At 40.4% G+C, this 72,089-nt stretch overlaps 2 pseudogenes; one reads left to right on the top strand and one right to left on the bottom strand.

The window, feature by feature from the left end:
* Positions 1–42,920: 42,920 nt before the first annotated feature.
* LOC149802499 (uncharacterized) lies at positions 42,921–45,983 on the top strand (annotated as a pseudogene).
* A 564-nt stretch (positions 45,984–46,547) lies between these two features.
* On the bottom strand, positions 46,548–53,286 carry LOC149802498 (uncharacterized; annotated as a pseudogene).
* Positions 53,287–72,089: the final 18,803 nt, after the last annotated feature.

Genomic DNA, 72,089 nt, shown 5'->3' with positions numbered 1-72,089 from the left:
TGGTCTCGACAGTGAAAAAATATTATCCGATTATGAAATTATTAACGAGCAATCAAAACGGGGGCGTTTTACCCTGGCCCGCGAGTACTTTTTTGTAAAACGATTACAACATACGATTAATGAAAACTTGTACCACAATGACGCAAATGCATTCATTGGACTATTTACTGCCGTTGAAATAATACGAAAAAAACTCGGACGTGTTTATGAACGACGCCGGGAGATTTCTAGCAAGATCAAAAACATTAGAAGGATTATAGACGAAAACTCCGGCGAGAAATTAGAAATTGCTTCGCAATTGCAATAATGGTAGGCGAATCACTTACTACTCGGCTAGCCAGAGAGCGGCTAGCGGCGCTTAAAAAGTTCATACCGTTACGAGACAGGTCCGAGAGCAACTTCAAACGCGGCAGCAACTACAAACCGATTTTACTGTTGGAAGCGAACACCTCTTTGCCCCGGTAACTAAAGCGACCAAAGATGTTACGGCGGCAACTGTACCCGTCCTCGATGCGCTTGAAAAGATAGCGGCTCAGACCGAACAAACAAAAAGGTCTTTAGAAACACTAGCGGCTGCTACAACACGGAGGCCACCACCACTCGCTATAACCGAACCACAAGAACCTTATGTTACAATGGCCGACGAGGAAGAACTAGGCGCCACCGCAAGAGAACCAGAAGAAGAAATACCAGAAGAAGAAATACCGGAAGAAGAAATACCAGAAGAAGAAAAAGAGAGGAGTATACCCCGTAATGTACTTAAGAAGAGCACAAGGGATCAAATTAGAGGCTTCAGCAAGGAAGGGGAAGAATTAATTGATTTTACTGTCTCCAATTTTGCTAAGAGCATACGAGATAAGGAGCATATCAATGGCGGTTACGAGAAAAATATAAAGTCGTTAAAGGATTGGACAAGAATGGTGCATTTAGCGAGGATACACAGGGACGAAATACCACGTGGTGGTGGTCCCGATTACGACGCATTCCACAAGAAAGTTGAAAAAAGGGTAAAACAAAAAAAAGGAAAAGGATACTCTGTTGGTAAAGAATCCTACGGCGTTACCTGTCCTAACAGTGTTCTCAGTGATATATCACGGCTAGAGGTACTAATCGGAGGAAAACGAGCCGGAAATAACTCTCCGGAAATAATCAATGAGGCCGCTGATATTTGCAAGCGGTTATTTACGGGCGGTATCATGGACGTTAGTGCGTATCGAACGCTCATAGACGAACTCGTGGATGATTAAAAAAATTATCGTTTTTGTTAATTCTGGCCGTTTTTGACCGTTTTTTGCCATTTTTTGACCGTTTTTGGTTGGTTTTTGAGGGCAAAAACCCCAGGAAATCATTTAGAGAAAATCGATGTTTTTGCTGAAAAATCGAGAAAAAACGACTATAGGCAACAAAAAATGACCAAAAATGACCAAAAACGGGCAAAAACCCCAGGAAATTTTGATAAAATTTATTCCGGTTTTCCACACGGTGGTGGTGGTGGGGGGGTGATCAATCACTGGTGATCACAATCACTAATTGAAAAACCGGTGTTTTTATAATAAAGATGATCATACACTACAACCACGATAAACCAGTACTCGTCTACGTGGTAAACTCGCGATTGCCTGTTTACCGCGCGTACTATGGAGATGGTCTCGGTAGCACCATTGCGGGGTTATTTACAAGAATGGCTCCAAAAGTAGCGCCGTTAGCCAAACAATTAGGAATGAAGGCTATTGATGTTATTCGTGATAAGGGTATTAGTGCTATTGGAGACGTTGCCGGAAAGGCGCTTTCTGCAGCAAAGGACAAACTAATGTCGTTGGTGAGGAGAAAAAAACAGAAACCACCGGTGATGCCATCAACGACAGTGATGCCTGCGAATGTCAGTAAAGTAATAAATAACGCCGTGGAAGAAAAACTAGAGTCGTTGGCGGCTCAGTCATCCACCAACGCGCCCATGAACACAATAGCGGGAGAGTGGTCTTAAACAGAATTCAAAGAAAATCGCAATTGAAAACATCAACATGATAAATAATAAAATGTTTGCGCGAACCGCTGATCCCGCGTTTGATATGGATGCCCCAGTGCGCAGGGATGATTCTGTCCGCGATTATCAATATTATTCTTATTATGCAGCGCAACCTGACCTACGATCGCGAATTGAACTTCAAGTCCAAGATACCAGTAGATACTTTCTGCCGTGTGAAGCGTTTATCGAAATTGAGGGAGAACTCGTGACAAATGCCGCCGATAATGCACCATACGCAGATGACAATCATGTTCGAGTTGGTTTCGTCAACAACGGTATCATGGCGTTATTTGAGAGCGCCAGATATCTTATTGACGGGCGAGAAATTGAATCAATAGAACGCGAGGTTGATGTTGCAACGACGATAATTGGGTTAGCGAGATACTCGGACGATTATACGAGATCGGCGGGCCCATCTATGATGTTTGCGAAGGACTCCGCCGATAACGCTGATCATTTTCAGTACGTTAACGTGCTGACGAAAAAAGATATCGCAGGTGATCAGGCTGAAGCAGCCAATCCAGACCGCAGAGCAAAACCGGACGCTGATTTCACTGTTATAAAAAGTCTTAACGATAATTACAATATGGGATTCGCAGCACGAATGTCGATGCTAAAAAGACCACGCCGGCAGTTTTCATGCGTGATTCCACTCCATCACATATTTGGATTCTGCAGAAATGTCAGGAGGGTTATCTATGGGGCCAAGCATACAATCGCGCTAACGCGAAGGGGCGATGATAACAATGCAATATGGCATGCTGCTGGCGTCGCTGCCGGTAAGGTTGTTTTAACTAAAATGGCATTGTGGATGCCGGTGCTGACTCCATCAGTTACCACGGAAGCACGATTGTTATCATTTATGGAACAGGGAGGAAAATCGTTGTTGAGTTGGCTAGCGGTAACAACTGATGCTAAAGAGGATAACGTCTCCGATACGTTTACATGGCACTTGGCATCAAAACAAGGCGTTTCAGCCCCGCGTCATATATTTATAGCACTACAGAATAGGGAACGATTGGGTAATCAAGAACGCAGCCATATGATATTTGATCAATTAGGAGTCAGGGATGTTTCGCTGAGAATAAACGGACAACAGGAACCATCCGAGGATATACAGCTTAATTACGGCGACAACCATGTCGCACGTGTGTACCATCGATTGCTGTCGTATATGGGTCGTGATCAAAACGTCGACACTGGTTTGCAAATATCACAACATGATTTTAAAAAGCTGTATCCGATTTATTATTTTTCGTTGGAACATCTTGATTTAACGAGACAATCCGTCGTTGATATACACTTCCGAGCTCGTATAGCCCCGGCTGGTGTTAATTATAGAGCGGTTGCTGTCATTCTCAGCGATAAATCAATGCTGTTGGAAGGTGTTGGTGGACGAATGAGAATCGTTGATGCACCAGTGGAAAACATGTAATTGAAAGCACAAACACGTTTACAATAAAATGTCGTATAGTGTCGTCAGTGTAGAGTTGACTGATGGTCAAGTCAAGAAATTACGATCAAAGTCGGCTAAACAATGCGGGACCACAATAACACTGAAGCCGTCGCAGATGGCTGGTGGTAATCATAAGATATCGTTGACGGCGCGTCAAATAAAACATTTCAATAATGCGATGAAGAATAAAAAGGGTGTTCAAATAGATTTCTCGGCCGCAGCGATCAAAGACATGGAAAAGACCGGTGGGATATTTCCGTTGTTAGCCGCGATTCCGGCATTGATTGCCGCGGCGGCCCCAGCAGTGGCTAAGGCGGCTGCGTTAGGAGCCGTTGGTACCGCGGCGGGGATGGCATTGAAGAAGGCAACCGGGAAAGGCTATAAAAAAAACGATCCGTGGCCGGAAAGGGTCTAAGACTACCGGGAACCCCGTATTCATGGTACTCGGGAAAGGGTCTAAGACTACCGGGAACCGTTTATTGACTCAGGAGTCTATGACTCCCATGTCTAATTTTGATTTAATAGACGCCGCAGACGCGCTAGCGATAAAAAACTTCAGAGGTGTTTTTATGAGGGATCAATTACCGGCGGCACCAAGGAATATTGAAACCGGCATAATTAACCTCGATGGGTCCTCCGGAGCGGGAACTCATTGGGTTGCATACGCGATTGATCCGCGTGCGATCGTCTATTTTGATTCATACGGGTTAGCCCCGCCGAACGAGTTTATGCGGTATACCCGGACGTGTTCAGCCCGGGTTTTTTATTCCACGCTGCCAACACAGCAGTTAAGCGACCCGCCGATATGCGGCCGTGAAGTATTGAACGTACTCGCGGCGATTTCATCATCGCGAAAACCACCTCATGTGGTTGTAAACGAATACACTAGTGGGGTCGTAGAGGCCCGGCGGGTTAATTAGAAACGCTGTTTTTTTTTACAATAACGATGATTGATATTTGGGGACGACCTATTTCGGCGCTGAAAGGATCCACGGAAACGCCCGCCACCGATGACATAAAAAAACTAATCGAGAATGAAATCGCTGATACGTTGAATTTAACAAGTGTTGACCCAGGTGAAATAGTTGTATTTCAAGACCGCCAGGGTAAATTGAAATCCAGTAATGTGTCGCTGGATGACTTTTTAACACGACGGCGTGATGCCGCCGAGGACACTATCGCGCTGTATACCAGCGACGGACGACTCAAGCCGGGTGAACATCTGTCGACGATAACATTAGTCAAAGACGGTTTTATAAGGTTGAATAGATCGGTGACCGAACTTGACGCGCAGGTGAAAAAATCTCTCACCGAGGTGAAAAAATCTGTCACCGATATACAACTCACTACCGCTAGTTTTTTCGGGACCCCGACGGTAACCGAACCGAATCTTGCAACAATAAAAAATACTATTTCGGAGTTTACAACGCTGTCGGGCCAATTTTACACGTTACGAAAAAATGTTAACAGGATCGATGACAACTTTGATAAATTCTTTGGTAAAAAAAATACCAAGCTGGATGAAATCACAACAACTATAAATGATATCACTGCGTATGGACAGGAAATAAAAACAATCAAAACTGATGTTGCAGCGAACAAAGGGAGTGTAGACGTGCATGAACGGGAAATAGAAATAATCGGCGCTAATGTTGCAACGATCATAAATAATGTAGACTCGCATACAGGGGAAATAGGAACGATCAAAACTGATATTGTAGCGAACAAAAGGAATATAGACGCGCATACACAGGACATAATGACAATCAGAGCTGATATTGAAGCGAACAAAAAGGGTGTAGACGTGTATAGAGGGGAAATAGGAACGATCAAAACTGATGTTGCAACGAGCAAAAGAAATATAGACGTGTATGGACAGGAAATAAAAACAATCAAAACTGATGTTGCATCGAACAAAAGGAATATAGACGCGCATACAGGGGAAATAGAAACAATCGAACTTGATGTTGCAGCGAACAAAAGAAATATAGACGCGCATACAGGGGAAATAGAAACGATCAAAACTGATATTGTAGCGAATAAAAAAAGTATAGACGTGCATGAACAGAGAATAGGAACGATCAAAACTGATATTGTGGCGAACAAGAATAATATAGACGCGCATGAATGGAGAATAGAAACAGTCAAAACTGATGTTGCAGCGAACAAAAAAGATGTGGACGCGCATACACGGGAAATAGATACACTCATTACTAAGGTTGCAGCGAACAAAAAAGATGTGGACGCGCATACACGGGAAATAGATACACTCATTACTAAGGTTGCAGCGAACAAAAAAGATGTGGACGCGCATACACGGGAAATAGATACACTCATTACTAAGGTTGCAGCGAACAAAAAAAATGTGGACGCGCATATACAGGAAATAGATATACTCATTACTAGGGTTGCAGCGAACAAGAATAATATAGACGCGAATTTGCGGAGAATAGAAATAATCGGAACTGATGTTGAAGCGATTAAAGACGGACTACCGAGAGTAGCAGAGCAATTCGAAAAAATAAAAATCCCTCATGAGAACATCATCAACACAGTATACACAATTCGGCATGGATCATTCGATTGGACTCCTACACAGAATACAGTAAATACTACCGCAACTGTTAAGGGCATTTATCGATTGACACTGGTTTCAATGATGCAGTTTAATATATTATCGTCGAGTTCATCCGGGTTTAACAATACAATATCAACAATTATAGACAAGAACGCAACTGAACAGTTTACAATTTATGCCGTTGATGGAAATTTAGCCCGGGCAAACATCACATGGTATGTGGAATTTGTAGCGAATCTAAGTAATTAAAAACACTAGCTCTTTTAGAATAAAATGACCACCAAGGTAATTGAATCAGAGGTATCACCGACGTCACATCAATATCGATTCGATACCGCAAAAGAATTCTCCGCAAACTTAAAAACGCTTTCCGAACAATACCGTGCAAAAATAAAAAAATACCGTCGTAAAATAACCGTCATCGACGCGGTCGTGTACTCGGTGTCGGGTATAGTAGCTGGCACCGGTGTTATTTTATCCACGGTGACCACGATAGCCCCGATCGCTGTTCCAATCGCTGTCTCCGCGATGACAACAGTTGCTGGAGTCGCCAACGCAATCACTAGAAAGATATCATCGTGTTTTCAGAAAAAACTCAACGAGTATACAGTAAAACATCAAATAGTATCCGACGCATACTCGAAATTATCCGGGTTGATCTCGTTATCGATTGATAATTTGTTCGTATCCGATGTTGAATTCTCCACGATGGTCCAGTTGTATAGCTCCGCGATGTCAAAAATCGAGGATTTTTAACTGGAAGCCGGAACCACCTGGTTGCTGAAATTAGACACTAAAGACAACGAATAATAATAATGTCGCTGAACCCCGAAGGGTCTCAATTACTTCAGCGGATCGCGGAGAATACCACTCCGGTACAAACAAATATGATATCGATAACGTCAACGAAACCCGAATTCAGTGTGAACTTCCCATCGCCGGTTCCAGTAAAGGAAATAGCACTGGCAAAATTGCGAATATATCACAGTTGGCCTAATATTCGAGCGGACGCATTTAATGGACAACAACCTAATAACTCGCTGGTTTTTGCACGGACAAATAAACCCGATGGGACCCCAGACTGGGAGGAGGTTACAATACCAACTGGGTCATACCAAATAGAACAAATCAATAAGGAATTTCAACGCAGGATAAAATCGATCACAGGAAAAGAATCAAAAATCGCTATTACGGTTCATGAACCGACGTTATCGTCGACGATTGAAATAAGCACACCGGGGTATATGGTTGATATTTATAACAGTTCAATAAGAACCATACTAGGATGGCCTAAGAATCCACCCGCGGACGCCCCCCCATCAACTATCCTCAGATACGATAACGGAGATGGTGGTAGGCATATTGCTCCATACAACGTAAATATTGCATCGGTGATAGCGATTAATCTAGTGTGTGATGTTATCGAAGGGAGTTACCAGGTGGATACCAAGCAATCAAATCAAGCTCAACAGGGGTATATCCTTTATTCGTTTTCACCAACAGCCCCTCCGGGATTTTTAATCGTTGAGAGTCCGATTAATCCGGTCTATATGCGATGCCATAATCGGTTTTTAACGAGAATTAATTTCAGACTTACCGATCAGTCAAATAACCTAATTGACCTACAAGAGGAGGAGTTAGTGATCACTCTGTTTGTAAGATCATAGCAGCAGGGGGGGCGATGACATCGACGCGGTCGTCGATGTGCTTACCGGACGCTGACGACGCTGGGATCGGCGCGCAGAAGGTATTAATTAAACCAAATGACGTCCGGACGACCCCCTCGACGACGACGTCGTTTTTTTTTTACCAGGCGCTGACGACACCGGATCCGCTGAGTGCAGAAAGTACTAATTAAGCCAAATGACGTTTGGACAAAATGTCGGATTCGCCCCCCCTGCTGCTCAAGGATCTTTCGGATTTTTAAAGTAACCGTTTCCAAGCTTGCTGTATGCTCTTTGTTTAATTTTTGGAGGGAAAATTGACTCACTTTAAATGAATCGAAACAGCGGTGTAAAGGCTAGTCATATTTCAATGTTGTTTTGACCAGCAAAATTAATTTAACTGGGTTAAGATAAGAGACAAATTTATAGACATGTTCCATGTATGGAGATGCTAAAATTACCTACATTGTGCAAACGTACCCATATGACATACATAAATGTACCTTAAACTGAGGTATAACGAATGCAAGTAAACCAAGGATAGGATAAAAATGCAGAGACGAAAGCAAGAAGCCATAAAGAAAGTATTTTAGAGAACGAAACCACAATGATAAAACCCAGGGCGTATCTGAGTTAGCAACAGGAAGAAATGTATATGCGTCAAGACTTAAAGGATAATAAATCAAATACGCTGTTCAAAATGCACGATGGATTAATTTATTGTTATTGTAAATGGTTACAGATTCCAAGTCATTATTCCATACCATCTCTAAATCTGATTCTGAACAACAGAGTCTTTCCTATACTCTCTCAAGCACTAAGTACAAAAAAGCCAGATTAACAGACCAAAATATGATCATGCACATTTTGAAGATTAAACAAGAACATGGTAGAAAAGACCGTTGACACTATATCCTTATTTGAAATCTCGCTGTAAACACAAGTCTCTATTTCCAATAGTGTTATTTTAGAAGACACTTTGTATTTCCAGTGAATAAATAATTTTAATAAATAAAATTCCAGCCCAAATGAACTACTGTATACAACGAAAATAAAATCGACTATGCTAAGATCTTAAAGCACGAATGAATAATTTCTTGAAAAGCAAGTTTATATAGTGCTCTACTTGACCTCAGGTCACAATTAGCATTTTCTAGAAAATAAATCAACTATTTCCTAAGGGATAATAACCTCCAAGAAGATTCATAATGTTTTCAGCATAAACTCTTAGTTACATTTAGATATAAAATGTGGTAAACACAATGTCCTTGACTAAGGCAAAAATAATAATCCTAATAGTTCAAACAAACTTACAGGAAAACTATTTAGCTATATATTAGTTGCTTACATAAAAATCAATGATTCAGGTCAAGTGAAAAATGAACTCGATTTTGGACACGGTCAAGTCTAACAATGTTACATTATCAATATCATATAATGAAACAAAGAAATGCGAATTAAAAAACGATCCTAAATTTTAAAGAGAGCAAAGCATGACTAGTCAAGTTTTCTAACATCTAAACTAGTTGTTTCTTTGTTTGAAAAGCAAAATCAACACAACGAGGAAATCAAACTACGATAATTACAACGCCAATGAAGGCGTCGACGCAGATACAAAACGATGACGTTGCGAATAACCTCAGATGTAACACTTTACGATTTATAGCTTATCTTATTATACTTGAATTTTGACATTTATTTGGAATGGTTTGTCTTTAAAAAAAGTTTCTATGCATTTATATTTATACATCTTCACCCTTTAACAATAGTCTGTAAAAACCTACTACACACATACCGTCGGATGTCAGGAAATATTTCAGCACTTCTACTACGCGGGTATTACAACCATATCTTACTATAAATGTTGCTGTTTATTCAGTAGGGGTCGGAGGGAAGGAGGAGTGTCTACGTATATATGAGAGAGAGAGAGAGAGAGAGAGAGAGAGAGAGAGAGAGAGATATTGTACCTACTATATTTTTCAAAATTTAGATTTATGAGCTAAGCTTTCCTTCCATGATTCATTTGTCGTCCTTTGGTCTTGTCTACAAGAATATGTGTATGTGCATAACTAGGAAGTGATCATCGCTGAGGAAACGAAGCTCACTTGTCGAATTATGAGAAAAAAAGGCGGAAGTAAATGAGGGTTAAATTCCATACCCTGAAGCTATGCATAGACATGTATTTCACCTATTGGGATGAATCTTAAATCAAAGCTGAATAAATAAACATGAAACTAGATAAAATCTCTCTCTCTCTCTCTCTCTCTCTCTCTCTCTCTCTCTATATATATATATATATATATATATGTATATGAGTTTTTCTCATGTACAAAAGTAATGATGTATCAATAACTTTTAAAAAATATTGTCTGAGATTAGAGTATGAATGAAAAGTTTGATTTGAGATAAAATGTGTGTAGTGTTCCGCCGTTTGACTATATTCGACAAAAATGAAAAGCTGATTGATTGAATGTTGTAATTATAGTTTATGTGGTCATTCTACCGTATACGACTATAAAAATGAAAAGTTCCCTCTATGAACTTGTATTGTTTACTGTCAATCAGTCAGATAATCGGGATTCTGTCCGATCCGTTTACACCGTTGGTTACGCATCCGATAATCAAATCCTGGTATTATTCAGCGAATATAAATCCAGCAGTTGGATATATAAGTAGAGTGATTTTAGCACTGTATTCGGTCTGCAACAAACATAGGTGAAGTAACACAGCAAAAGCCATGACGCTAGCGATGGACATCCAAACCCCTCCACCCCCTTCGAAGGCCCTTAGCGCACTGAAAAGCCAAAGTCCTATAGTCGATATTGGTTGGGGTATGAGAGCTCAGGAAAGAGGACAGCTCTTCTTCTGAAATGGGAGAAAGCATAGCCAAGAGAGATGAGAGAGATAAATAACCTCCTGGGAAGACTGAGAATGCAGCATCAGACGGAGCAGTATAAGCAGACCCAGATTACAAGCCTCTAGGCCGTGACATCGGAAGTAGAAACTGCATCCCAGAAACCATCACTGCCATCATCACCAACGCCACTACGTCAACAAAAAGATAAAAAAGGAGGGGTATGACAGATCGAAAAGATGCTGGGGAAAAACCAGAAATGCAGCAGGACAGCAAGTTAAAGGACATAGTGCGTGAGAACATCAACATCCAAGTCAGGTCCTCAAATAATCCGAGACATGCCGATAAAAATGCCAATATTTCTCGAACAGTCGCATGAAATGGGAATCGACAACATCTGGAACAACCCGGTAGCGGAATAGGTTTTCATCGAGGATCACAGTACAGTGTTATCGAGTAAGAAAGGAGACCATACTGCCAGAAGTTCAACCCAGGTTCACCAGGCAGGTCATAAAGAAAGATTCATACAACATTAAGCATAATGGGGGCGGGGGGAGGGGGATACCTCAAATGCCAGGTTTGACTTCCAGCATTGATATGCTTTAACAACGAGACATCTTTTACGTAATGTTGCAGAGCCGGTTGACAGTGGCAGACCTCAGTGATCTGGGACCTTCAAAGGAACGCTACTGAAGAACACACCAACCCAAGAGTATCTGACCGTCACCAACCCGTCCACAGGGGCCCACTCCAGGCTATTTTCAAGGTTAAGAAAATTACATAAATTGCCTAGGGTGTTTCACTTGACCTTTAGAAACCTATTTCGATTCAACTTGATTTGAAAGATAAACAAAATTTAATTGACCAACAGTCTAAATACTTGCTTAGGAAGACAAACGTGATCCAATAGACCAGCAGTCAAAATACTTGCTTAGAAAGACAAACATGATCCATTTGATCACCAGTCAAAATACTTGCTTAGGAAGACAAACTTGATTAAATAGATCACCTGTCAAAATACTTGCTAAGAAAGACAAACATGATCCATTCAACCACCAGTCACAATACTTGCTTAGGAAGACAAACATGGTCCAATAGACCACCAGGCAAAATACTTACTTAGAAATACAAACATGATCCATTTGACTACCAGTCAAAATACTTGGTTAGAAAGACAAGCATGATCCATTTGACCACCAGTCAAAATACTTGCTAAGAAAGACAAACGTGATCCAATTGACCACCAGTAATACTTGCTTAGGAAGACAAACGTGATCCAACAGACCACCTGTCAAAATACTTGCTTAGAAAGACAAACATGATTAATTTGACCACCAGTCAAAATACTTGCTTAGGAAGACAAACATGATCCAATAGACCACCAGGCAAAATACTTGCTTAGGAAGACAAACATGATCCAATAGACCACCAGGCAAAATACTTGCTTAGAAAGACGAACGTGATCCCATTGACCTCTAGTAAAAATACTTGCTAAGAAAGACAAACATGATCCATTTGATCACCAGTCAAAATACTTGCTTAGAAAGACAAACATGATTAGTTTGACCACCAGTCAAAATACGTGCTTAGAAAGACAAACATTATCCATTTTATCACCAGTCAAAATACTTGCTTAGAAAGACAAACATTTTCCATTTGACCTCTAGTAAAAATACTTGCTAAGAAAGACAAACGTGATCCAATTGACCACCTGTCAAAATACTTGCTAAGAAAGACAAACATGATTAGTTTGACCACCAGTCAAAATACGTGCTTAGAAAGACAAACATGATCCATTTGATCACCAGTCAAAATACTTGCTTAGAAAGACGAACATGATCCCATTGACCTCTAGTAAAAATACTTTCTAAGAAAGACAAACGTGATCCAATTGACCACCTGTCAAAATACTTGCATAGAAAGACAAACATGATTAGTTTGACCACCAGTCAGAATGCTTGCTTAGAAAGACAAACATGATCCATTTGACCACCAGTCAAAATACTTGCTTAGAAAGACAAACATTATCCATTTGACCACCAGTCAAAATACTTGCTTAGAAAGACAAACATGATTAGTTTGACCACCAGTCAAAATACTTGCTTAGAAAGACAAACATTATCCATTTGACCACCAGTCACAATACTTGCTTAGAAAGACAAACATGATTAGTTTGACCACCAGTCAAAATACGTGCTTAGAAAGACAAACATTATCCATTTTACCACCAGTCAAAATACTTGCTTAGAAAGACAAACATTATCCATTTGACCATCAGTCAAAATACTTGCTTAGAAAGACAAACATTATCAATTTGACCATCAGTCAAAATACTTGCTTAGAAAGACAAACATTATCAATTTGACCACCTGTCAAAATACTTGCTAAGAAAGACAAACATGATCCATTTGATCACCAGTCAAAATACTTGCTTAGGAAGACAAACATGATCCAATAGACCACCAGTCAAAATACTTGCTAAGAAATACAAACATGATCCATTTGATCACCAGTCAAAATACTTGCATAGAAAGACAAACATGATCGATTTTACCACCTGTCAAAATACTTGCTAAGAAAGACAAACATGATCCATTTGATCACCAGTCAAAATACTTGCTTAGGAAGACAAACGTGATCCAATAGACCTCCAGTCAAAATCCTTGCTAAGAAAGACAAACATGATCCATTAATATCCAGTCAAAATACTTGCTTAGGAAGACAAACATGATCCAATAGACCACCAGTCAAAATACGTGCTAAGAAAGACAAACATGATCCATTTGATCACCAAGCAAAATACTTGCATAGAAAGACAAACATGATCAATTTGACCACCAGTCAAAATACTTACTTAGAAAGACAAACATGATCCATTTGACCATCAGTCAAAATACTTGTTTAGAAAGACGAATATGATCCCATTGAACTCTAGTCAAAATACTTGCTAAGAAAGACAAACGTGATCCATTTGACCACCAGTCAAAATACTTTGCTAAGAAAGACAAACATGATCCTTTCAACCACCAGTCAAAATACTTGCTAAGAAAGACAAACGTGATCCATTTGACCACCGGTCAAAATACTTGTTTAGAAAGACAAACATGATTAATTTGACCACCAGTCAAAACACTTGTTTAGAAAGACAAACATGGTCCTTTTGCCCACCAGTCAAAATACTTGCTTAGAAATACAAGCATGATCCAATTGACCACTAGTCAAAATACTTGTTTAGAAAGACAAACATGGTCCTTTTGCCCACCAGTCAAAATACTTGCTTAGAAAGACAAGCATGATCCAATTGACCACCAGTCAAAACACTTGTTTAGAAAGACAAACATGGTCCTTTTGCCCACCAGTCAAAATACTTGCTTAGAAAGACAAGCATGATCCAATTGACCACCAGTCAAAACACTTGTTTAGAAAGACAAACATGGTCCTTTTGCCCACTAGTCAAAATCTTGTTTAGAGAGACAAACATGATCCATTTGACCACCAGTCAAAATACTTGCTTAGAAAGGCGAACATGATCCGATTGATCACAAGTCAAAATACTTGCTTAGAAAGACAAACATAATCCTTTCAACCACCAGTCATGATACTTTCTTAGAAAGACAATGTCACCTTATAAGTACGGAACAATAGCCAGATTGCAACATGTATATGCTAGACCCTGAGGCTAATTAGTCGCTTCATAAATGATGCGAGTGTGCGCCGACATCAAAGAGACGGGAGGAATCCAGTTTGTATATAACATGGCCATAGGAACTTGTTACTGGCGCCTTATTCGGCGGCGGGTGATTCACAGGTAAGTGGCATACATTGCCGGTGTTGGCTCAACAGTAATCAAGTTTAAATCTAGTGTCTTGAAACTAAAAGTCAGTAGTCGCTAAACCATCTTGCGGGAATTATATAGGGAAGTTCTAAGGTACTCCGACGTCATCCGAAATTGACGGGAAACATTGTTATTCTGGGAATTACAAAGGGGCTTCGGAAAGGTCAGTGACTTATTTGCTCGATTGTCGCTATATATTACGGCAAGTTAATTGTACTTTAATTATGCACAGTATGTATACTTCATTACTGAATCGTTAGTACGTAGAATTACCATTTGTAGGATTTGATTCATTTGTACTGTTTGATTTACATGCACAATTTGAGATATGAGCAATGTTTATGTAAAGAATTAATATTGTAATTCGCTATTTGGTTAATTCGTAGTAACATCGTGCATTTATTCATGTGATATTCTAGATTTGCAAATGTTGAATTGAATTATAACTTTGTATAATGGTTGCAGTGTGCAACATTAGTTAATATGAGTATTTGACTATCTGTGTTTACTTTGTAGGAGAAAGACAAACATGATCAATTTAACTTGCTTATGAAGACAAACGTGATCCAATAGACCAGCAGTCAAAATACTTGCTAAGAAAGACAAACCTGATCCATTTGATCACCAGTCAAAATACTTGTTTAGAAAGACAAACATGATCCATTTGCCCATCAGTCAAAATACTTGCTCAGAAAAACTAACATGATCCATTTGATCACCAGTCAAAATACTTGCTTAGGAAGACAAACGTGATCCAATAGACCACTTGACAAAATACTTGTTTAGAAAGACAAACATGATCCATTTGACCACCAGTCAAAATACTTGCTCAGAAAGACAAGCATGATTAATTTGACCACCAGTCAGAATACTTGCTCAGAAAGACAACCATGATCTATTTAACCAGCAGTCAAAATACTTGCTTATGAAGACAAACATGATCCAATTGACCACCAGTCAAAATACATGCGACATCAGTCAAGAGTTATCTTAACTCGACAAAATGTTTCTTTTTAGGAGTGTCAAAAGTACACTGTATACTCGAAATTCTTAGAAACTGGGATAGGAATAGGAGCCTTGCATCCATTGTGCTAGAAATTAATTAGTACATGATAAGTCCACCTTTAAAAAATGTAAATTGTCGAATGGTCGCACACGTTTCAAATTCAAATTAAGTACGTAAGTTAGTATTGTATTCATTCCATAGTTGGCTGATGGTACTGGAAAATGGCAGTAGAAGAAAATAAAGTACCAGGTTGTTTTATATGTATAAAGAAAGTGCCGCTGGGAAATATGACTGACTCAACGTCGTAAAGGCAAAATCTTTAAGTCGGGCTCAGTCCTACTTGGGTTTGAGCATCTGTTTCTGATACCCAAAGAAAGTGGTGTTGTTTTGGGGTGGGGAGCGTGTGCAGTATCTCTCGAGCTCAAAGCAGCAATGTATTCTGGGATGGGGCTGAAACGGTGCCCGCAAATCAAAGCACGAGAGAAGGTAAGTTGGGGTGGTTTGGTATAAATCACTAGAGGGATCCGTGGATACTGCTACAAGTTTTGTTATTCGGTGTTCTATGGTTACATGTTACTTATTCGGATTTGAAGTTCTGTAATTAACGCAATGCATCACATTACTACAGGTTAACTTCCCTTAGACGTACGAGCGTGTTGGCACTTGCGAATTGTATGAAAGAAGAAACAGTAACACATCACTATCAAGATTGGTACAGGCCATAACACACGGCATTGGAAACAGGAACTTCACGAATCTCGCAAAAGGGTTGCATGTAGCTCCAGAAATCAAAGACGTTCGGCTAGTGTTATAAAACTGCTTTATTTACTGATTATTTGAACAATTGTTGCTCACGCTAATAGAACTTCCAGTGAAGCTGTAAATAACAAAAGGTTGAACGTCATTATTATTATTATTATTATTATTAAAAGTTTTTGGGAGTTGGACTAAGACAAAATTAATACGAAGCTCCAAATCTCCAATCTTGTTTTTATATTGTTTTGTGCCCTTGCCCTTGTTGTCGCCCCTTATATTAATATTGAATGTCCGTTGAGATGCACAGCAAGTTTGTTAACAATTGCGGTATTCACATCTTCTTTTTCACTCCCATCGCAACGTAGTTTTTGAAACATTTTACTGTGCCGTTCCATTTGCTCTGAAATCAACTCTGTCTTGTGCATTTTCGTGACATGCTTTACGTTCTTATTATAGACGACGATAACTCTTCGCGTCACATTTAAAATATATCTCTTAGACCAGAAAATTGATGCTTTATTTTTTTACATAGAACTACAATTGATTTAATTATGAGATGAAACACTCATGACAACTCAGTTACACGTATGTTGTGTCGTCACCACATTGTAGCCCCAAGCCAGTGATAAAGCAATCAATCAAACCGCCCCCCCCCATGGGATGAATTACATTTGAACCATAAGAAATAGTACTAAAATTTTACGTTCCGGCACTGCTTGGCCAAAAAGCCGAATCGGCCCATTAACCCTCTTAACCCATAATGAACTCAACGTAGCCCATAACGAACTCGGTCCACGTAATATTCGGACCATTATATACTCAGCCTTTCGGTCCACGTAATATTCGGACCATTATATACTCAGCCTTTCGGTCCACGTAATATTCGGACCATTATATACTCAGCCTTTCGGTCCACGATTTATATAACAGTAATTTACATATGACGTTCTTTATTCAACGGTCATTTAATTGCTTTATTCGATGTTTGTTTCTTTATACGGTCATTTTTTTGGTAATAGAAATATAGTGAAAAGGATAACAATCCCAGATTAATTAAGTTATGTCCTCCATAATTAACATTTTGAAACTGTTCTTGTCCTGTCGCTGTTAACTGTTAACTGAGATGGAGGTAGTAGCAAGTGTCCACTCTATTGCTTGTGACGGTACACGCGTTGACTCTTGTAATCTGAATATAGTCGCACTTTCTATCCGTGTACCGGACATTTTGTATCAATAGTTAATATTTTCCAGTATTCTAAGTTTAAAACATCTCTTTCCTTGCAAGGTCGCCATGTTAATTGAATTAAATCGATGCATTTTTTAAAAGAAAAGCAGAGTTAAAGCAAACATTTTAGATTCTTAGGTATTTTGTCTTGATTGCATATAGTTTTGTATCTATGCCCGTCTTTACCCTGTCTTGTTCCTTCTCCCAATACATACCGTAATTAAATATTTTATTTATTATCAGCAGAAATTGTTCCACGTCCTCTTGTCTTGACCAATAATAATAATAATAATAATAATAATAATAATAATAATAATGAGGACTTGGCACAGCGCCTAATCTTTAGAAGCTCTAAGCGCTTTCATTAGACAACACCTATAACATAGAAAACATATATAATGATATTATTACAGAAAACAAACACCATGAAATTAGAAAACATAAAAACATGCTGTAAATATTTAAGGTAGGGAACATTATGAGGTCTTTAAGTTTGTTCTTGCAGTCTCAGAAAGGTCTACAGAATGAACAATTTTCGTCTGTAAGTTTTTTTTGAGGACATTTAAGGTGCCAAGCATTTACGTACATTGATACATACTTTAATTAATTATATGAATAAAAGGTTGAGGAAGAAAAAAAATCAAAACAAGCGATATTTTTTTTTATTTCAGTTATTATTATATTAATAACCTTAAATTCTCAGTAAATAGTATATGTCGAATAATATTTCTTGTCCAACAACACCTGGTGTTAAAAAACAGCAGGTGTTACAAAGCCATACAAGAGTAGTTAAGTGGGGCACTATACGTACAATGGGAATTAGCATTACAGACCCCCCTGGGTCAATATACGTACAATGGAAATTTAACATGGCGAAAAAATCGTGGGTCAATATACGTACAAGGGGAATTGAACATGGGGAATAGAGTTTGGGCTTGTTTAGGGACAAGGGGATTTTTATTTTTTTTTAAAAAAAAAGTTTTTTTAAAAAAGGGGTAGGCAATTGAAAGGCTATCTCTTTTCGAGAAATATGGCTGGCCCTGAAAAGGGCCTTTGGGTTTATGTTAATGTTTCCATTAACATAAAGGGTACCGCATTGGTCTTCTTCTTGTTCTTAGGCTGCGTCTCACTGTAGGACCGTAAATCAGCACTCTTTTCAGGCATCCTTGTCTTTCAACGTAGATCCTACGTATCCACAGGCTGGTGTTTGTCCTGTGGACAACGGTCCACTTGGATCGGACATACATGAGCATGTCCGTCCGGAACATCATGGAAGACACAAGCGTAGAAGATTGCACATCGGTCCACATCTTGAAGCGACGAAAACAGGTGAATCAATGCACTGAACTGCGCTTATTTATAGGTAGAGGTAGGATTGAAACGGATTGAGTTCATTCACCAATCCAAACACGCGTTACAAAATTCAGTCAGCCCGCATCCAATCCGAAGAGAGCAGTCTGTGACGTCAGTTGGTCTATATAGATTCGTTAGCGCTTGTGTGCAGTCAATCTATGCGACAGTGATTCAACATGACGGAAATTCAGAAAACGATCCATTGGGGTGCACCAACAGGGGAGACTGCCCAAGGGAACCCGGACTTACTTTCAGAAGAGGTGAATTGGGATTTTGTGGATTTTCTCTCCTCGCAAGAATTTGTTCCGGAACCTTCGTTACCTTCTTCATTACCGCAAGTGGAGAATTTTAGACAGAGACAGAAAGAAGAATTGGAGAAATTTATACAACGACAAAAGGAAGCGGAACAAGCTTTTCTCCTACAGCAACAGCAGCAAGAAGAAGAGGTAAGAAAAAAACAACAGCAACAACAGCAAGAAGAAGTAGCAGCAAAGAAACAAGAGGGTGAAAATCAAACGGTCACGGTACTGTTGGACATTTTAGCGGAGTTAAGAAGTCTGAAACAAATGTATCAGACTTCTTTATTACGACCGAAGAGAATACGACCTTCCCGAGCTAAACACGTTAACCCTGTGACTAAGCCTACCGTACCACCCGTAGTGATTTCAACCCAATCATCATCATCATCAACGTTACGCAGTCCAGAAGTAGGCCTTGGCCGTGGCAAAGGCTTAAGGCAGTTAAAGTTGATTGCTTAAACTTACCCCTACACCAAAATAAAAAGGTCCTTTTCAGGGCCACCCACATTTCTCGAAAAGAAATACAATTTCAATTTGCCAATAACTCAAAAAAAACCCCACCCATTTTACCATTATAGTACATGTCTTTGTATGAGTGTAGCTTCTTATTTTAAAATCAAAACTCAAAGACACTTACTTTATATCATTAATTTATTCTTTTCTCCATATTTTACAATCCAATTCACAATTCACAACAGAACACTTTAATTAAAAGTTCATTGACTTCTTCTTTCTCCTTGTTTAGTCTCTCTGTTTTTTGAATTTCTTCACCGTCACACTCTTTTCCTCTTCTTCTTCCTCCTCACTTTCTTCCCTTCTTCTTTTCTTCTCCTGTTTCTTTTTCTTCACCTGTCTGCTTTCTTCCTCAGAAGAATCCCTCTCTTCCTCTGAAGAATCCCTCTCTTCCTCTGAAGAATCTCTCTCTTCTTCTGAAGAATTCCTCTTTTCTTCTGATTCCTCTTGTTTCTTTTTTGGGCAATCTGGAGACCAATGTCCTTTTTCTTTACAATAATAACAGGTATCTTTACTTTTGTCTTTTTTAGCCCCTGTTGTTTTTCTTTTTTGACGGTCTGGACACTCTGAAGACCAAGGCCCTTTCTTCTGACAGATATAGCAAGTATCTTGACTTTTATCTCGAAAGGAAGGAGAGTAGTCCGTGGGTTGGTCTGAAGAGAATTTTCTAATGACCCCTCGCAAAGCTCTGACGAAACGTTCGATTTGGTTAGTCTCTTCCATCGTTGTGCTCGGTTTGAGAGTGAAATGAATAGTGAAAGGACAAGACACACACCCTTTTATATACGCTGGTCTGCCATGACTATAAATTAGTCTATGGTGTTTAAACTTGAGTCATTTGACGTTTTGCACTCAAGATGAAACGATCCTATTCATTTGAGAAGAAAGAAGAAGCAGAAAGTAAGAGGCAGAAACGTGATCTATCGCCTCGTACCAGGGCTGAAGTCTTGGCACAAATTCATGCCAGTGATTTTGAAGAGGACATGAGTGAACCAGAATTTGAAACCTCTAAACCAAGTTCACCACCCTTAGTCAACCCTGAAAAATACTATTCCATTCGAGAGACGGAAAAGCGCTCCTCTAGAAAATTTAGAACCACGGCTTACAAATACACGGTGAAGTTTAAAGATTTCAAGGCTGAAGTGCCGTTAGAGAAAGCAGAAGTGTTCATCACTGGGGTGTGGGATTCTTTGCTCACCGCACTCAAGCGACAATGTCAACCCAAAGAAGATGATCGCTTGAGACTTTCCATACAACACGACGGTTTGAAATCCCCTGTTTGGATCGAGTTTAGCAGCCCTGCAGAATTCACTGCTTCCAAAGTCATGGACAAGATTCAACATGTACAACAATCTAATGACCAGTTTGACATCACCGATGGAAAAGCCACATTGGACATGACCCACGTCTCTCCTCCTCAAGGGACCGGACGCAAAAAAATGTTATTGGTGAACGAGCTTCGCAGCATTAAGCGTAGCCTTGTCCAAATTCACAATCCTCATGACCAGATGTGTTTAGCCCGTGCCATCGTGGTGGGACGAACCTATGCCAACAAGAACGACACGGTAGAATGGAAAAGAACCTGGAACACTATTCAACGTTCCTATCGAGCCAAACAACGAAACGAAGCAGAACTCCTGTTGCAACAAGCTGGCCTGTCCAAAGACACACCCTGTGGCATTCCTGAGATGCAAAAATTGCAAGATGCCCTAGCTCCACGATACACCTTGAAAGTGCACCCTCAAGAAATGCGCGGGCCTCTGTTGTTTCGAGGTCAAGATTTTAAGGACGGAAAATACATTCATGTTTATTATCACGATGACCATTTCGATACCATTACCACCATCACCGGATTCCTGGGATACGGTTATTACTGTGAGAAATGTGGTTATGGTTATAACAATCGAGAGCAACACAAGCATTGTGGAATAAAATGTCCAGGATGTTTGGCCTCTCCACCCTGTCTGAGCGAAGAACCAGTGCCTTGTTCAACTTGTCTGCGCACGTTTGTCAGAAATACCTGTTACCAACAACATTTGAAAACACAAGGTTCACAGCAGAAATGTGCTTGTCAACTGCTGAGATTGTGCCCTACGTGTGGACAAGGCCTACGTACCAATAATGCCAAGGCACACGTATGTCGAGGAAAGAAAAAATGTCACATTTGTCACCACATCGTGGACTTGGAACACCAATGCTACGTGCAAAAATACCAGCCCCCACCAGAGAAAGAGGACGGTCACAAGAAGAAAGGCAATTTCATCTTTTTCGATTTCGAATGCATGCAAGAGACCGGCATTCACATCCCTAATTTCTGCGTGGCACATCGAGCGTGCGAGAAGTGCATTCAAGAACCTATCTTCAGTCATTGCCCTCACTGCAGCAAGATTCCCGGAGGACGTGAAAAAATCTTTCGAGGACCCAACACGTTAGCCGATTTTGCCCAATGGTTCTTAGACCCCGTCGACAAGACGTGGAGCCAAGAGGACATCGAACGTTACGGAGATTGTCATCGTCATGCCACGGTGATGGCTCACAATTTCTCCGGATACGATGGACAGTTTATTTTGAGATACTATACGGAACAAGGCACCGAGCGTCCTAAAGTCACTTTGAACGGAGCCAAAATCATTTTCATGCAAGTGGGACAAGTACAGTTTAAAGATTCGATGAGCTATTTGGCCATGCCTTTGAGTCGAATGCCTAAAACGTTTGGAATGACAGAAATGGCTAAAGGGTACTTTCCACACTTTTTCAATATGGAAGCCAATCAACACGCCGTTCTACCCCATTTACCTGAGGCTCACTATTACGACCCCGACAACATGCGTACCGAACAACGAGAAGCTTTCTACGCTTGGTACCAGGCTCACGCCTCGGACCCTTTCGACTTTCAGGAAGAAATGCTAAAGTATTGTCGTTCCGACGTGGACATTTTACGGCGTTGCTGTGGAAAATTTCGAGAACTGTTCATGGAACACGGAGGGGTTGATCCTTTGAAAGAAGCTTGCACCATTGCCAAAGCGTGTTCCTTAGTGTATCGACAACGATTCATGCCTGAAAACACCGTGGCTGTCATCAGTTCCCAAACGACCAACTATGTCAAACGTCAATACTCGGTCAAAGCCCTACGTTGGTTACATTACTTGTGCGACAAGGAAGACAAGTGGATTCAGCATGCACGCAACGGAGGAGGCGAAAAGACCATCGGGACGTATTCGGTCGATGGCTGGGACTTAGAAAACCCCAAGATCGTGTACGAGTTTAACGGTTGCTTATTTCACGGATGTCCCGTCTGTTACCCTGACCGTAGCACTAAAAATCAGTTTTTACAATGAACCATGGAAGACTTGTACCAGGACACTTGTCAGCGACGCCTAAAGTTAGAACAGCAAGGATACCAAGTGGTGGAAATGTGGGAACACGAGTACGATCACCGTATGAAAACCGATCCCGAGTTTAAACGCCTCGTGGAAAGTTACCAGTTCATGGACCCGCTGAACCCGAGGGATAGTTTGTACGGAGGAAGGACCAATGCCACCTGTTTGCTGTACCAAGCCGACGAAGAGAAAGGAGAAGAAATCAAATACTTGGACGTGTGTTCGCTGTATCCCTACGTGTGCAAATATTGTTGCTTTCCTGTAGGACACCCGCAATTATTGACGGAACACATCGACCTGAAAAACATTCGACAATACGAAGGCTTGATCAAGTGCAAAGTTTTGCCTCCCACGAACCTATACCATCCCGTCTTACCTCACCATTGTCAAGGCAAACTGATGTTTCCCTTGTGCCGTACTTGTGCCGAAACGTGCAACCAAGACCAACCTTGTCAGCACACCCAGGAAGAACGGGCCTTGACGGGAACCTGGGTCAACGTAGAATTGTTCAAAGCTCTGGACCTGGGATACCAACTGTTAGAAGTGTACGAAATTTGCCACTTTCCCAAGACACAACAATACCACAAGGGTGATCCCAGTCAGAAAGGCATTTTCGCCGACTACGTGGATGCCTTTTTGAAACTGAAACAAGAAGCCAGCGGCTATCCTTCCTGGTGTCACACTCCCGAAGACCAAATACAATTCAAAGAGAAATACTACGAACAAGAAGGCATCACTTTAGACCACATCGAGAAAAACGAAGGCAGGCGATCGTTTGCCAAAGTGATGTTAAATTGCTTGTGGGGTAAAATGGCACAACGACCGTGTTTACCCAAGACGGAATATTTGACAGAACCTTCCCGCTACTTCCAGATGATTCACGACAAAACCAAATACATGAAACACGTGGACGTCGTTCGAGAGGATTTGATCTTGGTCAATTACGAAGAAGATCTGGACTTTGTACAAGACGACCCTTTTGGAAATGTCATCATTGCGGCTTACGTGACAGCTCATGCTCGCTTAAAATTGTACGAAGCTTTAGAACTGTTAGGGGAACGCGTTCTGTACTTTGACACGGACAGTTGCATTTACATCCATCACCCGATTCAACATCACCCTGACATCGAAGTAGACCGTTTAGGAGCCTGGACAGACGAGCATCCCGACGACAAGATTCTAAGTTTCGTCAGTGGCGGCCCCAAAAATTACGGCTACGAATACCGGGACAAACAAGGAGAAGTGCACACGACGTGCAAAGTGAAAGGACTGACTCTGAATCATCGCACCAGTCGAGTGGTCAACTTTGGGGTATTGAAAGAAGCCTTGCAATCGGGAGAGGATGGAAACTTTAAAGTGACCACCTATCAACCGAACAAGATTGTACGTTTACCCACTCACCACATCGTCAGTCGACCCTTGGTAAAAGTCTATCAAATCGTGTACCAGAAGCGAGTGAGACTTCCCAATCACTTTACGTTACCGTACGGTCACGTCGGTATTGGTCTGTATATAAAAAGGAACCCTAGGCAAGATCGATAGTTCATTGTGACTACCAAGACCGAGCGAACAAGATGAATACTTTCAGAGAAACACAGAACAAGTTGTTTAGAAAGGCACAATTCAAGTGTGAGGCTTCGGAAGTGGAATGCGATTGTGAGCCTTGCGATGGGTACGATGCTGTACCTTGTGACCTGAGCGATGCCGTAAAGCATCATGGGAACTTTAGTGTCCCTACCCCTATCATGGAACGTGATGCTGTGCGTGTCAAACCTGTGGGATGCGAAAGTGATGCCGCTCGTCCTCTTGGACATTATACTGGGTTTCGTTTTAAAGGGGAATGTTCACCTTCACGTCTACCCCCCTACGGATGTCATCCAGCCCTGAGCAAACTCCTGTTCATGTCACCCAGCCCTCATCGAAACGAACCTGTGAAAGACGAATATTCGTTTCCTGTGCGTTTGTCGGAATACTGTGACTTTGAAAATCGTCTTCAATCGTTCAAAGGAAAATGGCCTAAGTATCTGGGAGGACCGACCCCCGAAGAATTAGCCAGAGCCGGATTTTTCTACTTGGGCGAAGGAGATAAAGTCAAGTGCTTCAGTTGCGGTGTGTCACTTCACCACTGGGAACCGCAAGATTCGGCCTACGTAGAACATGCTCGATGGTCACCGAATTGTCATTACTTACCCTTAGTGGGACCGAAACATTGAAGTAACTTACCATAATCTGTTCATGGATACTTTACAAGAGAACATTCGTGCTTTGCCTGTGGAGTTGAGAGAACGCATTTACCGAGAGCTGGTCAAAATACAAGTGAAACGTAAAGAACAATTGCATCCGTTACGTCACTGGCGTTTGAACCACTGGTACCTGAAGGCTATACAAGGATTGATTCAATTGAAAGTGTTCCATCGGACAGACATTGATGAACGATCCTCTAGTTTTAAAAAGGATTGGTTTGTTATGGACGATTCTACCTACATCATTGTAAACTTACTGCATCGAATTCCAGAGGAAGAGTTAACGAATTACCAACATCTTGAACACAATGTCAACTTGGTGAAAGAGGAAACTTCTGAACGAATTGTAATGTGCAAATTAGTAACTAAACGATTTAAATTCGACACTGAAGTAAAACCATGTTTGTGCAAACAGTACATTTCTTGTGTCAGACCAAAGAGGATTTAGTATGACCTATTCATGGATACTTTGCTAGAGAACATTCGTGCTTTGCCTGTGGAGTTGAGAGAACGCATTTACCGAGAACTGATCAAAATACAAGTGAAACGCAAACTCAAAGTGATTCATCCGTTTTTAAATTATGCTCTGTTCCAAAGTACAAGAAGACTGATTATGAGTGGATATTACATTAGGCACAAAGTTAAACGAGGCTATTGGCCACCACCCAACGATTCCAAAAACAGTGTATATACTTATGGATACTTTACAAGAGAACATTTTGGGCTTGCCTGAGGAGTTGAGAGAAAGGATTTACCGAGAGCTGGTGAAAATACAAGTGAAACGTAAAGAACAATTGCATCCGTTACGTCACCAGATCTTTAACCACTGGTACCTGAATGGTATAAGAGGACTGATTCGTAAGAAATTTTTTCAGTGGTCAGACCTTGTTGAACACTTTCAGTTTGGGGATGATGATGGACTAGACGTTCGTAATTTTGGTTACTTCGAGATTCACTTACTGCAACGTATTGAGGAAGACGAGTTAAAGGATTACCAACATTTGTTACATGGAATCTGCTTAGAAAAAGACGAAACATCTAGACAAACTCTGACGTTTCAGTTATAGTATGTAACATTTAAATTCCCTACTGGAGAACGAACATGTCTGGTTAGAAGTTACCTTTATTGCTTCCGAAACAAAGACACTATAAAATCAAGTTGCCATGCCACGGATTATGTCACATATTATTGAACAGATTCCGTGGAAGGTACTCAATGACCATATTCAAACCGTGGATCATTACCATCAATTATTACAAGAACTGTATCCATTCAATTTGGGACGACAAGTGGTGTGTGTCTTAGTGACTTGTTTTCTGGAATTTCGTTTACCAGCCGATTCTTTGTGGACTCTTTGCGATCAGTACTTACCACCTCAATGGCCTTAAATGGTCACGAAAAACTCCTTTTGCTCAAAGCCTTGCGTTTTCATCTGGATACTTCTCGACCTCAACAGGAAAAAAAGATTCGTCAACGTTTAGCTACCCAAGACGTGTATGACGATGTGTGTGTAGCTTGTGACTTACATCCCCATTGGACCGATGTCCGTGCTTGGAAAGAATGGGGTTTTGAGGCTTGGACCCAAGAAGTGGCCCAGTATGCACGAGAGTTGTTCAAGGAAAAAAGTTACTTTTCAACCCGTGTTAGTGACGGTGCCAGAAGAACCCGTTACCCAGGACGGGACTGTCGTGGACAGGCCTGAAAGACCCTTTCGGGAGGACACTTGTGTGACCTTACCCCCTACTATAGAACTAGTTAGAACATTACCCAAAACATGTTGTTGTTGTACAGACACTTGTTTTTATTCCACGTTAATGGTTATCATGTGTCTTTTATTCTTGTACTTAAGCATTTGGCTTTTATGTATTTTTGTCTTTCGTATTCATGTTTGAAAAAAAATTCAATAAACATGTTCTGAAAAAGTATATAAACTCTTGTCTTGTTTGTTTTCGTGTCACACGTGACATTTCTCACACAATGGCTACCTGTGCTGTCTCTGCTCCCTCTTCCTCCACTGTCAAAGTCATCGACGAACACTTAGATCGTGCCAGTTGGGAGGCTTTGTATCTTCGCCATCCCTTTAACATGCTCATTGCTGGACCTAGCGGTTCTGGCAAAACCGAATTCGTCAAACGTTTGATCGAACATAAACATCATTTGATCGATCGACCACCTCAGCGGATCGTGTGGTGTTACAAAGAGTGGCAATCGGCGTACAACCTCTTGCGAGAAAGTCAAGGCGATTCCATCGTGTTTGTGGAAGGCATTCCTAAAGAAGACGACAGCATCGTCTCTGACTCCCGTCAAACCCATTTGGTCATTTTCGACGACATGTTAGGAGAAGACGAAGAAGAAATTAAGCTGTGGTTCACGCGCAAAGGGCATCACCGTAATGCCAGTGTCGTTTACATCACCCAAAATTTGTTTCAACAAAGTAAAGCCCATCGCACCATCAGTCTCAATGCGCATTACGTGGTCTTGTTTAAAAGCCCTCGAGATAAATCGCAAGTGCAAGTCTTAGCCAAACAGTTAGGAACGCCTTGGCTAACTCAGGCGTACGACGATGCCACTCAAACAACACACGCCTATTTACTCGTCGATTTGAAACCTACGACTCCCGAGGATTTGCGATTTCGTACCCACTTGTTTCACCACTGGTGCCAAGATGGAGGGCCTGTCCTGTACACGTCTCCGTCCTCGACTTCATTTCACTCCCCATGAAAAAAATCTATAAAAACCTCAGACCCTTTTTCGTCTGTCTCACACAGTGTGAACATGACGTCCCTTCAGTAGCATCTTCCCGTCAAATTGATTCGTGCCTTGTATGGCATCAGTCGAGAAAAAAATCCACAAACACGAGCCCGTGTCTTAGAAGCTAGTCTCAAAGAAGTCTTACAATGGTTCACGGTGACGGCACGTCAAATACTCCAATGAATCATTCAGATTCCTCATCAAACCAAACGCTTTTTCGATCGAAACAAAGTCGCTTTGGTCCAACTGGCCGATCCCCGCATCGACACTCAAACCAAAAAACAAATCATTTTGAAACCTGGAGGGAGCGGTACTCTAGGAGGGGTCATCATTCGCTCTCTCTTAAGATGGGATCCTAATGCCCCCAAAGTTATCCCCAAGACAAAAGTCCAACGAAGCCCCAAGAAGAAAAGAAAAAGACCAGGTCCCCAAGGAGAACTTCTCCAGTGGTAGGACCCTCCTCTGACCAGACACCACCACCCCGGAAAAAGAAAAGAAGCCCCCAGAAAAAGAAAGAGAAAAAAAGTCCCCAGAAAAGTCCACAGAAGAAAACTAGTCGCAAGAGAGGCACTTCGGTCAGGACACAACCTTACACTCGCAAACCACGACCTGCCACAGCGGTGACTGCGTCTCCGGCAGCCTCACGTCTATATCCACTTCTCCGTTAATGACACCCAGAACTGAAGAGTACTTGGAGACGTTGATCACACCAAGAACTTCTCCGTTGATGACCCCCAAAAGAACTTCCCCAGTGGCAGGACCCTCCAATTTAGTGGCAGTGGCTGCTGCTCACAAAGTACCTTCTCCCAAAATCAAAGTCCAAGAAAGATCGGGCATGTTACAAAGTTTACTGGATTTGTCCAAGCAAGAACTGGCTCGATTTAGTCCGTTACGTACCCCTGCACGACGTGTCATGCCTGTCCTCAAACTGATACGACGTAAAGACAATCAGTGGCAACGCGTTCCAGTATAAAAAAGGCTTGTGACCAAGTAGGGTATCAGTGTTTTTTTGGTGCTCCTGAAGACTCAAAGATGTCACCCTCCAGAAAACCCCAAGGAAAGAAAAGGAAAGGACTGCCACCACGTTTAGCCAAACATGGGGACATGTTATCTGTCCTGTCCAAAGCTTCTCCACCCCTACGAAAAAAACTCATTCAAACGGCCTCCAAAGAGGTCATCGATACCGTGTGCGAATGTTGTTTGAACGTTTTGAAAAGCACGATCCCTTTGTCCAAACACCAGAAACAATGCTTAGGCAAACATCGTCACGTTCTTCGGAAAATGGTTCAAAAGAAAATTCCCATTCGTCAAAAAAATAAGATGTTAGTGCAACGTTGAGGCATTTTACCTCTCTTGTTAGGCCTCATACTGAAAGGAGTCTTGGGAACCATGTTGGGAGGACTGGTGGGAGCAAGATAAAAAGGCCCTCGGAAGTCCCAAGATCTCAGAATCGACCGCTGACAACCCCATGGAAGGACGAAAACTAGCTTTAGTGCCTTACAAACGATGGATGGAATACCATCGGTGGCAAGAACAACGCACCCCGCATTTACCTCCCAATCCCAATATGAGCGAGATGTCCCAGTTACAACACGAATTGCAGTCCTTGATGGATCGCCAAGATTTGTCCGAAACAGAAAAATCGCAAAAGTACGGTCAACTCTTGCAACGACTGCAACTCTTTCACCAGAAAGCTTTAGACGAAACAGCTTTACCCACTCTGAAAGATTTTAAGACCTTGATGAAAAGTCCAGCATCATCATCATTACCACCACCACTACTACCATCCCCTGGGGTGACCAGAGATGCTACCCCACGAAGGCCTGAGGAAGAAGAGATGCGAGAAGTGTTTCAAGCACCGTCAGCAGCTTCCATTTCGAGTAAGATTGCAGCATCCTTGTTGACCCCGTCCCCCACACCCCAACGAGAAGAAATGAAAGCTTGGGTTAAAAAGATGATGTCCACTCCTCCTTCGACAGAAGTGAAAAAGAAAGAAGGGAAACCAGAAGTGAAAAAAGAAAAGAAAACAAAAGCCATTCCATTGCCACCTCCACCACCACCACTACCTTCGACTTCTACTCCCGTAGCCCATCGGACACGTAAATCCGTTTCCAAACCACACCTTTCGACCCACCCAAAGTAGCATCACCGAAGAGTGGGTGACTTATTAACACACCAACCAACACAAAAAATAAAAAATGGAAAAAGTCGTAGCCAGCATTTACTACGATCCCTCCCATCCTGCAGGTTACGCAGGAGTTCAAAAGTTGTATCGTGCTGCCAAAACGCGACTGAAAAGTCTCCGTTTACCTCAAGTGCAACGATGGTTACAAGAACAAGCTACCTACACTTTACACAAACCCATTCGACGCAAGTTTGCCAGAAGTCGCACCCGAGTGGAAGGCATCGATCATCAATGGCAAGCCGATTTAGCCGATGTCTCTCATTTGGCCAGCTACAATCGTGGCTACAAATATTTGTTTTGTGTCATCGACGTCTTTTCCAAATTTGCCTGGGTCGTGCCCTTGACTTCCAAATCGAGCAGCGAGTTAGTGCGAGCCCTGCAACGGGTGTTGAAACAAAGCGGTCGTCACCCTCTTCGATGGCAAACGGACAAAGGCACCGAATTTCTGAGCCAAGCTTTCCAAAAAGAATTAAAGAAACGTGACATTCATTTTTTTACCACCGAGAATCCCGAAACCAAAGCCAGCATCGTGGAACGTTTTCAACGCACTTTGAAAGAACGCATGTGGAAATATTTTACGCATCACCACACTCTGAAGTACATGGACATCTTACCGCACCTGGTGCAAGCGTACAACCAATCTTACCATCGAAGCATCGGACGTGCCCCGCAAGACGTGACTCCCGACAACGAAGCTGGTGTTTGAGTGCCTGTTCGGTACGTCCCCGACGAGGGCTGTCCCCAAGAAAAGTGGAGAGTTGGCCGTAGGAGATTGGGTGCGCATTGGCAAAACCAAACGCACTTTCGACAAAGGTTACTTACCTAACTGGACGACCGAACTGTTTCGTGTCACTGGACGAGTGCATGGCCGTCATCCTGCCGTCTATAAATTGGAAGACATGAACGGAGAAGTACTCAAAGGAACGTTTTATTTGCCCGAGTTACAACGTGTCACCAAAAAAGAAGACGACGTGTACGACATCGAAAGCATTCTCGAACGCAGAACCCGTAAAGTGGGCAAACGACGTGTCAAAGAAGTCAAAGTACGTTGGAAAGGAAATCCACCCAGTTTTGATTCTTGGATCGACGCTTCGCAAGTCATCGACTATAAAAAGAAGTGACCATCATGCCCTTTCACACAGACGCAGCTACGTCGACCACTCCTCCTTCACCTAGTTCTTCTGTGCAAGATTTACAAAAACAACCCTTGTGGGTGTGGTGTGGAGAACGTGTGCCTTAAACGCAAATCGTCTTTTTCTGCCAAATCTTCGTGGTGTATTGTGTCATCGGGGCAACCATCGCCAATTTGAGTTTGCAACAAGGAGACAAACAATTGTGGACCATTTTATTGAGCAGTTGCATCGGTTACCTGCTTCCCAATCCTTCCCTGAAATTCTCTTCCAACGGGAACCTTGTGTCCAGTGCCAGTGCCAATCACTACTCCAACAACAACAACCAAAACCCCATTTTGGGCGGAGACATGCCTCTGACGTCCAGTAACCCCTCGGACAGCCACAGAACTCTGGAATTATGAGTCACCAAAACCAATTTTACTTAACCTTACCCAGTGACAGTTCCATGGAGGTGTTTCCCCACAACACGTTGTGCTGTTACACGGCCAAATTACCTCAGGCCATCCCCTTAGATCACGAAGCCCATTGCTAAGTGGCTTTAGTAGAAATGATTCACCCGACCCAAGTCCTCAATGTCCTTCCCAACCAAAATTTTTTTGATGTGGAAGTTCATGACGAGCAATTGCAACAGGAGTTGGATAAAAATGTCAAATATGACAAGAAAACTCGTACACAAAATTCCACCACCTATCACTTGTTCATTCCCCCAGGCTATTATTTTAGTGGTCAACATTCTTAGAGCTTTGGAGCAGGTCAACAAAAGTGTCACCATGGAGTACCACAAAGTAGCTCGTCGCTTCTTAATGAAATTTGAACGGACTAAAATCGTGTCCATTTTATTTTGTCCTGAATTGTTTGACATGTTGGGCGGAGACATGAACATGAGAATGACCATACTCAAGAACAACGAATCACCCATCGTTTACGACAACGAGTCTTTTAGCAAGTTATTTAGTACCCCAGTAGAACTGAACCAAGGACTGAATTTGATGTTCGTGTACTCCAATGTGGTGGAGTATAACGTGGTGGGACACACCTCTGTGCCGTTACTGCGTGTCATTCCTTTCAAAGTGGATTCTGCCGCGAACGCTGACGAGGAAGGTGGAAACACTTACCACGTCGACCGCGAATTTGTCCATCCTCACTATTTGCCGGTCAGCAAGTCGTATTTGGACACGGTCAACATTACTATAAAAGGAGATTTGGGACAAAATATTCCATTCACCAAAGGAAAAGTCACGGTGAAACTCCATTTTCGAAAACGGTTCTCTCACTACTCGTAAGTCATGTATCCAGTGTACCGAGGGGTTGCACGACAGCGAGGACACGGTTTAGGAGACATGTTAAAATCGGCCTTTCGTTCGGTGGCCCCGGTGTTGAAACCGATGGTGACACGCGGATTGCACGCCTTGAAAGATGCGGCACTGACGCAAGGCAAAGAATTTCTCCAAAATGTCATCATCGACAAACAAAACCCTAAAGAAGCCTTCATGAGGGCAGGCAAAAATGTCTTGCTGCAAACGGGCAAAGACCTTTTGGGTCGCCGAGACACACCTATAAATGCCCTGCACGCTACCGAATCAGGCATTCAGCAAGGACAAGGCAGAAAGAGACGACGAAGAAAACACCCTTTCACCAGACTTCAAGCTAGAAAGGCCAAGAAAAGAAGAACCGTTCGAAACTTAGACGTTTTCGATTATTGAGACACAGAAAACAAAAATTATGCACCGAGAGTCTTGCGCTTGTTCCAAGACGGAACTAGATCTCTTTGCCATGCCCCCTACCATGATGACGATGCAAGAATCTCAGTGGGTCGAATTTCATCCCGTCTCCTCTTTGACGGAATCAGCTCCCATCGAGTTTGAAATCAAACGACAACCCGACGATTACATAGATCTGAATAGCAGTTACCTGTATTTGAAAGTGAAAGTGAGCAAAATGGACAACACTAATCCTGCAGACGTTGCTAGAGTAGCTCCTGTCAACAATTTCATGCATTCCTTGTTCAGCGAAGTGGACTTGTACTTGAATAACAAACTGGTCAGCAGCAGCATGGATACTTACCCTTATCGCGCCTACCTGGAAAATCTCTTGACGTACGGAAAAGAAGCCAAGAATACTCATCTGGATGCTTGCGTAGTATGGAAACCTGACACGGCAGGTATAGACAAGTTTAACGACCTAGCTATTGCAGCAGAAGATGACAATCCTCACAATGCGGGATATATGGCTCGACGACAGAAAATTCTGCAAGGGCGAAGTTTAGAACTGATGGATCGTTTGCATTTGGACATGTGGTTACAAGAAAAGTATTTGCTGAACGGGGTGGATATCCGTCTGAGACTGAATCGTAGCAGTGCCGCTTTCCATTTGATGACCCATGCCAATGAATACAAAACTATCATTCAAGAAGCCCGACTTTACGTGCGTCGTGTGGAAGTGTTACCTAAAGTGGGAAACGACGTAAGTCAGACATTAAGCAGAACGACCGCCAAGTATCCGATACGACGTGTGGAAGTGAAAACGTTCACCATTCCCACTGGACAGCGATCTATGATCGAAGATCATCTGTTCCAAGGACAGTTACCCAAACGTTTGATTGTTGGTATCGTCAGGAATTCAGCCTTCAGTGGAGTCCACGATCAAAATCCTTTTGAGTTTCAACATTACAATGTGTCCAAGATCGAAGTCAGTCGCGACGGCAAGACCTTGTGTACCCGACCTTTCGAGCCTAACTTTGGTGCCGCAAAGAATTATTTGAGATCGTACTTGTCCCTGTACGAAGCCACCGGACAGTTAGGAACCAACACCAGTCACGGCATTACGTACGAGGATTATGTAGGAGGATATGCTTTGTGGGCTTTTGATTTCACTCCAGACCAGGGCAGCGATGAGGGGCATTTCCACCCTATAAAGTCTGGCCAGATTCGTGTGGAAATTCAGTTTTCGAGTGCTCTACCAGAGACGGTGAACGTCCTCCTGTATGCAGAATTCGATAATACGATAGAAATCAACAGTTTGAGAGAAGTCATTCTAGACTATTAGAAGCCATGGAAGACTGTTATCCCTCTTTACCTAATGGAGAAACTTTGGAGATAGAATGTGAGGAAACTGTGGAAAAAGAAGAAGTGATCATGATGAAGTCAAGATGGCCAGAACAAGAAGCCCATTTAGTCTCCTGTTTTGCCAAACACTTGGTCGAAAAAATGACGGAATTGATCAAGAAAAATTGCTATGGATGTCAAAACGATCATCCCAGTCAAATTCAACACGATAAATGCCTGATGTTGAGTCAAGAAGAAAAATTGGACGAGTATCTGGACGATGCTTGGAGTCTCATCTCGGACAAAGACGTGTTGCACCAGTGGTATAAAGACTTGCGTGAACATTCTTGTCCACCATTAACCACTCAAGAGATCCATCGTATCGAAGCTCTCCTGAATCAAAGTGAGGAGACGAAACAAAGAAACGGTTATTTGTCAGACATTTTCAAGCAAAAAGTCAGGATCGAATTGACGACTTATTATTACCTGTGAAGAAAAATACCACACAAATGGATACCTGGGAACTTTATTACCTTTTGAACCACAGTTCATATACGGCTTCTTGGAATCCTGTCGTCTGTGCTAAAGATGAACTCCCTCATCGCAAACCTAAAGACCATCAAGCTTACGTGATCAACACGGACGACAGTCATCTCCCAGGAACCCACTGGGTAGCCGTCTACTTTCCTCAAGAAGGATGTGTGGAATATTTCGATTCGTACGGATTGCTCCCTTTGGAAGACGATATCATCGACTTTATGAGAAGAAATGCTCAAACCACCCGATTCAATAATGTGAAATTACAAGGCACAGATTCCTTGGTGTGTGGACAGTACTGTGTGTATTTTCTGCATCATCGCAGCCTGGGCTATTCCTTAGAACATTTAGTGACTCATTTTGATCCTCGTTCTTCTTCGAGAAACGATGTGAATGTAGATCGATGGTTCTGTGACCATTATGCTTATCTTTTGTCTCAAGCTAGGAAACGTAGTGTCAATCAATGGCCTAATGATTTCCAACAGTGGAAATCACAATTTCATTCACAACGTTGTCAGCCCTGTTTAAAGTAGATTGTCAATTGAGAAAAAATGTTTGTGATTTGAAAAAAATGTTTGATGTTATCATGTTGGATTATTGTTAAAAATGTTAGAGTTGTTGTTTAGTGTTAAGTGATTTTTGAATAAAAAATGTTGTGTTTTGAAAAAAAATGCCTTTGTCTTTTGTTTAGCCATAAGAATGTTGGATTGATGCTCTTTCATTTCTTACTATCCCTCTCATGACACTCACTGAACGTTGCGGCTCGAAAACCGTGTGGGGGATGGTTTCCTTCACGTCCGCGCTTTGACTTTAAGAACCGGGGTTGTTTCCAGTCTAACCATCCATTGTCGACTCATCCTCCTAAGAAGATGTGCTCCAAACTAGCTAAGCTCAACGAAGCCTACGTGAATTTGCATAGGGTCAGACACAGTCTGATACCGAAGCCAGAAGAAATAGAGAATGTGAGAATGTTAAAAATCACTGAAGACCTGATAGAAGAACTCTTCAGAGAAGAAATGAACAGGGAAAAAGAAGAATGGACAGAGAAGTACAGACTTCAGAGACAGCAGCAACAGCAGCAACAGCAGCAGCAGCAGCAGCAGCAACCTGAAGCTGACAGAGGCTTTGTCGATTGTCGTATCGACACCAAAGAGTTCTTCTTCTCTTTCCGAAGAAGCAGACCTATCGCCAGAAAGTCTATCGCATTCTTAGAAACTAAAAAAGATTGCCATAGCAAACAAAAAACAGCCCTTTTCAGGGCTACCCAATACTCTAGAAAAGAAATAACTATTAATTTGCCAATGTGTGTAGGTAGAGTAGTGTGAATATAAACACTAACTCTTTTATAAAAAATGTGAGGGTATGTGTTAGAGTGTTTGTAAGTGCTAACGTAAGTTGGTGTGAATAGTAGATTAATATGATGTTTGTTTTGTTTTTTGGTGTTTGAGGTGTATATTTGGGGTTAGATTGGATTGCTTTGCGTATGTAAATAGTCTATTGAAGTGATTTATAAAAAATTTTAAAATAGTGATGGGTAGCATAAAAAAGTGAGTGAGTGTTTCTTTTAGGTCCGTGCGTTGTTTCTTTGGTCATGATCTAGATAAGATCAATTTTATATTTTTAGGGGATGTTTTCCATCACGTCCGCGCTTTCAGTATAAATTGAAACTCGCTCGGCAGTCTAGCTACCCTTGTTGATTGATCAACACCACCAGAAGAATGAACACCAGAATTGTGAAACTGTTAGAACTCCAGATGCACCTGGAATATGCCAGGCGCATACTAAATGAACTGGCCGCGGAGGCCATTGTCGAAGAAGCAAGAATGAAAGAGGAGGAGGAAAGAAGAAAAGAAGAGGAGGAGAGAAGAAACAAAGAAGAGGAGGAGGAAAAGGAGAGAAGAAGAAATTTCAGAATCCCAGAAACCGAAAATTGGGATTCTGAAGCCACATATCCTGCCTCTGCACTCCCAAGAAGAAAGGTGAAAGGAGACTGGGGAAGAAGATGCGTGTGTGGCGCCAGGCCAGGAAGGTGCAACCATTAGATAGGTGCATCTGGAGTTCAAAAAAAAAAAAACCAACAGCCCTTTTCAGGGCTAGCCAATACTCTAGAAAAGAAATAGCTATTAATTTTGCCAATGTGTGTAGGTAGAGTAGTGTGAATATAAAAACTCTAACTCTTTTTTAAATAGTGTGAGGGTATGTGTTTGTGTGTTTGTGTGTTTGTGTTTGTGATTGTAAGCGCTCACGTACGATTGTGTGGATAGTAAATTATGGATTTGTTTATTGTTTCTTAGCGTATGTGGAGAGTATAGTTTGGGTTTTATTATATGAAATGAGAAAAAGTGGGGATGTTTTCCTGCACGTCCGCGCGTTGTTTGATCATGATCTAGGTAAGATCAATTTTTATGTCTTAGGGGGATGTTTTCCATCACGTCCGCGCTTTTCGTATAAGAACCCACAGTATTCGTCGTTCAAACCATTCTACAAAGAAGATGGCTTCTAACCAAATTGACAAAATGCAAACATTGCAAGACGTTTTAGACAATTTAGGAATGATGGAGCAGATGTTAATAAGACTCGTTGAAGACCACTATTCCTATAGTCCCCATCGTGTAAAGATGGAAATTAATAACTTAAGAAAGGTAAAGGACATGATAAGTGGTGTCATGAAAGAGATAAAGGAGGAGAAGGAGGATGAAGAGGAAAGGATAAGAATACGCAAATGGAACGAAAAAATTGAAAAAGAAGAAGAAAATGAGAAGAGGAAGAAAGAAGAGGAGGAAATGAAGAAGAAAGAAGAGGAGGAGAAAAAAAAGAAAGAAAAGAAGAGAAAGAGTGTAGGAGATAAAATAAGAAGTTGGTTGAGAAAAAGAAGAAATTAGAAGCAGAAGAAGAAGAAAACCCAAAGGCCCTTTTCAGGGCCACGCATATTTCTCGAAAAGAGATAGCCTTTCAATTGCCTACCCCTTTTTTTAAAAAATTTAAAAAAAAAAAAAAAAATCCCCTTGTCCCTAAACAAGCCCAAACTCTATTCCCCATGTTCAATTCCCCTTGTACGTATATTGACCCACGATTTTTTCGCCATGTTAAATTCCCTTGTACGTATAGTGACCCACGATTTTTCACCATGTTAAATTCCCTTGTACGTATATTGACCCACGATTTTTCGCCATGTTAAATTTCCATTGTACGTATATTGACCCGGGGGGGGGGGTCTGTAATGCTAATTCCCATTGTACGTATAGTGCCCCACTTAACTACTAAAAGATTACAAAACTTACAAAATTTGATTCACTGCTCCGATGGTCTAAGTGGTTAGAACGTCCGCCTCGGATGCGCGAGGTAGCGGGTTCGAATTTCGGTCAAGTCATGCCAGAGACTTATAAAAATGGTACAAACAGCTGGCTCGCTTGGTACTCATCATTAGTATTATGATTTGTCTGCAAGGTGTCAGGATAGTGCGACGGGGAGGGACGTGATGACCCACTGCTAGACATCGCTATAAACTGCCACACTGCAGACATCGTAGCAATATGACTGAATTAAAAAAAAATCCAAATCATTCACACACACACACACACACACACACACACACACACACACACACACAACGTTGGTCCGAAACAGACATTGTTGGCTATTTATTGTTTAACAGCAACAAGGAAGCCACACGAGATCAAGGGTAAGTTCTACTTTATTGTTGGCCGACTCCGTAATGGGAAATTTCTTAAAGCAAATTTGTATGGGATGAATCTGTAATGGGCCGATTTTGTTATGGCCCGACTCCGCTGTGTGCCGCGATCTCCAGTTACCGAAATTGTAATGACTCAGACACAATCCAACAAGCCGGAACAAAATGTTTGCATATTATTATGACTGATTAGTTAGTTTGTTAAGTTCGGCTGAAATTTTCTGGAACATTTAGCATTAATTTTGTTTACAGAGGTTGCGTAGACTAAGAACTTTCGTTCTACACTATGCTGGTATATCGGGATCTATTCTGCTAGTTTAAAATTATGAATAGAGTCGATAATGTTGATATTGATCTGCACATACAGCATTTTAATAACTTCTCACAGTGGGTTGCCTTCTTTATAATATAAAAGATTACGAGCTGCAAGTAAGAAACGCAGTGCAAGTCGTTGTGTCGACGGATTTCACACTTAGAACGGCTTTATAACATTTACGAAATAATTCGAACGCTAAGGCTGGCTGGATTTAGCGATTTATAGCTTCATAAATTGTTTGAAGTATAATGTGCATTTCACTGTCGAACATGATGCGTAAATTAAAAAGTAACTCTTCACTCATAGTATGGCGATCGCAGTTCTTCTATTTCTTCTACCACTCTTTGTTCTTGACGAAATAATTACTCCTCCTCGATTCGATTGAATTTTCCCAGCATGAAAGCACATCCACGTACTATTTATACACAGTGTGATTTGCGACTTCGGGCTATGCTTTTCGTTCTTTTCAAATCAATTCCAAACACACCATTACACCAGAACGTTCATATTTGGGTTTAGTGAGGTATTTATGCAGAGCACACTTTATTTTTCCAATGCAAATAAATCCCTAAATAAAGCTCACCAAAGCCAGTGTTTACTGGCTTTCTGTTAAGAAATGGTTTTAGAAACATAGCTCTCTCTTTGTAAAATCTGAGACAAATGAATGAATAATGGTATTCGTGCCCTTTGTCACTTTTATTGCATTGATTGCATTTTCTTTCATCTCAACGACGGGTCTCAACAGGGAGTCTTTGACTGGAAGTTCTTACGCTATCAATGGTAAATACAGATTCTTTTCTCCCAACGACAGGTTTCAACAGGGAGTCTTTGATTGGCGCTTGTATTTTTTACCTCTGTGTTACGTCACAAACAGTGACATCAGATTCTAAAAATAGCTTCTTGATAAGGCGAACCAGTTTAATGGCGACCAGGGATATTTTCCGTATTATTGTTCTTAGTGAAAACGATGTACCAGGCGATACATTTGTTCAGTTAGAATGTCGAGGCCTGCCCAAGAACGGAAAAAGAAGCATACTGCTTAAAAGGCGAGTCAAAACAAATATTATACTGTTTATATCTAGTGTATTTATATTTTCTGGACTACGATCGTTAAATATAGTTTCTTGTATCGTGCATTTTGTATCTTGTATTTTCAATATTCTTTTGTATGTAAGGTCTTGTAAATAACAGAAATATCGATTTTTTTCTGTCTGCAGTATATTTTATATATACAGTAACCATACAAACCAGAAGTCACTTTCACATGTGTTTGTATTATAACAGTACATTATTATATGCTCATTTCTTTTCCCCGTTAACTTTACATTGTCAGAATCGTGCAATATTGATAGGTTGCAGCATTTGTATTGGAAAATATGAACGAGTTTTTTGGATGGAATACTGCACGACCTTGGGAGTGCAGTATATCCATCCGACAAAACGAGTTCATATTTTCCCATACAAATGCAGTAACCTTTTTATTATATGCTCATTTTCTTATTCTACCTAAGACTTAATTATATAAGCAAAATACACTACAAGAAACATCGTAAATGAATGTGTGCCGTATTCCAAACTAAATACACAAGTGCAGATTTATCATTACACAACAACATCATTATTAATGCGCACATAACTCCGCCCAGATAAATTTGAACTTAGTCGCGCGCTGGACATAACTTTCGAAAGAAAATGGCGTATCTAATTGAAATTTGCAGTCATATTATGAGTGAATACGCATTGCAACATCTTTTCCATTGGATATGGAATGAATAGATTTTGGTGTTTTGTTTCGATTCGACGAAAGTTTGTGATTTTGGACTGGATTCATCTGTGCAAATTGTACATGAAATACATCAGATTGAAGCGGCGCGGGAGAAGCGTGCTTACATATGCAAGTTTGTTTGTTCTGTCATTGACTATTTGAGATCATAATGTGTGGAATATATGAAGTGTTTCAATTGCAATTATCAAAAAGATGCTATTTAATTTAATGTTTATTTCATTTTAAGTACAATAAGGAAGATGTAATTGCACTTGGAATATAGTCGAAATTACAGTACAATTTCGAAATGTGTAATCAAGCTTGAGAACTCATGACATGGCTCATGTAATTCGGATTTGTAGAGCTAAGAAAGTACATTTTGAGGAAATTCTCGATGTAAAAGTGTAAGTATATTTTTTGCCATTCTTATTACCAGCTAAAGAAGACAGTTTATGCCTTTATAGCTTGCATGTTATTTGTAGGTACCAAGCAATTTTATGAAATCTGGTGTCTATCGCAAAATCTGAAACAATGTATCAAAAAGTTAACGTGGAATGTAACAGAACAGCTGGTATGTTGCAGTACACGAAACATCTGCTTTAGTTCATTCAGAAACAAATTTAATCAACCAAAACGCATTGCGCCTACTATGCGAATGTACATGATTTGTTTACAAAGTAGTTCTAATACACTATTGGGCACACGTGTCCTGCGCGTGGGTGCAATATGAAGGTGCGCAATATCGTAAAATATTGAACGATTCTGATAATGTAAAGTTAACGGGGAAGAATAATGAGCATATAATAATTATAGGTTACTGCATTTGTATGGGAATATACGAACGAAGTTTTTGGATGGAATACTGCACGAGTATATAAATGAGCATATAATAAGTATTATTATATCGTACTCACGAGCGCACTTGCACCATCACTTGGCTAATAAATACAATAATAAAATGCTTCAATTTTATACTTATAGATTTTAATTTAAAAAAATGAGCATATAATATCACCCGATATTGAACCCGCGCTCCAATACACATATAGCATTCACGTGCATAAAGGAACTACTTTTCTACTGTAAACAAACAATGGACGCAGACGCCAGCACTTTGATTTGTAAACAAATCATGTACACTCGCGTAGAGGCGCTTTACGTTGTGGTTGCTTAAATTTGTTTCTGAATGAACTCAAACAGACGTTTCGTGGACTGCCACATTCCACATCAAATGGAAAAGTTGATGCAATGCACATTCATTCACAATATGACTCCAAATTTCAATTTTAACTAGACACGCCTTTTTCTTTCGAAAGTTATGTCGAGCGCGCGACTAAGTTCAAATTTATCTGGGCGGAGTTATGTGCGCAGTAATAAAGTTGTTGTGTAATGATAAGTATGCGCTTGTATATTTAGTTTCGAATAGGGCATACATTCATTTATGTTGTTTCTTGTAGTGTATTTTGTTTATACAATTAAGCCTTAGGTAGAATAAAAGAATGAGCATATAATAAAAAGGTAACTGCATTTGTATGGGAAAATATGAACTCGTTTTGTCGGATGGATATACTGCACTCCCAAGGTCGTGCAGTATTCCATCCTAAAAACTCGTTCATATTTTCCAATACAAATGCAGCAACCTATAATTCTTGTATGGTTATGTTCAATAAGGCACCCCATAACACCCACCATTACGTTGATATTCAAATTTACAACAAGTGCAATTTATTATTGTTGTTATTATTGTTGTTATTGTTCCAGTGCTTATATTATCCTTTCAGTATTTATATTCTTCTTCTTCTTCTTCTTCTTATTATTATTATTATTATTATTATTATCACAAATAAGCCTGGTAATTTTGTCATTATTGAATGGATATATAAGTAATTAAGGTTACTGTTATCTGGTGGTTCGTTTGGCAATAGTTATTCTTCTACTCATTATTATTATTATTATTATTATTATTATTATTATTATTATCCTTATTATTATCCCGGCACTTTTGAGAGAATTGACAGAATTGCATGGGTATGTAAGTAATGAAAGTTATTGCTATATTTGTTGATGGTTATTTTTGCTATTGTTATTCTAATTATTATTATTATTATTATTATTATTATTATTATTATTGTTGTTGTTGTTGTTGTTGTTGCTTTTGTTGTTCTTGACAGAGTCCAAGACTGTATCAAGGCAGGGAAAGACAGGGATATCACAGGTGATGTGGGCAGCGGTAAGTAAAATGAGAAAAGGTAGAAGAAACTTAAACAACATAACCGAATTATAATGATGTGAAGAAATCAATACCATTTATGCCTCTCATTGGATGTGATACTTTTCCATCAACTAATATTCCAGAACAATTTAACAAAGGACACATTCATCACCCAATTGTAGAGTCTGTACCGTTCATGCCAGAGGCATCAATTGAGGACATTGATGAAGATTGTATACAAGATTAGCACACCTCCAAACCGTTAAGAAAAGGAATGGTATTTTTGACAGCGGACATGTACAGAACATGAAAGACTGTGAAAAAAATTCATCATATGCTTAGATCCAGTATTGCCTTCACTACCTGATGTTATTAACACCTCTCTCTCATCCGGGGAATTCCCATCATTTTTCAAAACTGCTATTGTAAAGCCTCTGCTGAAGAAACCAATACTAGACCATAACGATTTAAAGAACTACCGTCCAGTTTCTAATCTTCCATTCATATAAAAAATCTTAGAAAAGGTTGTTCTATCCCAGCTTGTATCTCATCTGAATTGAAACAGACTTTTTAGCAATGTACAATCTGCATATCACCCTTGCCACAGCACTGAAACTACTCTTCTAAACGTAGTAATGACATTCTCTCTGCGTTGGATAGCGGAAAGATTACAGTGCTCACCCTCCTTGATTTGTCTGCAACATTTGACACAATAGACCATGATATATTACTTCACCGTCTCCAGCACGTATTTGGCATTCATGATACAGCCTTCATTCATGATTCATGATCAGGTCCTACTTGGTCAACAGGACACAAATTGTATCTGCAAATGGAATACACTCTAGCCCAGTTGGTCTATGTTGTGGTGTTCCACTGGGGTCTGTTCTTGGACCTGTTCTCTTTATTCTAGACACTAAGTCGCTCTCAAGTGTCATAGATCATCATCCAGTGTCTCACCAATTGTACGCTGATGACACCCAAATATACAAATCTAGCCATCCAACTGAAGTTGATGATACCATCCAAGGTGTAGAGCGGTGCATTTCTGATGTGAAATCATGGATGACATGTAACAAGCTGTAGATGAATGATGATAAAACTGCGGCCATTCTGATCACAACACAAAGACTTTCTCATTTACATCTTTTACCTTAAACAATAAATATCAGTAACACCAACATTAAATTCACACAATCAGTACGAATCCTAGGTGTTACTCTGGACAGTTCTCTCACATTGCACCAACGTGTCATGAACATATGCAAGGCTGCACATCTTGAGCTGAGACGCATCAGCTCCATTCAAAAATATCTTTCAGTTGATGCCACTGAAACACTTGTGTGTTCATTAGTACTTTCAAGACTGGACTATTGTAACTCAGTTCTGTCTGGTTTATCTAAATATCTGCTCCAGAAACTTCAAAAGTTCAAAACAGAGCTGCTCGGATCATACTTAGAGTACCACGATCAGAGCACACTCCCCGCTGCTCTGTACCCTACACTGGCTATCCAATTGATCCAGAATAAAATACAAATTTTGTTCTCTGTGCTACGTTTCACTCTCGGACTCTAGTCCAACATTCCTATCCGACCTCACCCATGTGTACAAACCAGCAAGATACTTACACTCATCTTCTGACAATCGTATACTTATTATTCCCACTATGAAAACAAAGTCATATGGACAGCGTTCTTTTGCATACCAGGGCCCAGCAACGTGGAATGAATTGCCCACTGAACTTAGACACAAAGACACAGTGATCACATTCAAGAGTGCTCTCAAAACTAACTTATTTCGACTACAAGAACAAACTTAAAGACCTAATAATGTTTCCTACCTTAAATATTCTTAGCATGTTTTTTTATGTTTTCTAATTTCATGGTGTTTGTTTTAGTAATCATATCATTATATGTTTTTTTATCTTAAAAGGTGTTGTCTAATGTTGTAAAGCGCTTAGAGCTTCTAAAGATTAGGCGCTATACAAAGTCCTCAATATTATTATTATTATTATTATTATTATTATTATTATTATTATTTGTTAAAGCGAAGGTAATGGCAGCATATAGAGTAAATGTATTTTATGATGTCACAGTGAAATTGTCTTATGATTCTGGCTATGTCACAGATGCCACTTGTACACGTGTAGCATCTGCAATGGGAATATGCAATCACGTTGCTGCTTTGCTTTTTGCTGTGCTAGACTATGTTGAGAAGTACGGACATGAAAAAGCATCTTGTACATCCCGCAAATGTACATGGAATATAGGAAGGAAACATGAGAAACGGCCTAAGAAAGTACATGAATCTCTTCGTGTCAGTAAAAAAACATAAAAGTCCATGATGTTATTAACTTCGATCCAAGGCCACCCTCGTTACAGTCAGTAACAGAAGTGGAAGCAAAAGTATATCTTTCATAGTGCATTGTACGTCACACTGACAACACTAGTATGTGGACAACTATATTATCATATCAGTACAAAGATTGCACTTTAGATGACGAACAACTTGAAATCCTAAAATGTCAGAGAGAAGCAATGTTGTGCAATCTTGTTGTTCATAAAGGACATGGACCTTATCCAGTTGAGTTGGTACAAAGAGCAGCATACAGATCAGTGGATTAGACAGAGACGATTACGGGTAACAGCATCACAATACAAAACATTTTTAATGCAAATACTGTTGTGGCTTTAACCAGATGTGACAATTTCTTAACTTTCTTGTAGCCCAGATGGACTTGTTTTAGATGCAATTGAGCCATCAGAGTATGGCATATTGAAAATTAAATGTCCTACAATTCTGGAACACAAGAGTGTATCTTCTTTCAAGAATGGACTAAAAAAAAGACCAGTTAAACAGGTTCTGTCTGCATTATAATGAGACAGGTACACTTACTCTAAGGAAAAATCATCAATATTACTATCAGATACAGATGCAGATGGATGTGATGAATGTTCCCTGGTGTGACTTTGTGGTTTGGTCAGATGTAGAGTATGTAATTCTTAGGATCAGATTTGATGAATCTTTTTGGAACAGCATAATGCACAAGCTGATTGAATTTAATCACCAATATATATGCCCAGAATATGTTGAGATGAAAATTCCAAGGGAAGTGCCCCCAATTAAATTATCTGAATCAAGTGTTGTTATATGTGATTGATGTTTTAAACATGTAAAGACTGAGGAATGTATATGTAGGATAGTTACTATTTATATTTTGCTCTGTGCATCAATTTAAACTCTGCTTTGTGAATATTTGATAATGCATGTAGGTATAAAAGGATTTAATTAAATATGGCTCATGCATCATTCTACAAATTTGGCATATATATTCAAGATATTTGATCAAGAAATATACAAATGTAGGTTGTTTTGCTAATATGCATTAGTGATTTCATTACCCTTTTTCTGAGTCTCGTGTGTAAATTGGTAACAGTGTTTAAATGAGAGAAATATTTTGTTTATTTTCGTGTCATATATTTATGCTATGTGCATAACACATTTTCTTAATTGAAAAAGTATATAATTGTTGTCTGAAAGTATAATTGTCTGAATGCACTGATATAAACAGTAATACAAAATCAGCTGTCTCTAACGATGACAGCTAGTCTTAAAATGATTCACATTTTACATGCTACAGGAAAGCACATGTCAAAATAACTTTATTGTCTGTATATCTATGTTAAATTTCAGAATACTACAAAAAAAACGTCTTAGATTGCAATTACTGCACGAAAGGATTTTGCAAATTGACTAAACAACCTATAATAAACACAATTTGTGAAAAGACAGGCTGAATACTGAGTGGGATTACTTTTTGTAACAGTCTAAATTTCCTAATTCTCTCAATTGACCGTTCAACATGTAGCCTATGCTTGGCAATATCTTTAGTTAGTGATTCTTCCTGGAGTCAGTTTCATCCTACTTCTAGAAATGGTGGGGTTAATAGGGATACTTGTTTTTCATTTGGCATGTCTTTAATAAAAAAAATCCACGATTAGTCATTATTTGCTCACCTGACTCAAGCGTGTCTAAAAGTCCAGACTGTACTACAATTTCCTTATCCGAAATGCTTCCTTCAAAAGCATCTGATATAAACATAATGGCACCATTTGGGGCAGCTGTCACCAGAAATTTGAATGTTGCGTGACCTTTATATGCCGAGTACATGATTCCCTGTTTTCCAAAGTTTCCTGGTTGCTGTACACATACTTCAGTACAATCAATGATGCATCTAATGTTCTTATATGTCTTAAAGCTCTTGGGTAAATGTTTTTAGATTAAATGTCTGCTCGCAAACACTGGCCTCTTCAATGGCTTGAATCTTTGATATATGATGTAATACCATGTGAGCACAATTATGGACACTTGCTTGGTGCTTATGCCAAGGCGGTATGAAAGATCTGTATTTAGCAGGCCAAGCCTAAGTCTGATCAAAGTGAGAAACAGTTCATTTATGGGACTATTTTCTTTCTCCCACGTCGCTTACTTGGTGTTTTCTCTGGGTCCGAAACAGCTGAGTTCCAACAATTTAGTTTCAAAGCAAAAATACCAAGAAACTGCCAGAGCCTTAGAAACATTATACATGTCAAGCCAGTGTAAAAACGGAACATACTGTCACCATCTCTCACTTTGTCTATGCAAAATACTTCATGACGTTTTACTCTTCCTTCAGGCAATTCATTTTTGTCACCGGCCTTTGGTTCATGTCCTTTAGGTGGTGACTTAAACAGCTCAAGTTCACTGAGTGTCACTTTCAAATCATTTATCAAGAATCTTGTTCTGGACACTCAGTTGCAGTGTTTCAGATGCCACATATCTACTGGTCTGTGTTGATGCTTCGTGCACCAAAGGTTTGACTGTAATCTCAACATGTTGCACTTCTACTGTTTTCTGGCATTAAAAACCATAACCCTTTCTTACACAACAGATATATGTGCCTGCACCTTTCTCGCCATCCTCTAAAACACTGTTCAAGGAAACGTCTTGTTTTAAGCGCTTTGATGTGGGTTTCACACGCTTCTTTGGTGGCTTTCTCAAAAGTAAAAAAGAATATAACTAAAAAGTAAAATTATGAAAATAATAAATAACACACAGTTTATTAACATTGATACTCTTCTTGGTATTCCATAAATCTGTAAGTACATATATACTGTGCATGGTAAAATTGTCAAGTCTGGTCAAGCTTTGTAAATTTAAAAATAACATTTGTCTTCACATTTTATTCTAGTCACAGACTGCTGAACCAAATATTTATTTTATCTAACAAGTCAAATTTTCTCAAAATAATTTGTAAAAATCAGGTAACATTTAAATATTAGTGCATTGTAACATATATCATCTTCATATTTTTGAAACAAAAAAAGATGTTTACCCCCCTTCTACTATTGCATTGTTTAGTTTATTAGCTTATTTGCAATTGTTTTAATTAACTAATGCATTAATTTAGTATTATTAATGTTATTATTATTATTATTATTATTATTATTGATGGTATCTAGGTTGCTTGACTTAAGAAACTGTGCCATTCCTCTAATGATATAACCTCTGTAGGAGAAATTACAGAGATACAAAGAAAAGAAAAATACTTACTATGATTCCCAGTTTAATTGGGTCTGGGTGTTCCTTGGTGGGTCCATTTCCACTAAAAAAGTGCAGACTACATATACTACATATATATGTATCCTTCGTCACATTTGTTATGGTAAAATCACGTCGGCCGCAATGATGTACCCATCGCTTTCACCTTTCTCTCTCCTTGTTATGCTTTGGAAAACCGTTTCCAAATCCAATGAACCAAACACCATCTTTCTGGTATCTCGAATCACTGGCACATGATCCATAGCAAAAATGCTTAGTGGTCACCATATTAAATAATTATTTTCCAGAAGAATATATAGCTTGTTTATAACTTTCAAAATGCTGCCAGTATCCGTGTTACTACGCGTCCCTAGCGGCTTTGTCAGAACGCAATATGGTCGCAGCCGGGGGCAATGACATCATGGTTTAGTTTTAGCACAAGGCTGAATTAAGTACAAGCGCCTCTTGGATAACAGTAATAAGCAGTTTTCTATATTCAGGTCTTCTTGTAAACAATGTCAAAATTTTCACTTGGAGGAGAGAGTTACGGACGATCTAGAACATTATATTACATAGAAGAGGTGTACATTTTTTTAAGTCTCTGAGCATTTAAAAATATGGTAACTGTTTTCAATCCTATGATATATTATTCTATATCTAATATAATATTTCCAGCACTCTTCCAAAAAAGCACGGAGCACTTATATATTAATCCCTATTTTAAAAAGATGTTAATTTCAATAATTCATCCAATCATATCGGAACAATGATGAACACTTTAGCTTAAATATTTTCCAGAGTTTCAACACTGTCGTTGTTAAAAACATCTTACCAATCCGCCCTATTTTGTATAAACTGATTAAAATGGTCTTCTCACAAATCCTTGTTGAAACAGATGTACATTTATGAGGCGCCATAGCGGACAAACGATGGTTCAATGATAAAGTTTCAGTTGAAAACCGATGTCGTATGTCGAGAAATCCAATATCACGTGTTCGATCAAATTGCATGTCCTTAAAGTTCCATTTTCTAGATAGAAATTTTAGATTTTATGTGTTGAATTTTGTAGTGGTGGTATAAAGTTATACCTCATATGTCGACGTTTTACAGCGTATATTTTGAATTACAGAGCGGTGGCTAAAATATCAATATCATATATTGAGAATCAATAATTCACACGGTGTATGTAACTGTTTCCGATGAAGTTCCATTTCATATGACGAGTATTTAGATTTCATCTGTTGAATTTCACAGCAACGAGAAGCAGCCCCTTTGTTTAAACATAACGCGGTCTGTTCACGAGAGCGACCTCTAGCGAAGAAATTCATAGTAATTCTTGACCTGTGAATGGTAACTTTCAAACTGTAAATGCATAAAATGTAATGGCGCCTGATAACTGAATACACGAATGATGTATCTTAATACTTGATATTATTTGGAACTGTTAAAGTGGACGTTGTGTAATGTTACTTTTAACACCAATCCATCATTTCGCCATATAACAATAACAATTCTGACAAGCACAAAATGTCAAATCGCCGCTGTGTAATTCAACAGATACGACCTGAAAACTCAACATACGAAATGGAACTTTCAGCACAATCAATGTGATTCAACATGATAAATTGAAACTCTCGAGATATAACATTAAGTTTTCAACAACCGCCGTGTAATTCAGAAGATATAAGCTAAAAACTCGACATTGGACATCAAATTTTCAACCAGCGCTGTGTAATTCAACAGATGAAATCTAAGTACGCAACATATGAAATGGAACTTTCAACACAAACTCTTTGAACTATACGTAAACTAGGAATTCTCGACGTAAGACATTGAAATTTGAACCAACCGCCGTGTAATTCAAACGACACAATATAAAACCTCGACATAAAAAATGTAACTTTCAACCAGTACTGTTTAATTCAACAGATACAATCTAAAATCTCGACCTAGAAAATGAAACTTTAAGGACAAGCAATTTTGATACAACACGTGAAATTGGAATTCTGGACATATGACATTAAAATTGCAACGGCACCGTTATGATAGGACTAGCTTTTGTCCGCTACGGCGCCTCATATTATATTATTATTTGCATGTTTGTTACTGATCCGGTAAAGAATGATATCGAATTAGTGGGAATCGAAGCAGGTGAAGCGCTTGCGTCGAGTCCCTTGTACATTTATTGTTTACTCAGTATCATTCCAAGCCGGGCCATTAACAAATCGTGCTACGAATTTACCACGCATATGGCAGTAATAATAATTTTTCATGTCGAAATATGGTCCAGAAACGTTGACATAACTTCATTAAGTAATCTTTGATCAAGTCCTTTTCCTCCTGATCTGCTGGTATGGCTTTTTATTTTAGGACTTTCCTAATTTACTTTGAAAATAGTCATGTATATTTGCAGTTATACCTTTAAACTAATAAAAACTATAAACTACATATAATGTCAAGAAATTAGATCTACTGCCTATATAACTCTAGACAGCATTTAGGAGTTCAGATATTTTGTTAAAATGTTCATTAAATATACATATCGGTCTCGATTATGTGAAAATCGGAGACGATGTATTGTTATACTTCAGTATTGTACTACATTTATAAACTTTGTAATTATGGTAAAACTTTTAACGAAGCTCACTTTTGGTTCTCAAAATATTCTACGATAATGTCTAACAAATTAAAAATTTCATATTTTTCTTACCTTTTGCCAAGGCTTGCACTGTTTCAATCTAGGAACGTTTTCCCGATTTAAGTTTTCTTTACAGTGTGTGTGTGTGTGTGTGTGTGTGTGTGTGTGTGTGTGTGTGTATTGTTTTTTTTAACTAGCTTTAACAATTTTTCAGTTTTATTACTTCGATGTCTAGCACTGGGGCTTCATGCCGTAGACATGTAGAATGATGTCCCACTCAGTCACATTATCCTGACACCGGGCCGACCGGTCCTAACACTAACCTCTTAATGTTGAGCGCCTAGCGAGGTAGCTGTTAGTACCGTTTTTAAATATTTGATACGACTCGGCCGGTGTTGAACTCGCGACCTTTTGCATCGAAGGCGGACGCTCTAACTATTTAGGCCAGCGGAGCGGTAGTTTTCTTTACAGTTTGCTGGTTAAAAATAGGCCATGTTGAAGCTTAACATGCAGAAGTTTTCAATCGGTTCTCCCCCTGGGTACCAAACAGGGAGTTTTGTCGCAGGGCCCCATGCCTACATATACCCCACCCACCCCACCCCCATCCCAGACCTGTTTCCAGATCCGTCATTGGTAAATTATTATCATCACCTCCTCTTTGAATTAACTTTCTTTACTACCTAACCTGTATTGTACACCTATCAAATGTTTATTCAGTAAAGTGTTAGAATTGTACCGTCATATCCTGGGACTCGGAAAATGATACTGACAATTTCTCATGCTATCAAACGAGGTTGGAACTAACAATTTGTCCAACACGCAGTAAATGATTAAAGTAAATGTTGGTATTCCCATACAAAGTACGCATCCCAGTTTCTCACAATGCCTCCAAGGGACAGTTTAACAGCTGCCAGCCCCACCTGGTTTGCAAATTTTCATAGTCTTTCAACTAGTTGATGTTTCCGTGATGCGAAATTTGACAGTTGCACAATAACTGTAAAATCACAGATACACGTCTGCTGCCCCTACCTTTTTCTTCAAACAATTCTTGTTACTGGCTGTAATCGTAGTGAACATGGCTGTTGATTCACGCGTTTCATTCATAAACCGGCGATATTCATGTGCATATCAGCTGACGTATTTTAACTTTCTTACTTATAGTTTTGAAATGTTAAGCTCAATGTTTGCTATACAATTACTTATAGTGCTTTTGCTAAATTATCTGAAATGGACAGATATATAAAAAAAACACGCTATCACATCAAATCAATCAAATGACACACACACACACACACACACATATACATATATATATATATATATATATATATATATATATATATATATATATATATATATATATATATATATATATATATATATATATATATATATATATGAATGACAGAAAAACTGACAAAAACAGTATGAATCCATCCAAAGCGCTTTCGAAATATGTTAGCGGAGCTTTGGTATCTGAATAATGTAAAAATAACCCAAATTGTTCCTTCAAATATTTCAGTCACAATCCTATTCCTGAACATAAGAGAATTTAATGTTTATTTGGTACTGAAATGTTAGGCCATAGACAGGCGTCATATGAGAACAAAGTAATGCTTATGTGGCATTATTCTTTATAGTATGTATTAAGCGTTTTCGGATACCGACATATCTATGACACAATAGGGCATACTGAAGTATAGATTTTGGTGCTTATATCTGCATTTATATGCATGCATCTATTATCCCCATCCCACAAAATTTGAATTCGTACTCTACGGAGACACGATCTCAGGTCTGCGGGTTACGGTACCTGTCACCTGGTCTGCATGCATCAACACCTTTGTCATCTGGGAATAGCTCAAATCATCGTCATCATGCAGTTCTCCAGTCTGTATGATACTATTATGTATTTAAAAATTATTATGTATTTAAAACGTATTATGCATTTAAAAATTATGTTAATGTCATCTAATACTCTTCTTTAGGATGCAGCAATAGCACTTTCCGTTTTCTTTCATTATTTATTTTTGTAATTCTCTCTCTGTCTCCCTGCCCTCTCTTATGTAAATAAATAAATACATAAATATGTTGTTCAATTAACTAGAGCCTTCCGGGAACTGTATTTTCCTATAACATTGTTGCATTTTGTGGTTATGGACAACATCTTCTACAATCGTTCTAGGTTCTTTGACAAATTCTGCTTCTAGTCTTACTTTTTCATCCTGTATCTCGCTGAAGACATCGTAGCGATATGACTGAAACATTGTTAAACCTACGTTAAAAATCCAAATCGGACACACACACACACACACACACACACACACACACACATTTCATTTTTCCTAATTATTTCGTGTTGGAAATTTAATTTGGATATCCTACTTCAGTCATAACCTTGAGGAGCGGCCATATTACATAATATAATACATTTGGATATTCTACTTCAGTCATAACTTTGAGGAGTGGACATATTGCATAATATAATACATTTGGATATCCGACTTCAGTCATAACTTTGATGGGCGGCCATATTACATAATATAATACATTTGGATATTCTACCTCAGTCATAACCTTGAGGAGCGGCCATATTACATATGATACACTTGGATATCATACTTCAGTCATAACCTTGAGGAGCGGCCATATTACATATGATTCACTTGGATATCATAGCGGCCATATTACATAATATAATACATTTGGATATTCTACTTCAGTCATAACTTTGAGGAGCGGCCATATTACATGATATGATACATTTGGATATTCTACATCAGTCATAAATTTGAGGAGCGGCCATATTACATAATATAATACATTTGGATATTCTACCTCAGTCATAACCTTGAAGAGCGGCCATATTGCATAATATTATTCATTTGGATATCCTATCCAGTCATAACCTTGAGGAGCGGCCATATTACATAATATAATACATTTGGATATTCTACCTCAGTCATAACTTTGAGGAGCGGCCATATTACATAATATAATTCATTTCGATATTCTACCTCAGTCATAACTTTGAGGAGCGGTCATATTATATAATATGATACATTTGGATATCCGACTTCAGTCATAACTTTGAGGAGCGGCCATATTACATAATATGTTACATTTATATATTCTACATCAGTCATAAATTTGAGGAGCGGCCATATTACATAATATAATACATTTGGATATTCTACCTCAGTCATAACCTTGAAGAGCGGCCATATTGCATAATATTATTCATTTGGATATCCTATCCAGTCATAACCTTGAGGAGCGGCCATATTACATAATATAATACATTTGGATATTCTACCTCAGTCATAACTTTGAGGAGCGGCCATATTACATAATATAATTCATTTCGATATTCTACCTCAAGTCATAACTTTGAGGAGCGGTCATATTATATAATATGATACATTTGGATATTCGACTTCAGTCATAACTTTGAGGAGCGGCCATATCACATAATATATAATACATTTGGATATTCTACCTCAGCCTTTACCTTGATAAGCGGCCATATTACATAAGATATTTGGATATCAGTCAAAACCTCAAAGAGCGGTATACAATGTATACAGTGTTAAAGTTGCCAGCTCTGCAACGAATATAGGAATCTCTAAAATATCATCTACTTGTTTATCAATTAAGTACATTTTTGTTATTTCCCTTGAGTTAGTTTATTGGCCATATCAGTACACAAACATGCGATGGTCTACCTTTGCTGACACAATTCGTACACTAAAGTTAAGCTATTGCGTGCAGAAAAAATACAAGGTTCATTAAATATAGTAAAATAATTGTGCATTAATGAACGGCTATATATAACGCAGAAGGAAATAAATGTCTGAAGCCATCTCCGTTCATTTTCTCTTATCTCCTTTTGTTTTCGGATACTCTATCTTAACCATAACCGATCGGTGGCGCCCTCTTTGAAATTGTCTTGGAGAGAAAATAGAGCGTAGACATGTCGAAAGTTCAATGTATCTTTCCAAAGTCAATCCTTAGCGGTCATTTTCTAATCTTTTACACGCGAGTTATTAAATACCATTTTCATTATTACGCATTTAATTTAATTATTCAGTTATTTTCCTTTACGTATGTTTCTGTTTACAATTCGTTCAATTTAGGTGTTTCATTTTTTTCATAGACCGCTCCGGTGGCGAGGTGGTTAGAGCGTCATCCTCGGATGTGGTAGGTCGCGGATTCAAACCCGGGGCTGGTCATACCAAAGACTTCTGAAATGGTACTAACAGTTGCCTCGCTAGGCGGTCATCATTTAAAAGGATAGTGTTAGGGTTGGTCGGCCTGTTGTCAGGATAATGTGACTGGGTGGGACATGATGCTACATGTCTGCAGTATGAAAGCCAAGTGCTTGACTTCACTAAAAACTCCCACATTGCAGAAATCATAGCGATATGACTGACAAACTGTTAAAGTTACGTTAAAAATCAAAATCACACACACACACACAGACACACACACACACACACACACACATTTTCTTAATTATTTCATTTTTGTAAATTGGATATCCTACTCTAGCCACAACCTCGAGGAGCGGCCAGTTTGATCTGCTTTTCTCAAATTGTAAATCGACTTAACATTAAGTGAGCAAAATAATTGTTTTCAGTTCATATAAATTAATAATTATATAATATTATATATATAATATAATATAATATAATTATTGGTCATCTTTATTTTAAAATACTAAACAACGTTCAATCTGTCCTTGTGCAACGATGACAACGGCTTCGCATGACCTACTTAATCAATGTACAACATGACATATTTATCTTTGAAGAAAATGGAAATAACAGAAAGAGAGCTAAACACTCACAGACAGAATACCTATTATGTTTCCAACACATATATTGGTCAGAACTAGTTCAAGGTATTGAAGAAAACAATGTAAAATAGCATTAATATTGCCTCGCAGTAACTATTCCAACAACTTCGTGGTACATCATAGGCTATTTTGAAAGAAACATTAATATTAGAGCATATTGTATATACTTTAAAATGAGAATATCTAGCAACCTGCAAGCGCCACGCATTAATACGAATATGTAAATAAGGGCATCGTGGTGACATGTAGACCCGAAGTACACAAGATTTACGTATGGAGAAATAAAAACATAATCACATTTGATATTATTACTGTATGATGACGTGTGATCATATGGTAATAACAATCAGTGATTGATAAAATAATAACGTTTAGTTTTAATTTGAAAAAGTTCTTTGGATGTCACTGATACGATACTGGATACCCACCTGAAACAGAGTGTATAAAGTATGCCATTTCTCAGCATATGATCAGTTCTATATGTCAGCCAGGATATCTGACGGAGGATGTGCAGGGAATATGAGAAGTGTGAAATCCAATGATTTTATGATAAAAATGTATATTTCCAAAATTATTAACTTAAGAAATTTAGTGCATTAAATTTTCGAAATAAAAATTTCAAGATCTATATCGAGAGAAAATTTTGATACGATCGTTTGCCTGTGTAATGAGACATTGATATTGTGTTTCTTACTTTTGGTGTTTTTTTGTTGTTGTTGGTTTCAACGGTACTTTTAATACGTTCAGTACTGGCTATGTCATGTGGGGCAAATGGAAGCTAAGTGCCGTTCCCAAAGAGGCACCGAGGCTGGCCTTGGTCATATCTCTTACACTTTTTTGCCTTAATATTCGCAAAGTAAAGTTAAATATTACAGTCTTTTAAACAATAGTTTTAACTATCTAAGTTCAGATGGTTCAATCATTCTTTAACGCAAAATGACAGTCGTTTAATTATATTATGATTTGTTTTCTAACAGTAATTTAATTATATTATAATTTGTTTTGTAAAACGTTCAATAATTCTTTTATTTCTAACTTGCAGACTATAATTAATATGTTTTACGAGAAGGTATTTATCCGTCAACTTTTACGACAAAAGATTTATCCATTAGCTTTTATGAGACTGTTTGTCTCATAAACTCTTTGTCAAGTTCTTTCCATGACCAGAGAGAGAGAGAGAGAGAGAGAGAGAGAGAGAGAGAGAGAGAGAGAGAAGTAGTGAATGGGGATACCCTAGCGACAATGGGACTTTAATGTCAAAATAGGGGGTTGTACCCTGGCGACAATGGAAAATTTAACATTAGAGAAAAAAGTTTGTACCCTGGCGACAATGAGAATTTAACATGGGGAATAAATCGTGGGACTGTTGAGCGACAAGGGGAATTTAACATGGGGAATATATTTTGGGACTGTTGAGCGACAAGGGAAAATGGAACAGGGTCGGGACCCTATTTTAATAGAGTCCCGACCTGATGGGTCTCTATTTTTTTTTAAAAAATAAAAAAATAAAAAAAAAATAAAAATAAAAAAAATAAAAAATAAAAAACAAAAAATGGGGTGGACAATTGAAAGTCTATCTCTTTTCGAGAGATTGGAGTGGCCCTGAAAAGGGCCTTTGGGTTTCTTCTTCTTCTTCTTCTAACTCCTTAACTTCTTTATCCATCCCCTTATTTTTTCCATCATTCCTTTCTTCTTCTTCTTCTTCTTTTCTGTTTCCTGTATCCAGTCCGGGTGACCCATGGCTCGGAACTTTTCCTGGACTTTGATCCAATTTTGATTGAGTCTCTCAAACTCTGCCTGTTTCTTTTTGTTTTCTTTATCTTTTCTTTCTTTATTCCATCTCTCTTTAATCTTCTTTACCTCTACTTCCATCACTTTTCTCATTAACTCCTCTCCATTCTTCAGTCTGTCCAGACCTCTCTCCACAAAAGAGCACTCTGTCCCATGCGACATATTTTCAAGAAAGCACCTGACTTTGCTTGCATTGTCAAGTGCTTCCTTTAGGCTTCCCACTCTGACATAGGTGGGATTTATCATACCTCTGAATCTCTTTTCCTCCTCTTCTATCATTCCTGCTATCACTTATTTTGCTACGTTTAGACATTTAGCGTAGTCCAGGTACTCTGCTATCTTCCATTCTTTTTCTAGTCTCTCCACTACATAGATACCATCCATTATCCAATAGTATATATGTACCGAGTTGTTGAACAACTCACTTGCAACCACCATCTTCGTTTTGATTATTCCTTAGAATGATGCGAACATCAAACTTTGTGGATTCTTATAGTTAAAGCGCGGACGTGATGGAAAACATCTCCTAAAACAAAATTAATATTACCTAGATCATGACCAAACAACGCGCGGACGTGAAGGAAAACATCCCCTACTTTTTCATTTCATATGATCTACTATCCACATACCTGAAGCAACAATAAACAAACCCAAAATCTACAATCCACACACGCAAAGCATTAAAATTAAACCCAAAATTTACTATCCACACAAACATACGTGATCACTTACAAAGCCCAATAATCTAATATCCACACAAACGTCCGTCAGCTCGTGCAAGCACATACACTCACACCACATAAGAGTCAGTGTATATATTCACACTACTCTACATACACACATTGGCAAATCGATTACTATTTTTTTTCTAGAGATTGGGGTAGCTCTGAAAAGGGCTGTTTGTTTTTGAACTCCAGTGACACCTGGTTAATGATGGCACCTTCCAGGCCTGGCACCACACACACATCTTCTTCCCCAGTCTCCTTTTACTTTTTTCTTGAGAGCGCAGAGAGAGGATGATTGGTTCAGCACCCCAATCCTCTGTCTCCGGTATCTTGTAAGCCATCCTTTCTCTTATTTTCTTTTCCTCCTCTTCCCTCTGTCTTCTCTCCTCCTCTTTTTTCTTTATTCTTCCCTCTTCTACTATTGCCTCCGCTGCCAGTTCATTTAACAGGCGCCTGACATATTCCAGATGTATCTGGAGTTCAAGAAGTTTGCTTATTCTGGTATTCATCGTCTTTTTAACGAATGAACAGGGTAGCCAGTTTCAATTTATACTAAAAGCGCGGACGTGAAGGAAAACATCTCTTAAAACAAAATTGATATTACCTAGATCATGACCAAACAACGCGCGGACCTAAAAGAAACACTCACTCACTTTGTTATACTGCCCATCACTATTCTAAAAAATTTTATTAAACAAATAATATACTATCCACATACGTAAAGCAATCAAATCAAACCCAAAATCTACTCTCCCCACACGTCAAACAGCAAAAAAGGCATGATCATAATCTACTATCCACACAAACGTACGTGAGCACTTACAAACAAACAACAAACGTACGTGAGCACTTACAAACACACAATCATATACACAAACACATGGGGCCCGGAGTGGCCGAGTGGTCTAAAGCGCTCTTCGTTACGGATCACTGCCATCTCACCTCTGTCTGCGGCAATTCGAGCTAAGATTCAGCCAATGTGGGCATGTGAGAAAGCTTGCCAGCAGCTTCTCGTGGGTCGGTGGTTCTTTTCCGGGTTTTCCGGGTTCTTCCTCCACCATTATTACTGGCCGCCATGTATAGCCTATCATGTGCTGAAAAATGGCGTTAAGCCCCACAACAACAACAACAACATAAACACATGCACTCACACTATAAAAAAGAGTCAGTGTTTATATTCACACTACTCTACATACACACATTGGCAAATGGATCACTATTTCTTTTCTATAGTTTTGGGCAGCCCTGAAAAGGGCTGTTGTTTTTTTTTTGTTTGCTATGGCAATCTTTTAGTTTCTAAGAATGCGACGTCCTCTGACGATATACTTTCTGACGATAGGTCTGCTTCTTCGGAAAGAGAAGAAGAACTCTTTGGTGTCGATACGACAATCGACAAAGCCTCTGTCATGTTCAGGTTGCTGCTTCTGCTGTTGTTGCTGCTGTTGCTGCTCTCTCTGCTGTTTCTGAAGTCTGTGCTTCTCTGTCCATTCTTCTTTCTCCCTGTTCATTTCTTCTCTGAAGAGCTCTTCTACCAGGTCTTCAGTGAATTTTAACATTCTCACATTCTCTATCTCTTCTGGCTTCGGTATCAGACTGTGTCTGACCCTATGCAAATTCACGTAGGCTTCGTTTAGCTTAGCTAGTTTGGAGCACATCTTCGTAGGAGGATGAGTCGACAATGGATGGTTAGACTGGAGGCTGCCCCGGCTTTAAAGTCAAAGCGCGGACGCGAAGGAAAACATCCCTCCACGGTTTTCGAGCCGCAACGTTCAATGAGTGTCATGAGAGGGATAGTAAGAAGTCAAAGAGCATGAATTAAGATTTATATAGCCACACAAACCACAAAGGCATTTTTTTCAAAACACAACATTGTTTTATTCAAAATCACTTAACACTAACAATCAACTATAACATTTTTAGCAATAATCCAACAATATAACATCAAACATTTTTTTCAAATCACAAACATTTTTTTTCAATTAACACTCTACTTTAAACAGGGTTGACAACGTTGTGAATGAAATTGTGATTTCCACTGTTGGAAGTCATTAGGCCATTGATGGACACTACGTTTCCTAGCTTGAGACAAAATAAAAGCATAATGGTCACAAAACCATTGATCTACTTTCACATCGTTTCTAGAAGAAGAACGAGGATCAAAATGAGTCACTAAATGTTCTAAGGAATAGCCCAGGCTGCGATGATGCAGAAAATACACACAATATTGTCCACACACCAAGGAATCTGTGCCTTGTAATTTCACATTATTGAATCGGGTAGTCTGAGCATTTCTTCTCATAAAGTCGATGCTATCGTCTTCCAGAGGAGACAATCCGTACGAATCGAAATATTCCACACATCCTTCTTGAGGAAAGTAGACGGCTACCCAGTGGGTTTCTGGGAGATGACTGTTGTCCGTGTTAATCACATAAGCTAGATGGTCTTGAGGTTTGCGACGAGGGAGTTCATCTTTAGCACAGACGACAGGATTCCAAGAAGCCGTGTACGAGCTGTGGTTCAAAAGATAATAAACTTCCCAGGTATCCATTGATTTGTGTGTTTTTTTCTTCACAGATCATGATAAGTGATCAATTCGATCATGACTTTTTGCTTGAAAATGTCTGACAAGTAAAAGGCGTTTAGATCCGACTTCTTACTCTGGTCCAAGAGAGATTCGATGCGACGACACTCCAGAGACGTTAATGGAGGAGAAGAATGTTTATCCAAGCCTTTATACCACTTGTTGAACACGAATTCCATCTCGATGTGATCCCAAGCTTTGTCCAGATATTCGTCCAATTTTTCTTCTTGACTCAAAATCAGACATTTGTCGTGTTGAATTTGACTGGGATGATCGTTGTGACATCCATAGCACTCTTCCTTGATCAATTCTTTCATTATATCTGCCAGGACTGTCGCAAAACAGGAGACTAAATGGGCTTCTTGTTCTGGCCATCTCGACTTCATCATGATAACTTCTTCGTCTTGGGATTCTTCTTCTTCTTCCCCGGTCTCCTCACATTCCATCTTCAAAGTTTTTCCAATAGTTAAAGAGGGATAACAGTCTTCCATGGCTTCTAATAGTCTAGAATGACTTTTCTCAAACTGTTGATTTCTATGGTATTGTCAAATTCTGCATACAGGAGGACGTTCACTGTGTGATCTGGAGGTGGATTTGCAAACTGAAGTTCCACACGAATCTGACCGGATTTTATAGGGTGAAAATGTTCCTGGTCGCTGCCTTGGTCTGGAGTGAAATCAAAACCCCACAAAGCATTGCCTCCTGCGTAATCGTCGTACGTAATGCCGTGACTGGTGTTGGTTCCTAACTGTCCGGTAGCTTCGTACAGGGACAAGTACGATCTCAAATAATTCTTCGCGACACCAAAGTTAGGCTCAAAGGGTCGGGTACACAAGGTCTTGCCGTCGCGACTGACTTCGATCTTGGACACATTGTAGTGTTGAAACTCAAAAGGATTTTGATCGTGGGTTCCGTTGAAGGCTGAATTCCTGACGATACCAACAATCAAACGCTTGGGTAACTGTCCTTGGAACAGATGATCTTCGATCATAGATCGCCGTCCAGCGGGAATGGTGAACGTTTTCACTTCTACGCGTCGTATCGGACACTTGGCGGTCGTTCTGCTCAACGTGTGACTGACGTCGTTTCCCACTTTAGGTAACAGTTCCACACGACGCACGTAAAGTCGGGCTTCTTGAAAATATAGTTAAACCCCACGTTGTGAGGATTGTCATCTTCTGTTAGGACTGTGTCGTTAAAGGTGGCTACACCTGCCGTGTCAGGTTTCCATACCACGCAAGCATCCAGATGAGTATTCTTGGCTTCTTTTCCGTACGTCAAGAGATTTTCCAGGTAGGCACGATATGGGTAAGTATCCATGCTGCTGCTGACCAGTTTGTTATTCAAGTACAAGTCCACTTCGCTGAACAAGGAATGCATGAAATTGTTGACAGGAGCTACTCTAGCATCGCCTCCTGGATTGGTGTTGTCCGTTTTGATCACTTTCACTTTCAAGTACAGGTAACTGCTATTCAGATCGATGTAATCTTCGGGCTGTCCTTTGATTTCAAACTCGATGGGAGCGGAATCCGTCAAAGAGGAGACGGGATGAAATTCCACCCACTGGGATTCTTGCATGGTCATCATGGTGGGGGGCATGGCAAACAGATCCAGTTCCGACTTGGAACAGGTGCAAGACTCACGGTGCATCATTTTTTCTGTTTTTTCAATAATCGGAAACGTCTAAGTCTCGAACGGTTCTTCTTTTCTTTGCCTTTCTAGCTTTAGACGTGTGACGACTGGTGAAAGGGTGTTTTCTTCGTCGTCTCTTTCTGCCTTGTCTTTGCTGAATGCCTGACTCGGTAGCGTGCAGGGCATTTATAGGTGTTTCTCGTCGGCCCAAAAGGTCTTTGCCCGTTTGCAGCAAGACATTTTTGCCAGCCCTCATGAAGGCTTCTTTAGGATTTTGTTTGTCGATGATGACATTTTGGAGAAATTCTTTGCCTTGTGTCAGTGCCGCATCTTTCAAGGCGTGCAATCCGCGTGTCACCATCGGTTTCAACACCGGGGCCACCGAACGAAAGGCCGATTTTAACATATCTCCTAAACCGTGTCCTCGCTGTCGAGCAACCCCTCGGTACACTGGATACATGACTTACGGGTCGTGAGAGAACCGTTTTCGAAAATGGAGTTTCACCGTGACTTTTCCTTTGGTGAATGGAATATTTTGTCCCAGATCTCCTTTTATAGCAATGTTGACCGTGTCCAAATACGACTTACTGACAGGTAAATAGTGAGGATGTACAAATTCGCGGTGGACGTGATAAGTGTTTCGACCTTCCTCGTCAGCGGTCGTGGCAGAATCCACTTTGAAAGGAATGACACGCAGTAACGTCATAGAGGTGTGTCCCACCACGTTATACTCCACCACATCGGAGTACACAAACATCAAATTCAGTCCTTGGTTCAGTTCTACCGGGGCACGAAATAACTTGCTAAAAGACTCGTTGTCGTAAATGATTGGTAATTCCTTTTTCTTGATCATGGCCATTCTCATGTCCATGTCTCCGCCCAACATGTCAAACAATTCAGGACAAAATAAAATGGACACGATTTTACTCCCGTCAAATTTCATCAAGAAGCGTCCAGCTGCTTTGTGATATTCCATGGTGACACTTTTTTTTAACACTTTCCAAAGCTTTCATAAACACGACATTAAACCTGGAGGCTATGGTGCTGACCAAATCTTGACCACTAAAATAATAGCCTGGGGGAATGAACAAGTGATAGGTGGTGTACGTTTGATTTTTTGTGCCAGGGGTTTTCTTGTCATATTTGCCATAGGTATCCAAGTACTGTTGCAATTGTTCGTCATGAACTTCCACATCAAAAAAAATTTTGATTGGGAAGGACATTGAGGACTTGGGTCGGGTGAATGATTTCTACTAAAGCCACTTCCCAATGGGCTTCGTGATCTAATGGGATGGCCTGAGGTAATTTGGCCGTGTAACAGCACAACGTGTTCTTGGGAAACACCTCCATGGAACTGTCACTGGGTAAGGTTAAGTAAACTTGGTTTTGGTGACTCATAATTCCAGAGTTCTGTGGCTGTCCGAGGGGTTACTGGACGTCAGAGGAGTGTCTCCGCCCAAAATGGGGTTGTTATTGTTGTTGGAGTGGTGACTGACACTGGCACTGGACACAAGGTTCCCGTTGTACCCGTTCGAGGTGAATTTCAGGGAGGGATTAGGAAGCAGGTAACCGATGGAACTGCTTAATAAAATGGTCCAGAATTCTTTGTCTCTTTTTTGCAAACTCAAATTGGCGATGGCTGCCCCGATGACACAATACACCACGAAGATTTGGCAGAAAAAGACGATTTGTGTTTTAGGCACACGTTCTCCACACCACACCCACCAGGGTTGTTTTTGTAAATCTTGCACAGAAGAACTAGGTGAAGGAGTGGTAGCAGTAGTAGCTGCGTTTGTGTGAAAGGGCATGATGGTCACTTCTTTTATAGTCGATGACATGCGAAGCGTCGATCCAAGAATCAAAACTGGGTGGATATCCTTTCCAACGTACTTTGACTTCTTTGACACGTCGTTTGCCCACTTTACGGGTTCTGCGTTCGATAATGCTTTCGATGTCGTACACGTCGTCTTCTTTTTTGGTGACACGTTGTAACTCGGACAAACAAAACGTTCCTTTGAGCACTTCTCCGTTCATGTCTTCCAATTTATAGACGGCAGGATGATGGCCATGCACTCGTCCAGTGACACGAAACAATTCGGTAGTCCAGTTAGGTAAGTGACCTTTGTCGAAAGTGCGTTTGGTTTTGCCAATGCGTATCTAATCTCCTACGGCCAACACTCCACTTTTCTTGGGGGCAGCCCTCGTCGGGGACGGACCAAACAGGCGCTCAAACACCAACACTTCATTGTCGGGAGTCACCTCTTGCGGGGCACGTCCAATGCTTCGATGGTAAGATTGGTTGTACGCTTGCACCAGGTGCAGTAAGATGTCGATGTACTTCAGAGTGTGGTGATGCGTAAAATATTTCCACATGCGTTCTTTCAAAGTGCGTTGAAAACGCTCCACGATGCTGGCTTTGGTTTCGGGATTCTCGGTGGTAAAAAAATGAATGTCACGTTTCTTTAATTCTTTTTGGAAAGCTTGGTTCAGAAATTCGGTACCTTTGTCCGTTTGCCATCGAAGAGGGTGACGACCGCTTTGTTTCAACACTCGTTGCAGGGCTCGCACTAACTCACTGCTCGATTTGGAAGTCAAGGGTTCGACCCAGGCAAATTTGGAAAAGACGTCAATGACACAAAACAAATATTTGTAGCCACGATCGTAGCTGGCCAAATGAGAGACATCGGCTAAATCGGCTTGCCATTGATGATCGATGCCTTCCACTCGGGTGCGACTTCTGGCAAACTTGCGTCGAATGGGTTTGTGTAAAGTGTAGGTAGCTTGTTCTTGTAACCATCGTTGCACTTGAGGTAAACGGAGACTTTTCAGTCGAGTTTTGGCAGCACGATACAATTTTTGAACTCCTGCGTAACATGCAGGATGGGAGGGATCGTAGCAAATGCTGGCTTAGACTTTTTCTATTTGTTGGTTTGTGTGTTAATAAGGCACCCACTCTTTTTCTCTTGGGGTACTGTCTTCGATTGTAATGCTTTGCGTGTGCGGCCGGCAATAGGTGTCGAGGAGGAGGAGGAGGATGTCTGAACAGGGGATATTTTTTCTTGTTTCACTTCTGTCTTCACCTTCTTTTTCTCATCTGATGAAGAAGGGGTGGTCATCATCTTTTTAATCCATCCAATTCTGGAGGTAGGTGGTGTTGTTAACTTGCGTACTTTTTCTGGTGGAGTTTGAAACCCTTCCTCTTCTTCTCCTTTTTCTGTCTTGGTCACTGGTAGTGGTGGTAGTGGTACTGGTTTTGGTGCTGGACCTTTCATCAAAGTCTTAAAATCTTTCAGAGTGGGTAGAGTTGTTTCGTCTAAAGCCTTCTGATGAAAGAGTTGCAGTCGTTGCAAGAGTTGACCGTACTTTTGCGATTTATCTGTTTCGGACAAATCTTGGCGATCCATCAAGGACTGCAATTCGTGTTGTAACTGGGACATTTCGCTCAAACTGGGATTGGGAGGTAAATGTGGGGTGCGTTGTTCTTGCCAACGATGGTATTCCATCCATCGTTTGTAAGGCACTAAAGCTAGTTTTCGTCCTTCCATGGGATGTCAGGGGTCGATTCTGTGATCTTGGGACTTCAGACGGCCTTTTTATCTTGCTCCCACCAGTCCTCCCAAGGTGGTTCCCAAGACTACTTTCAGCAATGGGCCTAGCAAGAGAGGTAAAATTCCTCCACGTTGGACCAACATCTTCTTTTTTTGACGAAGGGGGATTTTCTTTTGAACCATTTGGCGAAGAACGTTACGATGTTTGCCTAAGCATTATATCTGGTGTTTGGACAAAGGGATCGTGCCTTTCAACACGTTCAAACAACATTCGGTATCGATGACCTCTTTGGAAGCTGATTGAATGAGTTTTTTTCGTAGGGGTGGAGAAGCTTTGGACAGGACAGATTACATGTCCCCATGTTTGACTAAACGAGGAGGCAGTCCTTTCCTTTTCTTTCCTTGGGTTTTAGAAGAGGAATGTTTTCTGGAGGGTGACATCTTTGAGTCTTTAGCACCAAAAACACTGATACCCTACTTAGTCACAGACCTTTTTTATACTGGAACTCGTCGCCACTGACTGTCTTTACGTCGTATCAACTTGAGGACAGGCATGACACGACGTGCAGGGGTACGCAACGGACTAAATCGAGCCAGTTCTTGCTTGGACAAATCCAGTAAACTTTGTAACATGCCCGATCTCTCTTGGACTTTGATTTTGGGAGAAGGTACTTTGTGATCAGCGGCCACTGCCACTAAATTGGAGGGTCCTGCCACTGGGGAAGTTCTTGGGGTCATCAACGGAGACGTTCTTGGTGTGATCAACGTCTCCAAGTACTTTTCAGTTCTGGGTGTCATCAACGGAGAAGTGATTGAACCTGAGGCTACCGGAGACGCGGTCACCGTCGTGACAGGTCGTTGTTTGCGAGTGTAAGGTTGCGTCCTGGTTGAAGTTCCTCTCTTGCGACTAGTTTTCTTCTGTGGGCTTTTCTTTTTCTGGGGACTTTTTATCTGTTTCTTTTTCTGGGGGCTTTTCTTTTTGCGGGGTGGTGTCTGGGAAGAGGAGGGTCCTGCCACTGCAGAAGTTCTTGGTGACACGTTTCTCCTTGGGGACCTGATCTTGCCACCGTGGCTCTTTTTCTTCTTCTTCGAGCTGCGTTTGACTTCTTTTTTCTTGGGAAGAACTTTGGGAGCATTAGGATCCCATTTTAAGAGAGAGCGAATGACGACCCCTCCTAGAGTACCGCTCTCTCCAGGTTTCAAAATGATTTGTTTTTTGGTTTGAGTGTCGATGCGGGGATCGGCCAGTTGGGTCAAAGCGACTTTGTGTCGATCAAATAAGCGTTTGGTTTGATGAGGAATCTGAATGATCCCTTGGAGTAATTGACGTGCTGTCAACGTGAACCATCGTAAGACTTCTTTGAGACTAGCTTCTAAGACACGAGCTCGTATTTGTGGATTTTTTTCTCGACTGATGCCATACAAGGCACGAATCAATTTGACGGGAAGATGTGAATGAAGGGACGTCATGTTCAAACTGTGTGAGACAGACGAAAAGTGTCTGAGGTTTTTATGATTTTTTTTGGAGTGAAATTAAGTCGAGGACGGAGACGTGTACAGGACAGGCCCTCCGTCTTGGCCCCAGTGCTGAAACAAGTGGGTACGAAATTGCAAATCCTCGAGGGTCGTAGGTTTCAAATCGACAAGTAAATAGGCGGGTGGTGTTGGGGTGGCATCGTCGTACGTCTGAGTCAGCCAAGGCGTCCCTAACTGTTTGGCTAAGACTTGCACTTGCGATTTATCTCGAGGGCTTTTAAACAAGACCACGTAATGCGCATTGAGACTAATGGTGCGATGGGCTTTACTTTGTTGAAACAAATTTTGGGTGATGTAAACGACACTGGCATTACGGTGATGCTCTTTGCGCGTGAACCACAGTTTAATTTCTTCTTCGTCTTCTCCTAACATGTCGTCGAAAATGACCAAATGGGTTTTACGGGAGTCGGAGACTATCCCGTCGTCTTCTTTAGGAATGCCTTCCACAAACACGATGGAATCGCCTTGGCTTTCTCGCAAGAGGCTGTACGCCGATTGCCACTCTTTGTAACACCACACGATGCGTTGAGGTGGACGATCGATCAAATGATGTTTATGTTCGATCAAACGTTTGACGAATTCGGTTTTGCCTGAACCGCTAGGTCCAGCAATGAGCATGCTAAAGAGATGGCGAAGATACAGAGCTTCCCAAGTGGCACGATCAAAGTGTTCGTCGATGACTTTGACAGTGGAGGAAGAGGGAACAGAGACAGCAGAGGTAGCCATAGTGTTAGGAGTGTCACTTGTGACACGAAACAAACAAGACAAGAGTTTATATACTTTTGTCAGGACATGTTTATTGACTGTTTAAACATGAACACGAAAGACAAAAATACATAAAAGCCAAAGGCTTAAGTACAACGACAAAAGGCACATGATAACCATTAACGTGGAATAAACACAAGTGTCTGTACAACAACATGTTTCGGGTAATGTTCTAACCAGTTCTATAGTAGGGGGTAAGGTCACACAGGTGTCCTCCAGAAAGGGTCTTTCAGGCATGTCCACGACAGTCGTGTCCTGAGTGACGGGTTCTTCTGGCACTGTCACTAACACAGGTTGAAAAGTAACTTTTTTCCTTGAACAACTCTCGTGCATACTGGGCCACTTCTTGGGTCCAAGCCTCAAAATCTCATTCTTTCCAGTCACGGACATCTGTCCAATGGGGGTGTAAGTCACAAGCTACACACACATCGTCAAACACGTCTCCGGTAGGTAAAAGTTGACGAATCTTTTTTTCCTGTTGAGGTCGAGAAACATCCAGATGAAAACGCAAGGCTTTGAGCAAAAGGATTCTTTCGTGACCATTTAAGGCCATTGGGGTGGTAAGTACTGTTCGTAAAGAGTCCACAAGGAATCGGCTGGTAAACGAAATCCCAGAAAACAAGTCACTAAGACACACACCACTTGTCGACCCAAATTGAATGGATACAGCTCTTGTAATAATTGATGGTAATGATCCACGGTTTGAATATGGTCATTGAGTTCCTTCCACGGAATCTGTTCAATTACATGTGATAAAAGTCGTGGCATGGCAGCCTGTTTTTATACTCTCTTTGTTTCGGAAACAATACACGTACTTTCTACCCAGAGATCTTCGTTCTCCAGTGGGGTATCTAAATGTTGCATACTGTAACCTAAACGTCAGAGTTTGTTTAGAAGTTTCCTCTTCCGCTAAGTAGATTCCACGTAAAATATGTTGGTAATCCTTTAACTTATCTTCCTCAATGCGTTGCACTAGGTGAATCTCGAAGTAACCAAAATGATCAACACGTGGGTCATTGGGGGTCTGGAAGTATTGAACAAGGTCTGACCACTGAAACAATTTCTAACGAATCAGTTCTCTTATACCATTCAGGTACCAGTGGTTAAAGATCTGGTGACGTAACGGATGCAGCTGTTCTTTACGTTTGACTTGTATTTTGACCAGCTCTCGGTAAATACGTTCTCTCAACTCCACAGGCAAAGCACGAATGTTCTCTTGTAAAGTATCCATAAACAGTTTATGGTAAGTTACTTCAATGTCTCGGTCCCACTAAGGGTAAGTAATGACAATTCGGTGACCATCGAGCATGTTCTACGTAGGCCGAATCTTGCGGTTCCCAGTGGTGAAGTGACACACCGCAACTGAAGCACTTGACTTTATCCCCTTCGCCCAAGAAGAACAATCCGGCTCTGGCTAATTCTTCGGGGGTTGGTCCTCCCAGATACTTAGGCCATTTTCCTTTGAACGATTGAAGACGATTTTCAAAGTCGCAGTATTCCGACAAACGCACAGGAAACGAATATTCGTCTTTCACAGGTTCGTTTCGATGAGGTTGGTGACATGGACAGGAGTTTGCTCAGGGCTGGACGACATCCGTAGGGGGTAAACGTGAAGGTGAACATCCACCTTTAAAATGAAACCCAGTAAAATGTCCAAGAGGACGAGCGGCATCGCTTTCGCATCCCTCAGGTTTGGCACGCACAGCATCACTTTCCATGATAGGGGTAGTGAGAACAAAGTTCCCATGATGCTTTACGGCATCGCTAAGGTCACAGCGTACAGCATCGTTCCCATCGCAAGGCTCACAATCGCATTCCACTTCAGAAGTCGCACACTTGAAGTGTACCTGTCTGAACTTGTTTTGTGTTTCTCTGAAAGTATTCATCTTGTTCGCTTGGTCTTGGTAGTCACAATGAACTATCGTTCTTGACCATAGCCCCTTTTTATACTAGTCGCAATGCAGTCTCAAACTTGTACATCGTTCCTTTTTTATGTCTTGCTTTGGAAGGTACCGTTTCTAAGGTACCGTCATCATTGTATCGTAATGTCATGGGTGGAAAGGCTATAGAAAGGTAAGGGCAGTGCGGAGACCATCGAGTATGTTCCAGAATAGCTGAATCTTTATAGATACATAGATCCATTCGTAACTTCAGTCCGCAAGCGAAACACTGTACTTCGTATCCCAATCCTGACTTAGGTCCCAAGTAGACAAATCCTGTTCTAGCTAAAACATGCGAAGAAGGTAATCCTTTCCTATCCGTAGGCCATGCTTGAAACGTGTCCAGTCGACGGGCACAATCACAATAGTCAGGCAAGAAAACCGGAAAATGGTAGGGTTTGAACTTGGAGTTCTCATCGGGTTTCTCACTCGATTCTTGCTGTGGCGAAGTCATCCTTCTGGTGGGTGGCTATCCTCTTACAACCAATGTTTTATACCAACATGTCCATACGGCAAAGTAAAGTGGTTGGGCAGTCGCACTCGCTTCTGGTACACGATTTGATAGACTTTTTTCAAGAGTCGACTGACAATGTGGTGAGTGGGTAAACGTACAATCTTGTTGGGTTGATAGGTGGTCACTTTAAAGTGTTCATCTTCTCTAGACTGCAAAAGCTTCTTTCAATACGCCAAAGTTCACCACTCGACTGGTACGATAATTCAGAGTCAATCCTTTCACTTTACACGTCGTGTGCACTTCTCCTTGTTTGTCCCGGTATTCGTAATCGTAATTTTTAGGACCACCACTGGCGAAACTTAGAATCTTGTCGTCGGGGTGTTCGACTGTCCAGGCTCCTAAACGGTCTCCTTCGATGTCAGGGTGCTGTTGACTCGGGTGATCGATGTAAATGCAACTGTCCGTGTCAAAGTACAGGACACGTTCCCCTAACAATTCTAAAGCTTCGTACAATTTTAAGCGAGCATGAGCTGTCACGTAAGCCGCAATGATGACATTTCCAAAGGGGTCGTCTTGTACAAAGTCCAGATCTTCTTCGTAATTCACTAAGATCAAATCCTCGCGAACGACGTCCACGTGTTTCATGAATTTGGTTTTGTCGTGAATCATCTGGAAGTAGAGGGAAGGTTCTGTCAAATATTCCGTCTTGGGTAAACACGGTCGTTGTGCCATTTTACCCCACAAGCAATTTAACATCACTTTGGCAAACGATCGCCTGTCTTCGTTTTTCTCGATGTCATCTAAAGGGATGCCTTCTTGTTCATAGTATTTCTCTTTGAATGTCTTTTGGTCTTCGGGAGTGTGACACCAGGACGGATAGCCGCTGGCTTCTTGCTTCAGTTTCAAAAAGGCATCCATGTAGTCTGCGAAAATGCCTTTCTGCGTGGGTCACCCTTGTGGTATTGTTGTGTCTTGGGAAAGTGGCAAATTTCGTACACTTCTAACAGTTGGTATCCCATGTCCAGAGCTTTGAACAATTCTACGCTGACCCAGGTCCCCGTCAAGGCCCGTTCTTCCTGGGTGACGCTGAAAAGGCTGGTCTTGGTTGCACGTTTCGGCACAAGTACGGCACAAAGGAAACATCAGTTTGCTTTAACAATGGTGAGGTAACACGGGATGGTACAAGTCGGTGGGAGGCAAAACTTTGCACTTGATCAA

The sequence above is a fragment of the Sinohyriopsis cumingii genome, chromosome 3 (genome assembly GCF_028554795.1).
Source record: "Sinohyriopsis cumingii isolate HCF-2022 chromosome 3, ASM2855479v2, whole genome shotgun sequence".
Classification (NCBI taxonomy): domain Eukaryota; kingdom Metazoa; phylum Mollusca; class Bivalvia; order Unionida; family Unionidae; genus Sinohyriopsis; species Sinohyriopsis cumingii.
The sequence above is the reverse complement of the archived record's forward strand: the minus strand, read 5'-3'. Positions and strand labels throughout refer to the sequence as shown.